A 68,912-nucleotide genomic window follows, 5' to 3' on the forward strand; every position below is an offset into this window, starting at 1 on the left:
CAGTACCACTGAGATAGCCCGGTGCCTTTAGAGATCAGCTCAGCAATGAAGAAAAGCTGACTGAAGCTGATCTCAAGCAAGGGAGAGGTTATGTAAACAAAGCAAGCCTTTTTTGTAGCCTCACTTCTTTGAGGGCGTGCAAACACAGTTGGTTAACTTGCTAATTAATTTGGTGATGGCCCTGGACTCTGAGCTGCCACTAACCTTGTGCAGGCATTTTGTTTAGGAACCCCTGTCTCTTCCTGGCAGATTACATATGTAACCAAAGCTGGGTTTCCATTACCCCTTCTCTGAAATAGCAACGTGATATATCTGGGTATGACACTACCAGCTTTGAAGATGCGTGATCTAGAACACAACATGCAGTTCATCTGAATAACATGAAGCTAGCATAAATGCATCAAAAACATTCTCTTCTTGCATACTGGCTTCTCACAGCTAGGTGCAGGCTCGCTTTTTCAAAGTTATCTGAGTTTCTTGGGGGCTGCTGTTACTCCCATGAGAGTTTATTCAACAGTAAAGGGTTATCAAAACTACACCACCCTCTACTTCTTTAGATTACCTTCCTTATTGTAAACATACAGTAGCATCAACACTTTAAGATAAACCCCCTAAAATAAAAAGTAAAAAGACCAGTCCTCTCCTGCCTACACAGTTCTCCCTTTGAGACTGAAATGAAAGAATGGCAGATACTAGCCACATCACTTAACATATTCCTGGAAGGTATTTGGATACCGTGGTGAAAAGGGGTGTAGACAAACCAGTGTAAAACAGCATTGCTTCAGTTGTGTAACTCATGGCAGGGTCTACATATAGTCAAACTGAGACAACATACACTTCTTGGTATGTATGATCATTTGCCTTTCAGTATAGCTTAAATTTGGTTAACTGTTGTGGCCTATATGGTGTTGAGAGCAGAAGGACATGATGATCCCTGTGGGCTTAAAGGATGAAACAATAATTACAACAGATGTGCTCTGAGGGAGAGGCCACGATATCCTCCAAGTGCCATATGATGATAGTTTCAGAAGAACCTTATAATTCAGTAAGTTGTATAGCTCAGGTACCTCCTCCTTCCTTTTCTACTTAAGGAACTAGTTATCATTTTTGTCAATTAAATAATCATTAGATACTTTATGTATCACTGGGATGAATCAGTGTTTTCACATCTCTAGCTGTTGTAAGACCGTCAGCTGATGTCTGTTATCATAGTTTCATGGCACAATTTTTGTTCCAGCTTCTCCACAGACTTGTCTCTATGTTACTTAGACTACAGATAGATGTCCTCTTCTGAATCCAGCTGGAACAGTTTAACATTACTATGCTTTACCCCTCCCCTCACTTCTGCTAACAAAGCAACTTACTTGAGTGCTCCCTAACCCACTTCAGGCACAATCAAGTGAGTTAGTGCATAGCTTCTATGTAAACTGTTTGAATTATCTCAGCTGATTCTGCTTGAAGTGGGTTAGGGAGCACTCACACAAACAGCTAGCAGAGCTACTGGGGATCAATGCCCGAGGGACCCTGATAAACCGCTTGAGAAGAGAAGGGCAGGGCACAAACGTTTCAAACCTCTGCAGCTGCTTGCAAATTGAATGTCTACATAGAGCCTGCAGGCTGCTTGTGAGCTATGGCACTACCTCTGTTTGCAGATGAGGTGTTCTTCTCAGCCATAACAGCTAGCAACTTCTTAAAAAAAAAAGTTGAGAACTGTAAGAAAGTTTACAATGATGTGCCTGTATAGCATATGAGCAGATATTCTCTGAGCCCAGCACAGCATATTGTGCAACAGCATGAGAGAGAGGAAATTTTGGCCAGGAAAGTCAAAGCATATTCTTTCTTTTATCTGTTGGATGCTGAAGCAAGTGCCTTTCACGTGCTGTTTTGATTTGACTGGCCTGAAGAGGGGAGCAGGCAAATTTCTATCGAGCTCCAATCCCCAGTTCTGGAGCCTACTTATTGGAGTCTGAGTGTTAGCTGTTTTAACCCACTGATAAGTGAGCCCTTCCAACAAACAAATTGGGCTGTCTCCCACCACACTCCCTTCCAAAATTTCTGAGGGGAACAGAGTGAACAAATATGTTGAGCAAGTGTGCTCAGTTTGCAGTAAATGGCTGTACAACCACCCAGGGCATATGCAGAGTCTATAGCAATCACACCAATGTCGGGTATAAGGACCAGAGGATACATCTCATTAATTTTCTTCCACAGGCCCTCGGTCTGCAGGAGCTTCTGGTGTAGCTGGGAGAGGTGATAGAAAACAACACCCTCATAGGAAACACGTTTGTTCCCATGGATCATGCTTGGGCCCAGGCACTCTGAGGATCCATTTCTCACATCACCACCTATTTGCAGGATGACCAGGGCTGAGCCACATTATCCTGTATGTAAACTAGGTATCAACAGCTTTGCAGGTGATGTTTGTTGCCATCTATTTTTGTTTTTTCTTTTTGTAAAGCACTTGAAGCGTACTACTAGGTTATATTCTGGGCCTGTTTACAGCTAACCCAGAAGATTTGTGGGCTGCAGCGTGGCCACCTGCACCCAGAGAAACACAACTTTTGTGTTTTTTACAACTGACTGGTTTAATGCTGGTGCTTTTTTCCTGGGGCAAACCCCACCTTCACTGAAACGTGAACTGTGAGGCATGTCTTGCTCTGAAGGGCAGCCGCATCTGCCGTGTTTGCCGGGGGGCGGTGAACCCTTTCTCGCCACCCCACCCCCCCCCGCACTGTGTCCCTGTAGACACACATGGCTTTTAAGAAGCTTTTAAACTGAGGAAACCCATCTTGGCCAGCAAGCCCTTGCTGGGGCCAGCCCTGGTTGACAAGGCCGAGGCACCAGCCTGGATGAAGGCACACCCTTCAGAAAGCCGGAAAGCGAGTCCGGCATCAAGGCTACGACCCTGTGGCCACACATGCCCTCTGACAAGCTTCTCCACGCGCCCCCTGCGCCCATGCCAGCGGCCGGAGCCGCACGCAGCGCCCCGCGCTGCCCGGACCCAAGATGGCGGGCGGCAGGGCGGGCGGGGCGGAGGCCGCGTCACGTGGGGGCGGCGGGCGGCGCACGCGCGCTGGGGGCGGCGCTGACAGGCGGCTGCATGGTGCCCGCCGCCCCTTCGCCGCCGATGCAGTGAGGCCGCGCCGCGCCGGGGGAGCCGGCGACGGCGGCCTGGATGGTGGCGTAGGGCCCGTATTGCCGGCTCCCCAGCATGGCGACCTACCTGCCCCCCTGCGTGATAGACGGAGGCACCGGGTGAGTGCGGGGAGAGGGGGAACCGGCGCTGCCCGTCCCTTTTCTAGGGAGGCGGGGGGGGGCGTCCCCGCCGTGCCGCTGGTGCGGGCCCCCAGCGGCGGGTCCCTTCCCCTCTCACGGGTCCGGCCTCGCTGCGTCCCGGCCCCCTCTCGGCTTGTCGCCCCTGTGGCGGAGGGTCTCCCTCGGCTCCGGGCCTGCGCCCAGCACCCTCCTGCTGCCCTTCCTCCCCGCTCGCAGCCGTGTGGCCCCGGGGGCGGTGTGTTTCCATGTGCCCTTTTCTCCTCTTGGGTCCAATTTTTGCTCGTGTTCTCTGATGTTCAACTATAGCATGATTGAAGTGCTAAAATTGGGGATGGGGTATTTCAAGCGGCAGCCTGGAGAGCGGGGACACGCGTGCCTGGGGTCTGTGACCCGGGGCCGGTCCGGCAGCGGGTGAGGTGTGCTTGTTGGGCTGCGGCGTTTCCGTGCACCTGGGCCAGGTGTTTCCAGCTGGATGGCATCTGGCTGTGCCTCTAGACAGCGTGTCCATCTCCTTGAACCTTTCCAGCCATTACCTCTGGGCAGCAATGAGATGGGAGCTGCCTGACTTACACTAGTGGTTTTTCTTGGTCATTAGGTCATCCCTTTTTCACCTTTGTCAGAGCAGTGTGAGGTCTATTCTACATTTAGCCAAACCACAAGTTTTGTAACTTAGGTATTTAAAGATAGACGAATCTAAATTGCAGAGGCTGTGCTTGGGTGGTTCAGGAACAGGTCTTTCCTACCTGTCTGTAGCTAGAGAAGACCCGTTCATCATCTGATAGACCAGTTCTGCTGTGCCTCAGGTGTGGGAGGTGTCAGAGGGAGCTGTAATGAAGGTGATAATGAACGTGTGGTGTTTTTGCTAATATCTTTCCTTTGGCCCAACAGTTATGGACAGCTCTGAAGAGGAGAGGAGACGCCAGTCCATGAGTAACTTATTCAGCCAGTAACTTTACTTGTCAGGCCCTGCCTCAGTGTCACTGATTGCATTAATTTATTGCAATAATAGACCTTTTCCCAGCAGTGAATTTACAGCACTATTTCCATTTCTTTAATGCTTGGAAAGCTACCTTTAAAATTTCCAAACCTGAGTCATCTTAAAAAGGCCAAACCCAGACCAACCTACCAAAAATCCTGACCCCTTAGCTAATCAGAGGAATCACTTTTTCAGTGGTGTGGTGTCACATGGCCTTTTCCTGAAAAAGTGTTTCGTATTTTGAAGTAAATCTGTATTAAACTGTCACAATACTTTTAGAGGTCCCTTGTCTTGTTTCTGTTTATACCTTATCTTACCAGAAATCAGCTCTGTCCCTTAGTGGAGAGTACTGGAGTCCATGTCTGGAAAGTTTGGGAGTAGAATAGAGACTGGGTTCCATCTTGTATATAATTTTGCCTATGTGTTAGATACTCTTTGGTAGATTCCCAGGTTCCTTCTGATTATTTGCTGAGGATATTTTAAATACCTGTTCTCCACAGAACTGTTGGTGTTACAGGAATATTACTTGACGGTTTTGAAGAGTTTTTCAAGGAGAGAAATGGGGATCTCTAGGTGTAGCCTTTAAAAAGGCTACAATATAAACTACAAAATGCATAAAATGCAACATCTTTCTTTTGCAGGTGACCTCCTTTCCTCTCAGTGTGTGGAGTGATTGCAGTGTTGCACTAGCAGTAGATATTGTTGGCCAACAGTTGTACAAAATAAATAAGGACAGAAAATGGCTTATTGTGTCCTTTCAGAGAAATAATAATTTAAGTAGAATTTCTAAAATCTATTTAGTGTTTGCATGAGTAAAACTGGTGGAATTTGTGTATGGGGGCTTGTATATCGGTTTGTTTTGGGAAGGGTTCAGACAGTCCCCAAATGATGCGACTGCATTTCCATGCCTCCAGATGATCTTAAATCATATGAGACGATGCAATGTCTCTGCTGAATGGACTTTTGCTTGACTTTGCTGCAGGGCACTCAAATGTGTAAGGCTTTTCAGTAAAGATATTACTGCATTTGAGATAACTTATCTTGCAGAATTCAAGAAGAAATGAGAGTTTGAACCAAAGCAGCCAGAAGAAGTAGCTTGACTCATTGATACGCAATCTCTGGAATTTTCCTCTGTGTGGGCTGAAAACCTTCTTATTGTTAGAATGAATCTACTTTGGGTTACAAGCTTCAAACAATTCATTCAAATTATTCATGAAAAGGCTTTCAGATGAAAAACTTGGGAGAGCATAGTGGAAAGGAAAAGGTATATGCAGACGTGCATGGTGGAACATTGTGTATATAAAATACATTTTTCTGCTTACATCCCTGGTACTGAATGAGGTGCTTTGTCCAGGCACTAATCCTCCTTCTTTTTGCATAAGGGGATTTAAGAAGTTTGTAAAAAGACTGTTGGTGTTAGTGTGTAAGGAGCCTGGTTTAATTTACTGTTGTTTGCAGCCATAGGCCTCAGTCCTGTAAAATGATGGAATTTTTCAAAAAAACCAATGACAGATACATGGAAAATTGGTATAGACCTTCAATGAGAAACATATCATTGTAGCAGGACAGGATAACATTTCTTTATTGGATAGATGACTTGAACTTCCTTTGTCAAACTGCTCACTCTTTAGTCACAGTTTTTGCATAAAGTGATACTAATTTGCTATCATCTTTTCATTAGTATTTGCAAATAACTTGTCCTACTTCAGTTTTGATGCACATCTTCGTTTTCTTTGCATGAGGTTTTCCTCGTGATCAGTTTACACATTGCTATCAGTCTTTTTGTGGAGAAGGGCATGCTATTTTTAGTTTCTAAGGCCTACCAGGCCTTTTTGGTGTTGCTGTTTTAAGTAGCTTTAAACTTTGTAACTAGTTTTATTAACTGGCATTTAGCTGTGGGACATCAGAATGCTAATAGGTGGGTGTGCAGAACAAAGTTGTCTTAAAATATCTTTCTCCCCTTCAGAGTGTGTATTTGCAGTCACTAAGGAGTACTTCTATTTTGGGTGTATTTTATTGAAGTCACTCAATTTTTCTTTTAGTAAAGAAAAATTACTTTGGTAAAATCTTACTGGTGAGTTTAGAGGTAAACGCTTGATTTCTGGGAGAAGTGAGCTGGACTTATCTTAAAACTTGAAGCTTTAGGTGTTTTTTTTGTTGTTGTTGCTGGGCTATTAAAGATAGCTGGAACCTCAGAAGATGTTTATTTTTACCTCTCTTACTATATTTCTGATGCTAAATGAGTTGCTTTAGCCAAGTATTACCGCTGCTTCTTACATGTGAGGCTTGTGAACAGGCATTATTGTAATTGCTGTTATGGATCCAAGGAGCCTGAGTTAATTAACTGCTGTTTATAATCACAAGCTTCAGTCCTGTAAAGTGCTAGACTCTCAAAAAAGCCCACTGGCTCTAATGTACACTTTATTCTTATAGTGGCTGCTGGTGCTTTTGGGTAAATTGTGCAAACATGATATTTTTTTCTGTTTGATATTTCCTCCTTCATACCTTCTTTCTTCATTCATATTCCTTCATCGCATCCTTCTTTCAAAAGTACCTTTCCATATTGTTATAAAGAACTTGTTTCTTTATAGTTTCTCAGGCATATTTTTAATAATGATAGCATAGTCTGTTTGTGGCAGCACTGCATCAGAGGTGTTCTGGCAGTAATAACTGTTAGTTATGTAGTGTCTTTGCTGTCGGAGAAAGTGTTCTCTTTACAAAGGTTATTTTTTGTTTGCTTATAGGACTTAAAGTATTTTGCTGCTTTCAGTCAGTTTGTATCTATTTTTTCAGAGCTTTTTTTTTTTTTTTCTTTGTGTGTGTGGGTGTAACACATTGTTTTAAAGATCCTGAACCGAAAAGCAAAAGAAATTGAAGAAATGCTAAAATGTTCACAGCTGGGCTTTGGTCTTTTACATACTTGTCCAGAGAAAATTTGGATGTCTGGTATTTTGAGATGGCTAAAGCAACTACCTGAGTTTGTGAATGTAAATGCCTAAATTTTGTTGTTCTTGTGCTTTAGTAATTTTCCAAAACATATCTCTGCTCTTTAAAGTGGTTGAGGGTGCAGCATCTGCTTCCAAGTTTCGTCCATTTGTATATTTTTGCAGGCCTCTTCCTACATAAGTGGTTTTTTTTTGTCGTTTTTTTTTTTTTTCTGTCTTTCCATGGTAGGACTTCAGAAGAGAACAGGGTTAGGATGACCTATTCCTCATGCAAAAGCTAGTGAAACTGATTTGTGTACTAACTAAACACCTGGGAAAAATAGTATGTAGGAGACAACACTATTTTTAGAAACTCCTTGTTTCAACAATGTATAATTTCCAGTGATTCTTTTTTTTTTAAAAAAAAAGATGAGTAGATCCTCCAAATCCACTTGCATGAAATAGTCTTAGTCTATTGGATCAGTTTTCTACTAATCTTTGATGCAGCCTCTGGTATCCTGTATTTTGGAGAGTTTCCAGTAGGTTCCCATCTCACTGGCAATAAATCTGCTACCTATAATGAAATTAAGTTGGAGTACTGATTATCTACGTGTTCCCTACAGCTGTCTCTGCAATTTACAGATCACAAGATGTTGCTTTACCATTAGTCTGCTAGGCTGTAACCCAGGAGAAAGAAACCCATGTTTTAGGTGCTTAAATATTCATTGGAGAAGGGACTCGAGACCAGGTAGTAACCTCTCTAACTGTTTAAGTCCAGAGCCTTTCAGGTCAATGAATATTTAAATATCTTGTATAAAAGGGAAAAATTTCTGTAGGAGGTCCTGGAAGTGGGTCACCCAAACACTTTAATGTACTCCTGGGTATGGCTCTGGAAGGTGGAATGTGTTTGCGTCCTGCTGGGCAGAAGAAACATCTGGGACCAAATCTGCCATGTCCTGAGTGAATAAGCTACTGGGTAAGAGAGGGAAGTGCAACCGCATCATTTTTCCTTCTCTTCCTCAGCGGTTTTGAGAGTAGTTTGAGTTTCCTATTTGGCTTTCTCACAACACCTGAAATACAGCTTGTTAGAGTATATCTCTTGTTTGATCCTAAATAGATATTTATTTTTTGAACAGCCTTTGTTTTCCTTGCCTTAACATTGAACTGAGAATTTAGTTATTAATATATTTAGTATTAATCCTTCATGGATTAGTGCCATGCAAAAGAAATCTTCCCAGATGTTCTCTTCTGTAAGATGTGTTCTTTGAAGAGAACTTTTTCACTGATACTTAGAAATAAGCTTATCCTGTAGCTTTAACTGGGATTAATTCACCTAGTGAAAAAATAAATCTGTAAAATATTGAGCTGTAGGCCTTTGGTAACTTTATAAATTATTGTAGTAAAGGGATCTGATCCCTGCTTGAGAGGGAAGATAAAGCTATTGCAGACTGATAGCCCAAGCTAACTTGTAGAGGGTATTTTCTTTTTAATAAATGGGTATGAATTTAGCATGTGTGTAGCTGGGGGTGGGGTGGGGAATGGCAAACTAAACTCTTGGCCAGAGTCTAATTTAAGAAATGAGTTCTGGTTATATTGCAGGAACCTTTTAATTTTATAGATATATATGCTCACCCACATATATGTAAGTTGTATAAAAAGTATATGTGCATACTTACATGCTTAGGTGTATTCATGTATATGTATATATTGACTTTGGTTTTTGTCTTTGGGGTTTGAAGGGCTGTTTTCACGAGGTGTCTGCCTGATTGCCATTTCTAAGGTTTAGAACTAGGTCTCTTGAATCCAAAAACGGTTTCCTTGGTCCTCACTATGTGTATTTGAGAAAAACTCATTTCAGAGAGAGAAATGAAGAGGAAGTATCCTGTAATGCATCTTGAATCCCAGTGGAGCTCCTGTTGTTGCTTGTTATATTTTAATAATATTCTCTATGTAAGCCTCATTCTAAAAGGGGAAGAAGCTGTGCAATAATAATCACAAGAAGAATTCTTAATAGTAATGGCCTTCTTACAAATCAGTCTAATGTCCTGATTATAAGTTTTTGAGAGTCACAGAAAGTATGCATAAACATTTTGGATTATGCTGAAAGTATATGCCCATACAATGATGATTAAAAATATAATAAACCCTTGCCCCCAAAACACAGTCCTCGTCTTTTTATGCTTGGGGAAAACGGCTTTTTAAACTATTATTTGAAGTCTGTTGAAGCTATAGCTTTGAAGAGATGTTGAAAATACAGTATTTAAATTCTGAGGTCATTGCTGAATCAGTTTTAATTCCTTTAGCTAAGCAAACTGACTCTTAATGAGTGGTTTTATACCAAATGCTCTCATAAAGGGGTACTTATTGTTTAAGCTGTTAATGAAGAAGCAACTCTCTGCTTTATCGATGGTATAATATTGTTTGCAAATATTGAGTGTAGGATGTTTTAAGAATTTCATGGGTTTAAGTTCTCATGGTAAAAATGGATGTGAGTAATGCTGATTTCCCTCAAATCATGCTGTTTATTGGACTTCTATTCCAGTGTAATTACAATACTGGAGAAAGACTTCAGTTTCTGCAACCATTAAGTTAATTTTGTTGGGTTTTTTCCCCTGTTTTTTGAATTTCTTCCTTAATTGTTTGTGTTTTGTTGTGTATCCTTCTGTCTCTGTGTGTGTGTGTGATTGTCGTGTCAGTGTCCCATCCTGTCCCTCGCCCCCGCCCCCCCCCCCCCCCCCCCTTCCCGGAATTAGAGCTGGTTTTTATGGTGTGTGATGTTAATTATTTCTAGTTGCTGAAGACCTGAACCAGCTTCCAGCGAGTAACACCATGCAGAGATTTTAGGTTTTGTGTGAAAATTCCTTTTCTTTCTTTCTTGCCCAAGTTACAAGTTGCTTTTTTCTCTTCATCCTTTACTGGTTAAAATATATATTACATATATATTGAAAGACATGGAAAATGCTTTATATCATCTGCTGCCCGTTTTTAAAGCGTTTTATCAATGCATACATTGGTGTAGTATGTATGTTACCACACACAGATGCTGTACCTGTGACAGAGTGGTTTGTGTGAGGCACAAAAGGGAATTGTATCAGGATTGCAACTGGAGTTCTCAACTGTGGTTTGTACTTAAGACACACTTTCTTTTTTTTTCCTATGTTTGACAATGTTAAACAGATATGCAAAGTCTAATGACATCTTTGGTCATGGTAGCTTTCTGAAAGATGAGATCTGCACAGCCCTTTTTTTACCAAAGGGTGGAATACGGCCTGCCTGTCTTTTGTCAGAGCTGGTCAACAAGGTTGAGAAAGTAAGAGAGGAATCTTCACTTTTCAAATACTACAAAAATTGGTAAGCTGAAGGTGTTTGAAAAATAAATAACCCCTTAAAATATTTACCACTTCTGAGCTTTCTTCTCAGCAGGATGACACTTGAAAGCATAACCCAGAAAATGTAGATGTGGTATGTGATTGCTTGGCCTTCGCTTTAAGAGCTGCAGTGAATTGAAAGTGTTTGGTTTTTTTTTCCCATAGTCTAAATGGATCTAATAACTTCTTGATCATTTCTTTTCTAGGTATACGAAACTTGGCTATGCAGGAAATACAGAACCTCAGTTCATTATCCCATCATGTGAGTAAACATTTGTCCTCCAAATTGTAGTGTACGCTGCTATCACTGAACACCTCCATGAGGGAATGATGTGCTTTCCAACTCCCAGCTCCACCTTCCTAGCCCCTGGTCCCTCTGGGAAGTGATACTCATTGCATTAGTATCTTTGGCTACAGCGTAGCTAAACAGAACTCCTTGTTTGCAGTTAGCTAGGGCTGTTGCTCCTTAAATCAGCTCTTGGTTGCTATGACAAAGATGAAGAGAACTCTAGTCCAATTTCCTTTTTATCTCCATTATTTTTCTGCCAGGGCTCTTGAGTAGACAGAATGTAATTTACCTCCTGTCTACCTGACACCATGGTTACTGCCCGGATAATCTGGGGAAGGTTTCCTGTCAAATTAAGCACTAAAGTGCAGGTGGTGTCTGCCTTATTTACATTGTCTGGGACTGTAGACAGTTTAATATTCAAGAAAGTTGTTCCTATTAGAAAATGTTTTTTTGGGTGTGTGTTTATCCATTAAAATGACTTTGCATATTTAAAATGTTTTGTTGAACAGATTTACTCTGAATTTCTTTTTGTATGTTAAACTTGTTTAAAATGTTATACCTTTCTGGTGTTCTTGATTTTAATTGTTGTCTTAATAGTTTCTCTCACATGCTACATATGTAATTATAAATAGTAGCACTGACTACATATTTGCATCTATAATGTCATCTGTTATCTCATGCTTATCTCTACTTAATGTTAAACACTGCCTTTTACTTTTCATAAGCTTTGCCAATTATCTACTTATTAATGCATCTAGACTGCCTTGTAGCTACTCACAGTAGAAGGTAGAAAGATAAAGAAATAATAAAGGTCATTGAGGGCCAGAGAGGGGGAGGGGGACATGCTCTTTAACAGATGTAGCTGCAGTACTGGTTACAGTCTTACTATTTTAAGTTATTTTTAAAAAAATTAAAACCTAAACCACTGGTAAAAATTTAAATGCCTTATGTTAAAGAAGTTGGATAGCAGGAATTTCCTGTGAATTTGTTATAAATCCTGTTTAGTAAAACTATACACTTGTTGGGGCTTAGATGTGTTTCCAAAAGAATTGTTTGCCTGTCAGTAATTCTTTGACACTGATAGTATTTGGTGTGTTTGTGGATGATGCCTGTCTGCGTTTTCTACTGTATGTTATTTGGATCCTGATTATGACCCATTAAAAGAGAACTGTATATAAATAAGGCTATGTTTTAAGAGTGCTTTATTCCATTTTTATTTATAGCTTGCCCCAGATTTGTTTTTTTTGCTGTCTCATCTTCTTGCCTATAGCAGCCATCATCTAATAATTTCTGTGATAGTTGCAGCTTGCTAATGGGAAGCATAAGTGTCTCCAAAGATTTCTCGTAGCACTGGAAATTGATTTCTTCCCTCCCCACTTCCTCCTTCTCACCAACCAGGATAATGACTCCAATACTTTTTTTCTGAAGTACAGTTTATTTTCTTCTCCACCTATGCTCTTTCTCTTGACTCTAGAGTTGAAACTCAGAAAATCATGTTGCTTCCTGGAGCGCTGCACTTGCACAGGTTTAGTGACTGCTGTAGTCTGGAACAGAACACATTTTTAAGACTATGTATTTTTTCTCAGAGTTATTTACATGAATGAGGGATGGGTGACCAGAATCCTGTGTGACACAGTGAGAATGAACTCTGCTATATTGGCTTGTCAGTAGATCACTTACATAATTTCTGCAAAGTATGCTTTCTATATCTGGATTTTTTATTTCTGGAAAAGAATCCTGAAGTAAATAAATATTCATTGCATGGTATTTAGGTGTTTTAATTCTGTTTTCATTTTGGGGCGTGTGTGTTATTTTAAGGTATTGCAATCCGAGAATCAGCCAAAGTAGGTGACCAGGCTCAGAGGAGGGTGATGAAAGGTGTTGATGATCTGGACTTCTTCATAGGAGATGAAGCCATAGATAAACCTACCTATGCTACAAAGGTAAGCATTGAGTATTTTCAAGAAGTCTTTCCAAATTTTCATGTTTTATTATATAATATTCTAGAACTTCTTGATAAACTTCTTGATAACCATTTAAAACATTTACTTTTTTTGTTGCTTTTAAAAAAAACATCTGATTTGGTTCATGGGTTTACCTTTTTTTTTTTTTTTAAAAAAAAGTCTGTTTTAGTAGTGCTGTCCTGCGTGATTGGTGCTTGAACCCTTGTGTAAACATTCATTGATACAGTGCAGCCATAAACACTGAATATATAAAATCTTGCTAAAAGTGTATCCTCTCAACACGGCATATGAACTGGGGAATGTGTTGGATGCTTTTGCTTCAAGGAATGTCACAATTGTTTTGTGGAGGGCTGTCTTCAATGCAGCTTTTCTGTGAATCACATTTTCCATGCTTTAGTAAAGGACTTCTTGAGCTTACAAAATGTTACCAGCTTATGAATTATGTGGAAGAAATCATATTTTATACATCCTACTGTATTACTTAAATGTCAGCTGTGTTCTTAACGTTGAACAAAATGTAAACATTATCCCTGCGAGAATTTTAATTTAAAATAGCCTATATGGTCTTTTTTTTTTTTTTAATGGATTGGAAGGTGTACTGAAATAAAGTATGATTCTTAACTTTATAAATGATAAAATTTATACAAAAAGAGATTAAAACAGTGCTGCAATAGAGCAATAGCAGTATTAGGAATAGAGTCTGGATTCTGGCTTCTAGTCTTGTAAGATAGAATCACAATTTGAAGTACCTGGGAGCAGGAGATAACTTCTCATAGTACCTCTAAATTAAAATTAAAATGGAGTATTTGGTAAGATAACCATGAGATGAGGTGTTTTCATTCTTGCAGAAGATGTAAGGGTTTGGGGACTTAGGCTGTTCCTATGTCTGGGTTTGTTTATCCTTGTGTGGCCTAGAGTGTTGACAAGTTTTCTTGCTGTAGTGGCCTATACGACACGGTATTGTTGAAGACTGGGACCTCATGGAGAGATTCATGGAGCAGGTCATTTTTAAATACCTACGAGCTGAACCTGAGGATCACTATTTTTTAATGGTGAGTTAATGAGGCTGGGTAAGAAAATATTTTTGTGAGAGGATAACTAAATAATATTGCAAGCACAAGGCTCTGTTGGAGAGTTTTTCTCTTTGTCTTTTATTTCTTCAGCAGCTGGGGGGAGCAGTGAAAAGAGGGAGAAAAAATGTAATTTATGAAGCTGCATTATAACTAAACTTCGTTCATTTTGCGATGCATGCTGCTACAGGTTGGATTTTGGTTTTGAAAAGCTTCAGTCACTTAATTTAAATTAAATTCTGTTTGAAATTTTCTATTTTGAGTGCACTGAGAATTTTAGAAGCTTGATTACCATGCCAAGCTAATCAATGCATGAACTGTTAGGACTCTATTGGGGTGCTTTTTCAAAACTCCCTTTTAATTTTTTTTTTTTGCTTCTAGACAGAGCCTCCGCTGAACACACCAGAAAACAGAGAGTATCTTGCAGAAATCATGTTCGAATCATTTAACATACCAGGACTTTACATTGCTGTTCAGGTGAACAAAGCAAATACATACTTCTAAAGAACAGTATGGCTGCAGTATGTATAGTCCGTAGGCACACATCTAAAATGTTTGAAACAGTATTTTCTGTTTGTAAATATTACTGATTGTAAATTAGCACACTCTGCCGCCTTCTAAATATAAACGCTTTCTCATGTAGGCAGTGTTGGCCTTAGCAGCCTCTTGGACGTCACGGCAGGTTGGAGAACGTACTTTAACTGGAATTGTCATTGATAGTGGTGATGGAGTGACCCACGTAATTCCTGTGGTAGGTAGCAGGGTGCAATTTAAAATTATTAGTGGTTTGGACAATTACAGTGTTTGTTTACTATAAATTTAAATAAGTAGTGTGAAATGAAACTTTAAATTTTTAGTGTTGCTTGGTTGTATGAGATGTTTTGAAAAGTATGTATTATGTGAGCTTATTTATGCAGCTGATGTAGCTTGCAGATTATAGAAAGGTCACAAGTAAGGAATTGTCAGGCCATCTTTCAAAGGCTATTTCTGTGTAAAACCTTGCCTTCTGTTACTGTGGTTTCTTAGTTTAGTAATAATGTTTATCACAGTTTTGGATCTCCTGCATGCCACCAGCATCTGACAAGAAATGTCCTAACTGTTTGCTGTCCTGCGTTTTGATTAATATAGCTGATAACGTGTACTTTTTATATGATTTTATTGTACCATAGAAGTTAGTGAACTCTGTTTGTGTGGAAACGAGTACAAGCTTGTACAGATGCATGTTCATACACATGGTTAATCTCATACAGCTTAATTAAGTTATGATGTTAAAAATATAGTTATCTGTGCATGCTGACATCTGTTCTGCTGATGTCATTTCGTGTATTTCTGAAGCATATAGTATGCTTGAATGATCAGTTATTTTAGAAATGAAAATTTGATTCCCTTTAACTTTGTCTTGCATTTTGGTATTAACCTGGTCTCAGTATTTTCTTCATATGGGAAATACTGGGGAAAAAACCAGCATTTACCATATGAAACTCTGAAAAGTATAAACAAACAAAACAAAACAAAAAAAAAGCAAGGGAGCAAATAATGTGGTATCATTGTTTTCAGTAAATGTGTCTTGAAAAAAATTCAGCAAATAGATTTCTTGTTTTTAGGTTTTTATTGTGCTTATAATTAGATACTGCTTAATTTTGGTTTTCTTGTCTGAGAATTTTAATAAATTTTATACATTTTCCTATTAATTTTCACTCTGAAACAGGACACAAGTGATGTATTTGTTACATTTGTTTTTCAGATTATGCCTAAAAGAAACCATCTGATCAGACTGTCTTCTAATATGTGCAAGATTTTTTTGTCTTATCACTTGTGTATCTATTAGATAATATCTCTTTATATGTGAAATCAAGGTCTTTAGATAAAAATAATACCCACTTTGCAGTGGGTTGCACATTTTTAGAGTAATTATACAGTTTCAAGATTTTACTTCTAATGAAAAATGAAAACAGAATATTATAAAAATGAGTGTTAGTTTTGTTGTTAATTATTGATACATGGTAGGTTTTTCCCTAAGTATTTTTTTTTCCTCTCCTCCTACATAGGCAGAAGGCTACGTAATTGGAAGTTGCATCAAACATATTCCTATTGCAGGTAGAGATATTACTTACTTTATTCAACAGCTCCTGAGGGAAAGGGAGGTGGGAATTCCTCCTGAACAATCTCTGGAGACAGCAAAAGCCATAAAGGTACACCCTTCTTTATCTCTTAATAAATACATAAATAAAACTTGAGCTAATTTTTTGGCTTTAGTAAGTTGCCAGTGGCTCTCTTAAAAATGCAAATGTAGGCAGTGTATTGTAATTACACAAGCTTCTGTTAGTTTATCCAATCAAGTGCGGGGGAAGGAGAAAGAGGAAGAAAATCTTCATGCTAGACTGTTCAGAGTGAGTATGTTCTGCAGATTAAATCAGCATTTTAAGCTTTAGATTTGTTTAAAGTTTGCTTTTTAATATAATAAAAAATAAATGTATGTAATGTTAGTAGGGTGATTGTGTGGGTCTGATCTTGCAACGAAGGCTTGCCATTAAACTTCTCTGTTGTCACAGACCTAATGGTTGTGATGTTTTCATTTTGAGAGAGACTAGATGAGTCAGCGTGCGATCTGCTTGAAACAAGTTTCATTTTTTCAATGAATTTGAATTTCAATTGAATTTCACAAATTCAAAAAAATGTGCATTGTCTTGTAGGGTTGAGTCTTTGGTAGCCATTTGGGTGAGAATTCTTGTGTTTTGACTGCGTTATGCTTTAATGATGGAATCATTTTTTGACATTTTTAAATGGATGGTATTTATTAACAGGAGAAGTACTGTTACATTTGCCCTGACATAGTGAAAGAATTTGCCAAGTACGATGGAGATCCTCGGAAATGGATCAAACAGTATACTGGCATCAATGCAATCAACAAAACCAAGTTTGTTATAGATGTCGGTTATGAAAGGTTCCTTGGACCTGAAATTTTCTTTCATCCTGAGGTAAGAATAGGGATTAGCCATATTAAGTTATAGAAACTTTACTATGTGAGTGAAGAGAGGGGGGAGGGAGGCACTATCATTTTTGGTGCCAGTGCGCCATCAGGTGGAAGTAAGGATTTCAGGGAGTCTCCCGGTTGTGAGCCCCGTGCAGCCTCAGAGAATTTAAGCACAGAAGAATGTGAGCCCGGCAGTGTCTTGGTTTAACTCCAGACGGCAGCTAAGAACCACACAGCTGCTCTCTTAACTCCTCCCGCCCCGCTCCCCTGGTGGGATGAGGAGGAGAATCAGGAAAAGAGGTAAAACCTGTAGGGTGAGATAAGAACAGCTTAATAATTAAAGTAAAATATACTGCTGGTGCTACTGCTACGAAGAATTATAATGAAAGGGAGAAAACAGAGAGAGAAGAATAAAACTCATGAAAAACCAAGTGATGCACGATACAGTTGCTCACCACCTGGTGACTGATGCCCAGCCAGTCCCTGAGCAGCAGTCAGGGGCCTCCCCCAGCCAGCTCCCCCCAGTTTATGTACTTAGCATGGCGTTCTGTGGTATGGAATAGCCCTTTGGCTGCTTCAGGTCAGCTGTCCTGACCATGTTCCCTCCCAGCTTCTTGTCCACCTCCTCACTGGCAGAGCACGGGAAACTTAAAAGTCCTTGACTTAGGGTAAGCGCTATTTAGTGACAACTAAAAACATCAGCGTATTATCAACATTATTCTCATCCTAAATCCTAAACAGAACACTGTACTAGCTACTAGGAAGAAAATTAATTCTATCACAGCCAAAACCAGTACAAACAAATACTTTTTTTAATGTCCCATGTAACATTTAAAACATCTTCTTCTGCTTCTTTAAAGGCAACCTAAAATTGAGAACTTGCTTGAACTTACAGGTTTTATATAGTATTTTTGTTCATTCTTTCAGCGTTGGTTTAAACCAATATGCCTTTATACTGTGTATCTGATTATGTTGCCAATCCCTTTGGGCACTACTCTGCATGGTAGCATTACATTGATGATAATCTAAATGTTGGACACTGACTTCTGATACTGAGTCAATTTCTAAAGCATGGATGCTAAATTTGTCCTTGAGGGAAGTCCTTTGAAATTTCTGGTGAAGTGGTACATAAGTAACATTCTGGGAAACATTACAATACCTAGTTTGTCAGGGTTTTGGTAGTTCAGTTTGAGTGAGCTTCAGGTTATTGTGATATTGTGGGAGAGGAAAGAGTCCATTTTTAATATGTTACAGCATAGCAGAAAAGGTTTTCTCCATTCCTGTGCAGTCCATGGAGTTTATTGCAGGCACCCATAACCTGTAATACTATTAAAAAAATTAATCAAGATCCACCATTAACATTGATGAACTTTCCCTTTGTCTACCCTCCTTCTATTGGAAAAGTATTAAAACCCTCATTTTTTCACTTTTTGTCTAAATTCCACTGTTAATGTCTTTGTGGTTAGTTTGTAGCCATCTGATCTTGTGCCAACATTAAACCTCTGGGCTAAATAGTTTGTGCTCCCTGCTGTTTACCGATGTGATCTTACAGGGAGGCATTGAATCCCATGTCAGATGTCATTTTAATAGTTCCTCTTTCCATAGTCCCTTCAAAGACTGTTAGGAACAGGATAAAGGACTAATTTCCATTTTCTTCATTTCTTGATAGTTTCTTGGCTCTGTATTGAAAAAAAAACAAAACACCAAACACTGAACTGACTTTCTAGACAAGAAAAACACTAGATGATACGTACTGCATCCAAAGAGAATTTCTCGCTGGACTTCATTAACTCCTCACTTCAAAGGGTCTCGAGTTAGCTAGGTAAAAACTGCCTTTGGTAAAGCTGTCTTGTAATCTTTTCCTATTTTTAGTTTACAAAATTTGTTCTGAAGTCTTTAATGTTCTTGAAGTTAGGCTTTGGGGTTTGTAGTTATCCAGATCATTTCTCCACTTTTAAAATTAGGTATTTTACTTGCTATTCTCCAACCATATGGTAGCAGACTGCAATTTCACATGTCAGTTCTCTTGTCCCCATTCTTGGAGCATGTTATACTCTGCTTTGGATGCCATAACTCTCATTTCTACTTGCTCCTTTTGCCACGCTGTTTTAGCAATATCTTTATACAGGGCTTTGGGAGAAGTTTTCAAGCTGTAGCTTGTTCGGATGAGAACTCTCAGTGTGAAACAGCACCGCTTCTTTCTTCTCTTTTAATTTATTGGCTTCATGTTTTAGCTTCTTGCATGATTAATTCTTACTATGGAAGTTAGCTTGAATTCTTGGGGATTTTTCACATCATTCTTATGGCTCCTGATCTCCAAGCCAACTTCCTTTGCTAATTTCTCTTTCAGTTCAATGTATACTTGTGTTCTGGGTTTTGTTATTCATCCAGTTAGATACTTTATCTTGTTTAGGTTGTAAATCCCAAATAGTTTCTAGACCTTTGGGAAAGTTTTAAAGTTAAATAATAATATATTATTATGTATCAATAATTAATTTCTCAAATTTTAATCTCTGAAAGGGCAAACCCTAGGCTATGAACTGTTTTAAAACACAAGCTTTAAAAAATAAGTGGAAAATTGCCACTAGTCCAAGAATATTTTCCAGCTTTAGCAACTCTGACTGTCTCGTATGTATAAATGCAGAAATTTACATTAGCACTCTATTGATTGCATTGATGGGGGCTTCCACTCAACATCTTGGAGTATTTATGCCTTTTTGAATACTAGAGATTTTGTGTGTTTAGGAGAAAAACAACTTTTTGGTGGGAATTTAACAGAAGTATTTCAGTAGGGTTGAAAATTTTTTACAGGGGAACATTCTGATTAGCACACTGATGTTTTTGATTTCACTTAAAAGGAAAGACAGGACCACACTGCAAAGGAACGGTATGTTTAATATTTCAGGAGAACTCACTCATGTCACATGCAGTAGTAGGTCCATAGTACATAAATCGTGAACAGTGAATTTATGACCAAGGAAGAGAATCTGAATTTCTCAGCAGGAAAAGGAATTCTCATTTCTTGTGTAGAGAAGTGGGTTTGTTATAATGTAGAATAAGTGGTGAGCAGTAGTAATACTGCCTTTGATTTGCACCTGCTCCCTCTAAAAGTGCTATTACAAAATCTCTCTGCAGTCTCACTTCTGCCTTTTTGTTTCTCCATTCTTTGGGTGGAAAATCTAATGCCTATTCTGTTTCATTTTAGTTTGCTAATCCTGACTTTATGGAATCCATTTCGGATGTAGTTGATGAAGTTATACAGAACTGTCCTATTGATGTTCGACGTCCATTATATAAGGTATGGTCTTTCTGTCGTAAGATTTAACTTATTTGAAAACTATCATCATCGTGAAGCATATACATAGCTATCACTTCCCCCACTATGAGAAATGTGAACTTTGACTAGAAATAAAGTTCAGGTTAAAAAAGGAGCCATTTCTGAATGAAGAGTACTTGGTATTTGCTGCTTTTTATTTTTTAAATAAGGGTTATCTGTGACAGTGGCTTGGTACATAGGTAAGTATTATCCCTGAGGAACTGAGGCAGAGGGATGTTACTTGTATCTGATGTTTGTAATGTGAGTTCTTGTGCATTAAGGTTTTTGGCTTTCGCCTGTTTAAGGGTTACATCATGGTCTCATCCCTCCACTCCCCACTTACATCAAGCAGTGGTTTCAAATACATTTATTTTTTTCAGGGTCTTGACTTGTATCTGTTCACTCTGCCATTTTAGCCAGGTACTGAACCCAGTGTTAAAGTACATGAAGGCTTAAAATCTTTTAGGAGACAATAATTAGGCCTGCTTACACTTGTCTGGGGTGTAGTCCAGAGAGTACTTTCAGTCACTGATTTTTTTAAGGAATTAAAAGGTAGGTACTGACAGACATAGCCTATGGCAAGCTCTTTCTCTATTGGCAGCACATCCTATGCTTCCTGGTTGTTCTCTGCTTGTGCAGCAGCAGCATCCTTTTGGAAATCACAGTGTAAAGTAATAGCATGGACAAGTTTGCTTGCTCATGTAAAAGGTGGTAGTTTTCCTCACCTATTAGAAGTATTAAGTTCCAACTAAATCGTATCTCAGGGTAATTCATAACTAGTACAATTTTGCAGTCTGTTTTACTTGTCTAGTAAACATACTGTGTAATCTAGAATGAGACATAGCAAAGGAGACATTTGCTTCAGAGCAAATCTGTGGAGCAGTTTAAAACGGGAAGTTAAACTACTTAACAGGCTCGTATGTGGGGTGAATTTTGCAGTAGATGTCTTCAATGGCTTCCCACTTAGGTATATTGCAGAAGGTTATAGGAAACTCTTTAGTGTCTGGTTGTGCTTGGGGTCTGTGCTTTTTTCCTGAAAGACCAAAGTTGCCATACAGTATAGCTTAACTGCTTGGTAGGGCAGGGGTTAGTACTGGCTTCTGAAATGTGGTGTTTAAAAATTGAGGTTAAGTTACTCTTTCCTCACCATAATCAGTGGGCAAATAACTTTCCTTTGGCTTACCACTGAATGAGACTTTGTTTTTCCATTTTGCTTTTCATTATACTTGCTTAATTAAAAGTGTTACACAATTACCTATTGAATGTAATGATAGATGTCAGTAGTTATTAATGCTAATAGTTACTGTCGTCTTTGAGCAAGCTCACTGCAAAGCTTCGAGCATCTCTGTTCTCATTGTTTAGAAGTATATAGGTGCAGAAAACCACTCACACTTTCTCTTGCTTTCTGTGGTTTATCAATTTCACTTGCCCACTGTGCTGCATGGTGGCCAGCCAAGACCCTGTGCTTTGGAGCTGGGTTTCCACCAAACGTATTTGGATTCTTCCTCAGTGTTCATCCAGAAAATACCCACAAGTATCCTTGCAGTTTATATGTGGTAGGTAGCCTTTGAAGCATTGTTTCATAACCCAACTTTTGATGTCCTGTGTTTCGTTTTCAGTTCTATTGCCAGTATCCCTGTTCCCCAGTCTAATCAACGTCTCTCTTATGAAGCCAGTTATCTTACCTTATGTTGATGTTTGGACCAGCAAGACCTTCAGAAGACTGACTTCTTCAGCCAGACCCCATAGCCTGTATCTATTCAATACCAGGCACAAACATTCTTTCACATGTGATGAAGCCTTTTGTAACTGTGTAGTGGTTGCCAGCAATGCACACTTCTAATTCTTAGGATTACACCATCTTAATGTGATTGCTTGGAAGAATTGATTTATATACTTATTCTGTGTCTGTAACACAGAGTTGAGAGTCCTGGATTGCTTGGGATGAGCTGCTTTCTGCTAAAATGGAAGAAGAGACGTAGGCTGCTGGGTTTGGAACCAAGGGAGTTGCATTGAAATTTGAAGAAATAAGTGGACTATATTTTTTTTAAAAACAAACCCAAATCTTCAGCAAGTGGAATGAAATTTACAGTGAGTGCTCAGGTGAAATGGTAGAGCAGGAATTTTGGGTCTTGCCACATGGCTGAAATAATCTGGCATCCTTGCGAATGTTGATCATTCCTGTGTGTTGAATCCCACTGAAAAGCGAGCCATCCTGTGTGCAGCTAGAAATGTGGTCATGCTTTTGTGGGGCTCTGTGAGGCATTACATCACCCTTGGCATTCTTTGGGAAAAATGGTGTGTGGTTTGTCTAGTTCTGGTTTTTTGGAAGAATTCTGTAGCTTCCTTTTTTCTTAAAATACTGTTCCACACCTTTCCTTACACTTATCTTTACATAAACACATAGCATAACTGGTATCACAGAAATGCTGAGAAATTAGAGGGAGAGAGAAGTAGCATGATGGTGACTATGGTCTGCAGAATAACGCAGTCCTTCCCCCCCCAGCTTTCAGGTTACTATGAGCATACTACTACACATGGTGTAACTAATGCACACCTAGCTTGCATCAGTAGGAAACGTGTTCTGTGGTACAGCCACAACAGATGCTAGTGTTGGACGTTTTTAATACTAGATGCTATTAAAAAATATCTTTTCAACCTGGAAATGCTCTGAAACTTGTCCTAACATTTGTCAGTTAGGGCATGAATTTCTGACAATGTTAAAAAAAAAAAAAGAGTAGTTGAATTTAAGTTGCCACCTAGTGAAGATGGTAATAATAACTTCGAAGGTGGACAAAGGGCTTTCAGAAATTCTAAAAACGGTTTGATATTCTAGTAAATGGTATTTTTTGTTGGTAACAGATTCAAAAACTGTCACTTTTTCTCCACACTCTACTTCATCTTCCTTTTTCCCCATCCAGAGTCTGTCCCCAGATACTTCAAGAGTTCAGATGGTAACAGGAGATGAGAACAGTATTGACAGTTACGAGGTCTGTGCCTTCTACTGATAGAAAGGATGTAAGTGTAGGGTCATGGGCTGTCCCAACAATCGATTTCTTTCAATTTTCTCTGCTATGTTTTTGGCAGAAATACATGGCTGAGAGAGTTTGAGATAAGTGACGTTTGAAACCAGGCAAATTTTTTCAGAAATATCTCTGCAAGATCCTAGCCAAGCATATTTAAATACTCATGATGCAAATCGTGGTGGATCAAGTTAGAATACCCTCAACCTCAAACTTTTAAGCTAGTTTCTCAAGCTGAAAAACGTTGCTTGAGGTGGGGACTGTAGCATGTTGGCAAGTGTGGTAGTTTATTGTAGATAAATCATCCAGGCTTTTGGTAGAAACACAGGTGCGTGGAGACAGGATTTTAACTATGTTGGCTCTTTTCCTTAGAGGAGATGTTTTAGCTGGGTGTGTGGCTGTTGTGGACGATAGTGAACTTTTGAGCTTGCTGATACAGTTAGGATTTGGATTACGCTTGTTGTACTGGTGTTCCCTTGGAAGGCTGAGCTTGACTGCCCAGCTTATAGCGAACCATCCTTAAAGCTTGGGGAGATTGGGGGTGCAGGAGGCTAAAGGTGTAGTAAATATTCCTTTACTATCGCTTCTGCCTTAAGTTGCCGGTACATCGGGTGCGTGAGAACAGCTTCACGTGCGCTGTGCGGTGAGTAGATGGCGCTGCCGTACCGCCGTGCCGGGCCGCCCGGAGCCGCGGGGGGGGCGGGCTTATTGCTGGGTCGGTTCTTGCCTTTCCTCTCTGATAGGTATCCCCAACCAGAAGACTGGGTAGGATTCAACTGACTTTTGCTTATCTACGCTTCAGCAGAATGACAGCGTTTGCTAGTAATTACTAAGCGGAGAGAGGGGAGGCTCTGTGGGGGAGGTAAGGTTGGAGAGACTGCCGGGCCACTGGATCTGCATCATACCGGCACTGATGTAAGAGATGGGAAAGAACGGTATTCCTGCTGGTTCAAGCAGACGCTCCAAGTGATTAACTAACTGTTGGTGTAGCACAGGAGCACTGAGGAGAAGCCCTGTTTATTCCTGTCCCGGCTGTAATTAAATTTGTAACGTTAGCTGTGCTAGCTGCTTTAACAGTAGCTCAGTACATTTGCAGTATTCCATGGTTACTTTTGTGTCTTGAGTGCAGGCATATTTCTGTGGAACAGCGTGACCATAAGTTGTGCTGAAATCTTTTGCTGTTACTCAAACTCTTAAATGAACGTGGAAAATGATGATTTTAAAGAAACAGAAATTGTTTCCTCATCATTAAAAGTCAAACTTACTTAAAGTTTCTCACACTAAATTTACTTCTTAATAATATGTTTGTTGTTTGATATGTATAGTATTTCTCATTGTGCTTTCCATACAATGTTAGGAAATATTTGCCCTGTTTTAACTCAAATAAGAGGCATGTACCTTGATTCACTTGCTCATGCTCAGCTTGTGAACATTCCAGTTTTTACCCACAGTAATTTTTATTAACGGTTATACATTGTTCTCATTAAATGTCTGCGGTGGTGTGGTTGTGTCACGTTAAACAACTTTAATTTAGCATTTGGATGGAAGAGAAACGGATGTGTTGTTTAAGTTCATATTTATCAGAAAAGCAGTGGATGCTTCTTAGTTTGGTGCTGTGAAATCTGAAGTGTCCAGCTGAGAGTTTGCTTATGCCACATTACCAGATGCGGTGTAAAGATGGACATAGCAGTTCTGCATTTTGTATTTGGTGGAGATGAGCTCTGCAGAAGCTAATTTTACTTTTTGGAATTCTAATGTAAACTTTAGAGATTTTTGTTACCGTAGCTGTTTTTTTTTTTTGGTTAGGTAGCTTCATATCTCTGCAGCATTACACTGTGCATAGTACCAGAAATGGTATGGAGAGAAACTCAGTATCCTAGAGTTCATAAGAGAAGCAAAGGGGATGGATGAGAAGTGAGGAATTTCTTGCCAGCTCTGTGGTGTTTACCTCCCCCCCCACTGCCCCCCTCGCTTTCCTTCCAGAAATGGCCTACGTTCATTATTTACTTAGTGTGGTTAGCTTTTTCAGGTGTGTGGAAAGGTCTTCATCCCTCTCTTCTAAGGGAACACATTCTTTTGAAACAAAATTTCAGCCAGTTAGCTATCAAAGTAGAAATCAGCTGGAGCTTTCCATCAGATGATATGGTAATCAGTGTTAGCTCTGAAACCTGAGGTCTGCTTAGAGCTGTTAAACCAGCCAAAGTGTGTTTGAGCCGAGTAAGATCAGAAGTCTTGTTCAAAGGAATCAGCTGGAAACAGATACTTAAATCATAACTTCCTTGATTGTTTTTTTTTTTGACAAGAGGCCAGAGAATGCCCAGGCAGGCTGAAAGTCCACACATCACTCGTAAGCTTTCTCCACAGACATATTTAGCAGGCTTCATTGTTATGTTTTTCATTAAGTAGTTACTGGAATTACTGTTATTCTAGGGAAGGTATTTGCTGTAGGGAGTGGTTTCTTGGTGTTTTTTTGTTGTGTGCTTTTTTTTTTTTTTTTTTTATCTGACCATCTTTTCCCACCTTCTTTGGGTCTTTTGTAAGTGAGGAGTGGGGAATGTGTATGGATTCCCCTTTCATTGCGAGTGAGGACTACCTGGCTTCTGATCTCCTTGCAGAAGTCTGACCTGCTGAGTTGTGATAACTTACTGAAGCCCATATGTGAGCAGCCTGCTGCTAAAGAGCACGGATTCGGCCCAGTGCTGACAAGAAGTGCAGGGAGCAGGGGAACTGTGAACTGTATAATTAACCATCTTATAATGGCAGTTGGTGTCACCTAGGTACTTATATCCAAAATTCTGCTTAGCCTGGCTTGTCCGGATACGTGATAATGAGATGACTCACCTTTTCAACAAATATACCTTAGTGCTTCTGTTCTCCTTGACCAGTATTATTGTTAAACTTATTTCAGTGTTTAGAAGTACTTGAATAACCGTAATCTGAGGACAGTATAACTTCTTAGTTTTAACCTGGAATGATAAAAGATCCTCCCAGTATTACTGCTAAATCTTTAGTTACATGAGTTGATCTCAGATGTATTCAAACAATTATTCCCAGGTATATTGCAAAATCTATTTTTAGTGGTAGCATTGTCCACTTTATGGAGTATACACTTTAAGTTTAATTTGCTTTTAATAGAATTACTGCTGTCAGCATCTTTGCCAACTTCATTATCTCCAGGTAATATTTTCTGATGGCATCTTCCTTAATTGCTATTTCATCACTCAGGTTGGTGGCTGTCTTCCCCCACATTAGCAATTTTCTTTTCCCATGTGGAGTGCATGACCACTATGAGGCAGGGGAAGAGATGTTCTTGTGTATGGGGGGGAACAGTGGGAATCTCCCTCCTACTTAAATTTTAGGACCAGCTGTGGTTTCTGGCTCCTGCTTATACGTATGGCTCCTTTGCTCTTCTCTGTTCCCCTTTTGCTTTCTTTTGGGAAATATTTCAGTAATGTTATGGGGATTGTGTGCTTTTCTTTTAAGTATACCTGCCTTGCTATGCACTCTTTTATACTGTAGATAATCTGAAGCTGTGAAGAAATGAGTTTTTCCGACTGTAATGGTTTTTATGATGCGCAGAGAGATATTTTTTTTTTTTGTAAAAACAAACAGCTTTCTTCTCACTTAACAAGGAAAATCTTGTTTGTAACTTGTAATCTGCTGCTTAAAATCCAAGCAGTTACTTCTGTACCCTGCAAGCGTGAACGCTTATTAAGCATGTCTTTAACTCTGCATACCTGTGTGCAGGCTTTCTGGCTGAAAGCAGTGGTTCACAGATTCTTTTGTTACATTGCACAGTGTTGGTATGTAGTGTCAAAAACTATTACTGAGAGATAATCGCTTAACCTGGGTATAATGAACTCTTGATCTCAGTTGAGTTCCTTGTGGACACGTATCTAAGGCATGTGAGTGGTATTGGTAAGTGCTAATGGGCACTTTGGTTTGCAATTGCATCAATATGCAAGGGCACACATGCACTTTTGTCTTACGGGGTTCGTTTTCTGATTATGAATTGCATTTTTGCTGCCACCGATGTTATGTTCTAGAGTTTCTGTTTTGAATTGCCCCACCTTTGAAATGACTTTTGCATTATTCTATGACCCTGCAACATTATCATAATTAAGGATGGGACATTCTAAACCCCCTATTTAGAATCCAAGTCCAGACGAAGAGGCTTTCAATTCTGCTCTGAAAACTATGTAATACCAAGCAAGTAGGTACAGATAAGACAAATGAAAAGGCATTGTGTCTTTCTCTATACTGCAGTCCTCTTTGGAGGTGTGGTATCTTTGTGAAGAATCATTGGACTTGCTGGTTGCTATGTTAGAAGTTTAACTCTTAAAATAATAAAAAAAAAATAAATTCTGGAAAACGTGACAGCTTTTTGAAAGACACTAAGAGTAATATGATGCGTCTAGAGCCTTATTGGTATCGGGGCTAAAACTGCTTACTATGAGCATCCCTGGGAAACTTGATGTAGTGTCTTATTTCTGCTGCTCTGCACATGTAGGGTACTAGCTCACCGTTTTAATGAAATCCTTCTCTGTTGTAATAACATGTTCTACATAAAACTCTTTAAAGTAAGGAGAAAAAAAAAATGGACCTCCTACAGAAATTGAGCAGTGCTTAAGGTCTTCTGTGTAGATTGTCAGCTTCCTAATGAAGTTACAATCCAAATAGTTACCTCTGCAGTGTTGGCTTTTTGCAAAACTTGCTTGAAGATGGATTTAAAGAATGTGTCTTTAATTTCTGCACAGAATGTGGTCCTCTCAGGAGGATCCACGATGTTCAGGGACTTTGGACGACGACTGCAAAGGGATTTGAAAAGAGTAGTGGACGCGAGATTGCGGCTTAGCGAAGAGCTCAGTGGTGGTCGGATAAAAGTAAGCAAGCATTTCAAGTGCATTAATTATATAAGTAGTGAAAGAAATACAGTTGAAAATTTTCACCTCACTAGTGAAAATGCAGTGTTGTAAAATTAATAGTGTGTATGTTTGTGGTCATAAATGCATTGGTAGCCTTGCAGTGTATGACATATGTCTTTGTTCGCAGTAACTGTAAGATTCTTGTAGTCTTTTAAGGGCAATTCTGGTTTCCTTCTAGGAGATACGTGATCTTTAGCAGTAGGCAAGAGGGATTTAACTGTTGTGTCCTTCTGCATACTAATCATGAAGAGTTTTATGACTTAGTCTCCTAGGGAGCGTGACAAACTGAGTGATTAGTGTGAGATAGTGATGTGAATGGAAGGGTGAAGTTGTGTGGGCCTGAGCATGTTCTGTTTGTAAGTATCTTGCCAGAAAATATAAACCAACTAAATACAAACTGTTTTTCTTAGCCCAAACCAGTTGAAGTTCAAGTGATAACACATCACATGCAGCGTTATGCAGTTTGGTTCGGTGGTTCCATGCTGGCTTCAACAGTAAGTCTTTATCAAAATTGTTCTTTCTTTTCTATATTGCCATGTGTTATGTTGTCTTCTGGCTATATTTGGTTGAAGTGCTAAGTTTTAAACCTTTTCATTGTGACAGCCTAAACTGTGTCACATTCTGGAATCCTTACCCAACTTTTATCTCAGTAAAATTTTTACACGGCAAGTGGGAGCTTTACTTCAGTAAGGATATTGTGACTTGACACAATTCTGAAGTAGTTTTTATATGATAATTGCAACGTAGTCCCTTTATTCTTGAAGTCAGCAGTAGGGATTAGTTAGGACTTCAGGAATATAGGATCCAAATCAATGGTCTGAAATGTGAGAGAGAAACAAATACAGGAAAATGGGAGTAATTCCTGTCCCCTCCAAAGTGGGATTTCTCATTGCTGTGTTTAAAAGCAGTCTTCTGTTCAGACAAACTGTTCTTGATTAATTGTATTCACATCCTAATACTTCTCGTTTTACTCCATTTAAAAAATGTAATACCACATCGTAAAGCTGCAATTTTTGAAAATATTAAGGTATTTGTTTGTTTGTTGGTTTTCCTACTTTATATATTCTTATGCTGCTGAGGGGTTTTGTTTTATACTTTCATAGCCAGAGTTTTTCCAAGTATGTCACACCAAGAAAGACTATGAAGAGTATGGCCCTAGTATTTGTCGTCATAATCCTGTTTTTGGAGTCATGTCATAATGCTCGTCTAATGGAAACAAGATCGCTGATATCTTGCTGGTGAAGAAACTCATGTAATGCAGAGGAAGGCAGCAGATACTGTAAATACTGAAGCAAGATGTGGTTACCTCTTGGAAGCTTTTGGATCACCACCGTGCACTAAAGCACAACTTACAGCCCCAAGTCACTTCAGTAAAAGCCATTTCTCTGCTGACTACTTTAAAGCCTATCCTTCTCTCTTCCTAAATGTGAGGTAATTGAAAATAGGTAAGTCTCAGTTTAGGAGGTTGTGCAAATACTACTGAAACTGTATCTAGAAGAAGAAGAAGGCAGTGTTTTACTGCTTGTGGAGAGATTGAAGCCTTTCCCACTTGTGCCCTGATTTTGCAATCAAGTCTCTTAGCAATGGAGCACTAAATACCACATTGCCTTCAGGGGAGTTGGAATGGATGCAGGTACCTGCCCAAATAGCTCAGACTGCAGGATTGGGACTGTACTTTGTAAATGTAGGTTTTTCATATAATTTTGTATTTTATGATATCGGTAGGATGATTTGACGATTAGTTCTAAGCACGAACAGCTATCAATGTCATGGAGTGATGTTACACATTTCCAGGTGTGAGGCATGTATTGGAGTTGTGCTGGTATTTTTTTGGGGCAAAAAAAAAAACAAACAAGCAAGCCATGTATGCTAGAAACTGATGTGTTCATGTTTGGATGACACAAACTAAGTGATTTACAGTATTGTATGAAGTTCATTATAGCCACTGTTACTTTGTTTTGAATTTTCTGAAACTGTTTTATATAAGATGATGTTTTGTTTTGATGTTGGTGAGTGGTGGATGACGCACGGGCCTTGCACCAGTGAAATAAAAGCTGTTAACATCTTTACAAACGTTTGTGGTAGTCTGATTTACATACTCCTCCACTTCATCGCACAAGGTTAGCTTGCCGTTTGTATGTCAGTGTATGTGGAATCATAGCAACACTGAAGTTGGAACGGACCTCTGGAAATTTCTGGTCCAGACTCTTGCTCGGTGCAGGGCTTACTTTGAAGTCAGATCTGGTTGCTCAGGACTAGTCAAATTTCAAGTTTCTGTGAATGGAGGTTCCTGAACATCTGGGCAACCTGTTCCAGGGCTTAATTACTCTGGTACGGTTACATGGGCTCATGTTCTTTCGTTATGGACACATTTGTTCTGTGGTTTAAACCTAAATAGAGTAGGAAATCTTACTTGTTCAGTCTGTGCTGATATTTTTCTGATCTCTCAGCAGAGGTTTTGTAACAGTTCGTGTAGCCCAGTAAGAATTTGGTAAGACGCATCAATTTGGCTTTAACTTGCGTGGAGGGATTGAGACCAAGCAATTATTTGTTCACCATAAATTAGAAATTAAACCAAATAGGACTCCACGACTCAAGCCTGGTTCTGAATGCTTTTGAACTTAAAGCTCAGCTCTCAGGAGAAACACACTGAAGCATGCTTTCCTCAATCCTCTCACTTAGAAAGAAGTGGGTAATCTAACACAATGTGTACTATTTCAGCTTGTTCCAGTGTAGCATCAGCTTGTCTATATTGAAATCTGTCTCAAGTTTGTCACTGCACTGCTGGCTACTTGGGGTTTTGGCCTGTGCAGCAGAATCCAGAACCATGAGCACAATGTGGCTGGAGTGAGGCTTCAGAGGAAGGTTTACTTGTGCACTGAGTAAGTGTGGGCTAAAGCACTGGCATGCTCACTTGGTGCTACAAAATAGGGAATGCTGGGGATGTGGCATAGTTACGTGTGGTCTGCAACCAGTTTTAGCCTGGCATTGAGCTAACAGAGTTAGCAGGAGGTGGTATTTTTGCTAAACAATTCTGACACAAGCCATGGGTACCCTTTTTTTGGGGGGGGAGTGTGGGTGGGTGGAATTTTTTTCAAAAAGTAGGCAAGACCTGCATTAGAAACAAATAAGGAAATGTGGTCATGTTCACTCTTCATAAAAACCCCATTGATAGTAACAATGCTAATACAGGATGTTTGAATGTCCTGAAGCTGAGTCTCTCTGTTCTTCAACTTATTGGAAGGCTGACCTACCTACCACACTACAGACCATGTAAGTTTAAAAAAGTAATTGGGCAGAAAACAATTAAAGATGTGTGATGTGTTGGAGGACAAATACAGATGTGAGTTGTTAGCCCCTTTTCTTTTGTCTTGCTGACTGCTGTTGGGTTAATTTAAGCTTGTTGGCAAGTAAGCTTGCCTTTTCAGTTACAGTTTATGGAGTTTTTTGCAAACAGTTCATGAATAATCACAATGACCTGTGAACAGCAAGTTGAAAATGCTTCCCTCACCTGAGAAGGAGCCTGTGCATTGGCTTTGAATCCTCTTGGACAGAGGAAGGAATTGAACCCAGGACCTAAAGCCAGAAGGACCAGAAGGTGTCTAGTCTACCTCCAGACACTGGAGCACCAGCAGTTACGAGTGCACTTCTGCAAAGTGTGACTTCTTAAAGAGTGCTGTCTCTAAGCCTAATGCATCAGGGCAGATTTCTGGAGCTTGGTGAGTGTAATAGTTTGCTGCTGTAATAGCTGTTGCATGAGTCGTGGTCCTGCTTTGTCCTTGGAACAGGCTCTGGTGATCACAGGACACTTCTGTGAGATGCTTTGACATTTTAACCTTGCAGAAAACTGCCCCCCCCAGCCCCCAGTTTTCTTGAATGCAATGATCCGTTAGATTGGTGCACCATATTTGGTGAAACTGCAAGTTTACTGAATAGAAGAATGAACCCGCACCTAAACTGGTCTTGAGCTTTGCTACTGGTTGCTGAATGAGTCTTGTGAAGTTTGTTCCTCTGCTTTGGTGTGTAATTTTTTTTTTTTTTGTTATTGGCTTGTAAAATACCTTGAAAATCTATTGAAAAGCACTGTAAAGATCTAGGTGAACAGCATTGCTTCCATGGTGGGAATGCGTAAAGACAGAGCATAGGTAAGCTAAACTGCAACAAGAAGTTCAGCCTGATCTGCATAGTTATAATTAGGGCTTCTGACTTTGTTGATGGCTTATGATACCGTCTGCCCATTAGAAAAGGGGATTAGCTGTCCTCATCAACCAATTAGCAGATAACGTGTTTGAGCATTGATTAACTTTGACTTGATTTGAGTCAATGATCTGGAAGTGGAAGGTATTGTTTCCTGCTACTGATCCTTTGAGCCTCTTCCTTTTTAAAGTAGTATTTAAAAGCACTTAAGGCTTTTATGAACCTGAAGAGCATTGTGTGTATGTTCAGTGTGGTACTTTAACTACAATTAGTGAAGTCTTGACATGAACTGGAGTACTGATCTTCCTGTAAATAATTCATTCTTTATGATCACTGGGTCCTCTCTCATCTGGAAAAATTACTGTTGCGTCAAACAAATGTTGGAGATGGAACAAGTGAAAACCTTATTTAAAAACACCAGGAATACTGAGCAGAGATACATAGGCCTCTGCCTAATATTATGCAATACACTTTGCAATTAAACGAGTGCTGTGTGGTGGCTGTCAGTTACAGTCAATGAAAACTCGGGTAAAACCATGTCAAAGGAATAGCCGGTTTACACACACTGGTCTCTAGCAAGAGCATTTTTGCAAAAGGTAAGGAAAAACAGAAAGAAATTAGTGAAGGGGAATGTCTGTGTGATTTTTCAACTTCTTAGGTTTATTTTCTGCAAGCTAAATGTACATGATACAAGAAAGAGGCAGAACAGTATGTATTTGTATCTTGCTTCTCTGGCCTTTTGTTCTTGCTGTTTCACATCTGATGATTCTCAGTCAGAATCACACAGAATCAGACACTCAGGGCCTGACCCAAAGTCAGTGGAAGAGACTTCTCTTTGGCATTATCAAACCTGTAATGTTCTAGATTCCACTTCTTACCGACACCTACTGTGGCAGTCTTGACCATGCTGCATCATTGTGGGCAAGTCACTTAATTTCTGTAAGCATTTTTCCCTCATCCTTTTCCTTAGGACTGCATCTTAAACAATGCCTTTGTCTGCTCTGACATAACTGTCAGATCTTTAGGGCAGATGTCTGACATGGGCACTTTGGCTTCAAAGAGAGTAGCAGAATTATGTCCTGAGGGTAAGGCACCTCATCCTAGCATATGCATCTAACTCAGGTTGGTTTCTTTGGTGGTGCTGTCTCCATTCAGTTGACTACAAAAAATCTGTGATGCCTAGCACAGATGTTGCATCTCATTCTTAAGGGCTCAAAGTTAGAGGAAAAAAAATTTCCACCCTGATTTTGGTCTTTGGGCGCTATGGACAGTACACGCTCAGGCAGCGTGATTGAGGGAGGTGGACTCACTGAGGAGGAGGGCTGGTGGAGTTCACTGCACTATACCCATGAAAAGTGATGAAGGATGAGTGTGACGCTGGCTTTAGCTTCCACACGACTTGAGGATTTTTTACCTTAACGTTATTTAAATGAACAACCTCTGCAGTCCTACTTGCATGTTCACAGGTCTAGTCTAACTGCGCCAACCTGTTAGGTGTTGGTTACACTTTCTACTTGTTTTTATGAATGGTTTAAGGGTAACTCCTGTGAACTGCAACTTACGTGCAGGTAAGGGTGTGCTAGCACGGCAGTTTAGAGGTGCCTCGGGAAACACTAACAGCTGCCATGCTGTGTTCTCACAGCATTCAGCGCAGAGCTCCTGTGAGGCCGTGGCTATCTCATGTCTACCAGCACTTGTCACGTGGTTCCAGAAGGAAATTTTGACCCCTCCAGATGCAGTGCGATTTAAGTGGTGCCCGTGTCTTGCAGCGCTCTCCTGCCAGGCAGATGAAAGGCTCTGGAGCCAGTCTAAGAATCTGTCTGCTGCCTTCAGCTATTGTTGAAGTAGAGGTCATAATAAATTAGGACATTTGGATTATTTTTCAGCTTTCCCTCTGGTGAGATTGGGAAGAAGAGTGAGTGCTTTTTAATTCCTTAGGAATTTAAATTACTTTAATTTTTTTCTACCATTACATTACAATAAAAGCTAGGTGTTGTGCTGGGGAGAGGCATGGGGTTCATAAGTATGTGTAAATAATTAAACTCCCTGTCACTTCACCTGCTTCTCTAGTGCTGTTTCCTTTTTAAGTTCTCTTGAGCTAATGAATGTAACTAGGTTATGTTATTAGTCATTGTTTCTCACTTATGTCTAGTTTGAAGTTTGCTGCTGCTTTGCTTGTGGTCCCAGGAAACTCTTGCATCTTCCAAGTTACATCAGCTCTTCTACAATTAAAGATTGTACATTTCCCAACAAACACAGCATCTAGTTTTATAAATGAATATATGGAAAATCACGAAGGATTTTTTTCTCATTTTCAATTTATCTTCTGTAATTAGGGCAAAGAAGTGACAAAGCTGCCAGTAGTGAGAGGTGCTTAACCCTTTGACCACATGGGAGACAAAAGGAGCGATGTGGATTTGAAAAGTCAGAAAATAGAGGGTATTTAGGAGAGTGATTGCCACCATACATCTTGAGTTTCTGATGCCTTTGCAATCACGTACATTTCCACTTTAAGAAGTGGTGCCCTATTATGTCTGTTGTACATAAGTAAATAGAGGAGCAGTGCAGTTTAACTGTGAGGCTGCATTCATCTTGAGCAATTTTTCAGCACTTTGCTGTGCTATTGTTTTTCTAGCACCCTGCAGGGTAATGACAAGAGTTGCAGCCACTTTTGTGACGGGAAAATGGTTTGCTGCCTTTGACGGGTGGTAGATACTGTATATGAAAGAGATATACTTTTAATGTAAACCTGTATTGCTTGTAAGTCTGTTGCTACTGGTAATCTGTAGTTCAGTAGGTGCAAGGGACAGATGCTTTGTATCAGTTACAATAAGGATGTCATCAAAAGAAAATGGAAGATACATTTCTGAGGTGGTGGGCACCTCCCTGGCCCACAGAGCAGTACAGAATTGGCAGCTGGGTGATAAGGGTGTCCCCTGATCTGGACTTCGGGTGCCTGAAATTAGTTCATGAGCAGGGGCAGAGGCAGCCTCTAGAAAATGCCAGGTATGACTGTGTCCTAATTCTTGTCCTTTCTGTGAAACATTGGAAGTGCTTCAGGGAAACTTTGGATGCAGAAACAGGGTATGTTTCAGGATGGGGGTTGCCTTACACTTCTTCAGAGTTCTCTAACTTGGCAAGGCTCAGCCTTTTCAGTGTAGCAGGTGTTGCCTCCCACAGGTACTAATCTTGTGGTAGGAACAGCTGTTGAGGAAACTTCTTACTAGGTTAAAATCATAGAATCATTTAGGTTAGAAGAGACCTTTGAGATCAGCAAGTCTGACTGTTAACCCAGGACTGCCAACTCTGCCGCTAAACCATGTCCCTAAGCACATCAACATGTTTTTTGAATGCTTCCAGGAATGGTGATTCCACCATGTCCCTGGGCAGCCTGTTCCGATGCCCGACCACCCTTTCAGTGAAGAATTTTTTTCCCAATGTCCAATCTAAACCTCCGCTGACACAACTTGAGGCTGTTTCCTCTTGTCTTATCACTTGTTACCTGGGAGGAGAGACCGACCCCACCTGCCTACACCCTCTTTTCAGGTAGTTTGTAGGGAGCGATAAGGTCCCCCTGAGCCTATTATGCTCCAGGCTAACCCCCCCCAGTTCCCCCAGCTGCCCCCCACCAGCCTTGTGCCCCAGCCCCTTCCCCAGCCCCTGCCCGGCTCTGGACACGCTCCAGCCCCTCAGTGTCCCTCCTGTAGCGAGGGGCCCAACCCTGAACACAGGGTTCGAGGGGTGGCCTGACCAGGCCGAGCACAGGGGGATGCTGTGTGTGACCCCCGGGCAGGGCCCGGCACGGGGCCGGGGTGACCCTCACACAGCTCGCTCGGCCCCTCGGCCCGGCCTGCCCAGACCCTGCAGAGCCCCCTGCCCCCCGGCAGGGCAGTGCTCCCACCCAGCGCGGTGCCATCTGCAAACTGACCGAGGGTGCCCTCGATCCCCCTGTCCAGGTCATCGATAAAGAGATTAAAGGGGACTGGCCCCAGCACGGAGCGCTGGGGAACACCACTCGTGACTGGTGCCGGCTGGGTGGCACTCCAGTCACCACCGCTCTTTGGGGCCGGCCGTGCAGCCAGTTTGTTACCCAGCGTACAGCACACCCGTCCAAGCCATGAGCACCAGTTTCTCTGGGAGAATGCTGTGGGAGACGGTGTCAAGGGCTTCACTGAAGTCTAGGTAGACACCATCCACAGCCTTTCCCTCAGCCATTAGGTGGATCTCCTTGTCATAGAAGGGGATCAGGTTAGTCAGGGAGGATCAGCCTTTCATTAACCCCCGCTGGCTGGGCCTGATCCCCTGGTTGTCCTGCACGTGCCTGTGAGGGCACTCAGGATGACCTGCTCCATAACCTTCCTCGGCACCGAGGTCTGGCTGACAGGCCTGTAGTTCCCTGGATCCTTCTTCCAGCCCTCCTTGTATATAAGTGTCACATTGGCTAACCTCCAGTCTGTTGTGACATCTCCAGTTTGCCAGGACTGTTGATAAATGATGGAGACTGGCTTGGCTAGCACTCTGCCAGCTCCTGAACGTAGAGGGATCCCACCCAGCCCCACAGATTTGTGTGTGTCTAAGTGGAGCAGCAGGTCACTGACCATTTCTTCCTGGACTGTGAGGGCTTCATTCTGCTCCTTCTTATCCCTGTCATCCAGCTCAGGGGGCTGAGTACCCAGAGGGAAGCTGGTCTTGCTATTAAAAGAAAGCATTAAGTACCTCAGCCTTTTCCTCATCCTTTGTGGCAATGTTCCTCACCACATCCAATAAAGGATGCAGATTATCTTTGACCCTCCTTTTGCTTCTAATGTATTTATAAAAACATTTTTTGTTATTTTTTGCAGCAGTTGCTGGCCTGAGTTATAGCCGGGCTTTCACCTCTCTAACCTTCACCCTGCATAATCTTATAACCGTATAGTTCTCCAGAGTTGTCTGCCCCTTCTGCCAAAGGTGGTAAACTCTCCTTTTCCCTCTGAGTTCCAGCCAAAGCTCTCTGTTCAGCAGCGGAAGGTCAACTTCTTCAGGTTGAAGTTACATCTCCTACTTTCAAAGTCTCTTGCGCTAGGAGAACATGTAAGAGGCTGGATCTCCATCTGGGGCTGGAGTGGGCAAGTTCAAGTTTCTACATTTGAACTGTTTGTTATGCATTTGTCATAGTGTCCTTGGTTAAAAAATACAAGTAACTCCTGGATCAGTGAAGAGATTCTTGAACACTGCATTACCTGCGTGAGAATAATAGCTAGGCTCCAAATTACGTTTCCTTTTAAGCTTTTTCTTTCTGGTCCTATATGCTGTACGTGGTCTTAGGGTATAGACAAGTAAAAGGTTTAAGCAAAGTCCTTCACCTTCCTTGGCTCTTATTTTCCAGGGTAAAAACAGAATCGTTGACAATGTTAGTGTGGAGAATATAAAAAGATGACCTGAAGAATAGTCTTGAGCAGGACACGGGTGTACAGACTGGTGTGGTTTCACTTCATTTAGAACTGGATCAACGTCTACTGCAGTTTAAATCCTCGTAACTTCTTTCCAAAGAATTGCAAGAAATCTGTTTCTGTCCCTTGCTTGGTTGTTTGACATAAGCAGAAGTTTATGACAGATGTCTTTCAGTAGTTTTGATTTGTGCATCCAGTCAGGTACTCTTGAAGACCATCTGTTGGTGCAACAAGTAAGCAAAGTGAGAGTAAAAGTCCTGATGTTTCTGGTCTGTGTGTTCTGATGCTTATTAATCATGCTTTTTGTTTAATAGCCTGCATCACTGGCTATGCTATCGCTTTTACTGTGGCTTGCTTACAGAACGTTTTAGCACATTTGTTCACCTGGTCGTATGGTATGTCTATAATGCATTAGATGATATTGGCAATTAAAGGATTACAGCTAGGATATAATTATGGCCCTGTGGAATAAAGTTTTTCAAATTATTCTGCCGCAGTCTATAATTATACTGTGTGTGCCCTGATGCCAAGGATTAATAGGGGGATTACAAACTGTTTTCCCAGAACATGCAGTTCACAGATATGCAGTTTACAATTCACCAGATTTAAGGAGCTAGTGACCTTTCATGGGAAATGTCACTGAAGGATATTGTCCAGCAGAATGTTTTTGTGTTATATTATGCTTGTTTCCCTCCCTTACCATAACCCTCACCCTTATCCTGGCAGTGACTGGTCAGGGTGGCTCAGATCTTCCGTAGACAATCCTTAGATTGGAGTATTAAGGAGGTAAAATCAGGCTTCAGGAGACAGTCTTGCACTGTTAAACTTCTTTTCTGTGCTCTTCTTTCACACCAGAGACATCGCGGCTAGGTGCTCTGGATTCTCCATCTCTGTGGAGTGGAGGTGGGAGCCCTCATGATACATTGTTGCATATTACACAAGGAGTAGAATTCAAACATTTTATTTCTGTGTATCTGAAAATGATTTATTCCAAGAACATCTTCAATCAAGAGTTCTCTGAAGAACTGCAGTTGTTTAGTTGTAATGAGAATAAACCAACACTGTGCTATTTAAAATGGATGAGAATGTAACTAAGGATCATCTTTGAAGTAGCAAATAGTGCTGAACTGTTAGTTGAATCCCCAAACAGGAAACATAGGCTTCTTTCTGCCAAATTACAAGTAAACTAAATGCCATTTAATTTTCTGTGAACTTGGATGACTCTCTTTAAGGGTAGTATCAAACCTTATATTAACTTCAAAATGCGATGTCTTGCTTCCTTTGTCAGTTCTGAGTGCTTCTAGCAATGCTTGTATATGAAACCTGCTCAAAGCCCTTCTTCGGCACTGAGACCCACTTGCATGAAACAGCCTGTTCTTACTAAACTCTCCTGACTTTGCCAGTATAGTGACTACACGTGGGCTGCTTTTTGGGCTGGGCTCTGGCCTGTGTTAATTCCTGAGCTGTGCTTTGTTATTAGTTGGCTCAGTGACAATTTGCCATGGCCAAAATGGTACTATGGATCATGCTTACAATTTAACAGTGTAGTTGATGGCACTCCGGTGCCTGGGAATATTCCTCGGCACTGTTTCATTTACCAGCATAAATTGTACCTGTATATTATCAGTGGCAGAGTGTTTGAAATATTTGGCATCAGGCTATTTTATTTTCTTAAGGCTCCGGATCTTTGTCATGTTGTTTTTTACATTAATCTCATTTACATTTTAGGAGAATGCTTCTACTATAGTTACAGAAGAAACGTGAACCTTGGGCTGTCAGATAACAATGATGAATAAAGACTCTCCAGTTTGTTTTGAAAAAACACTGTAATTTTTAAGCCAGTGTTATGGTTCTTCATGTCAGAATAATAGTAAATATATAAGTTGTACATATGTAAGGGTACAGGTCAGCTTATATGCTTAACTTTCTGTAATGCGGGGAGGTGGGTTTTGGAGGTTTTCATGGTTAACAGGGTTTTTTCCTTAGTCTTTTCATTTCACTATTTCACATGAGTTACCATCATTTAACCTCAGTAAGGCTTTCATTACAGAGATGAATCTAGATCTAATTTGTCATTGACAATCTTTTCTCCTGATGGGAGCATGTGAGAAGGAAAAAGAACCCAGCTTGACTTTTACATTTCTCTGGATGGCTTTACGGAACTATAAATTGAACAATTTGTTCTGGAGTATTGCCACAAATAAGGCCTGGCAGCTGGAACTAGCCTGCTATGTGCATTGCATGAACATTAAAGTTCTTATGTCTTTTTCTTCAAGCAGAAGCTGCTTTGAAACTGTAATCAAAATTCTTCTTTCTCCTTTTGTGTCTGCATGGTGTTTTCCTTGTTCCTCCCCTGCGCCAGTTTTCATCTGTCTTGGAGCTGAGAAGCTTGCATGGATGTTTTGATGAAATGATAAAATTAACAAAAAGATTGGCTGTGACAGGATGGCACTTTTAAATGGAAAGGGGAAGACTTTTGGGGCAACTCTGCCAGAAATTGTTTCTTTGCATAGTCATTTTTTGGGACAAGGAATACAATTCCTGGTATGTGGCAGGATGCAGTCTTTAGAACCTATGCATTCCCAAACTGGTCAAAGTTAATGAAATTGTAAATCAGAATTAAATGTGCTGCTAGATGCCGTTGCCATTGTGGTTTGCATAGCAGCAGAATAACACTGAAAAATAAATCGTTACTGTCAGCAGATGACAAGTTCAGTGGTGTCATTTTTTTCAAAGCCAAGCATTGCTTTCTTTTTCAGAGGCTAGGCTGTATACTCATAATAAAAACCAAAGAAAGCAAATCTTTCACTGAATAGTAATTTGAATCTGTCTTGTGAGTTAGAGATGCTGGGTCACGAGTACTCCAAGTTTTAATAACTGAAGGTAACACTGAAATTAATTCCCCTTTTCTCTTCTGGGGCTAAATGTAATTGGGCAACAGATCAGTACTACAAGCAGTTAGACTGCACAGATATAAATATAAAAAAAAATACACTAAGTAAATTGCAGCAAAGCCAACTCAGTTCTTTCCCAAGGGAAGGTCTGCTTGTTCCAATCATGATTTGTGCCACAGGCTTTTATAGCAGAACTGGAAAAAAATCTTATAAAAATTGTATTAGAGTGGGATCAGCCACCCTTAAACATATTAGGCTTCCAGCTGTGAGCAAATTTGTCCCAGAAGCCCAGTGAGTTTTGTGCAAGGTTCCTAATTTTCTTAAAATCTTTCTTTAATGGTGTCTATTATTAAAGCCGCTTCTTCCTCCTGGGTGTGTACAGAGAAGCAAGCAACTTGTGATTGAATGCGTGTTGGGGTTCTTGGCCACAGCACTTACTGATTCACGAGCCATTGTGTCTTCAGCATCAAAAAGACAATTACGCTCCAGAGAGCACACTTTAATTGTTCAAATAGGTACATTAAAGTTTTACACGTGAATAATAAATTATGTGGAAGTAGATCTGCCTCTTGGCAGCTACTTTTTATCTGCTCCATCAGAAATCACCAGGCCAAGCAGCAGCCCCCTGAGATCATTCCCGTAGCTTCTGACCATGTGCCATGGGTCGGTGCTTACAGGTTACTTTTTTCAGGATTGCATTTTGGCTTCTGCTGCCTTTAGAGGGATAGTTCTGTAGTTTTTCAAAGCAGTTGTCCCTTGAAGTGAGATGCCCTGAATTAAGCATTAATGTTTGTTGTTGTTTTTTTTTTTTAAATGCATGTAAGACAAGAAAAGGGCTGGGTGGAAAAAAAAGCATTGCAAAAGGCTTGTTTACTGGATTTTATGATCATGCAGAAGTGTAATGAGGCACAGCACTGATGAGCGGGAGAATGGATGTGACAGGCAAGAGTACACATATAGTGTGGACATCAAAGTAAAAGCTACCTTTCTTTAAACGAGGGAAGTTTAAAATAAGTTAGAATAATCCATTTTCCTCATTCCCCCCATTCCGGGCTCTGTGGAAATTCCTAATAACATATCAAGCAGCATCAACTATGGGGACGGTTTCTGGATCAGCACAACTGGGAGCTGAACTGGGATCAATGAGCTCATGGGAAAGGCACGGTCCCTGTTAACTTTGGCTGTCCCAAAGTGGGTCTGGTTTAGTGACTAAGACTCAAGGAGGATTCATGATGGGCTGCTCAGCATTCTCTTAACCAGATTCATTAAGTCTAAAAACCATTTTTTATTAAGCACTTTTTCATGAAAAGAATCTTTTTTTTGTGTTTAGAAAATAAAGCATTTCAATCCCCAAACTAAAATGGTTCTTTTCCAAATGATGCTAATGTAAGTATTACAAATCAGTTATGACCGTTGAGCTGCACTTTCACTGAGGCTGGCTCTGGCTGGGGTTTACCTTTCCTTTGGGATTACAGCCTAGCACTTGTGCTTCCAGGATTTCTCACTGGTTTTTTCCCTCACCTCTTTTGTTTTGTTTCAGTTTTTTTGGAGAATAAGTTTTCATTTCTTTTGACAAATCTTCTTAAAAGAGTTTGGTCAAAGAGCTCTTTTGATTTTATGAGCGAAGCTCCAATAAATCTAATATTTTGACCAATATTATGTACTGTCAGTGGTGCACTCAGCATGCCACCAGAACTTCACGGCAATAACTAACAGCAGATAATAAATCTATTAAATCCAGATGATCTCTGATATTATCATGGGAACAGTGAGTAAACATATGGCACCCTGGCATGCCTGGTCAACACTTGCACCTTTTGCTCCAGTTTTCCCTTTTTTTTTTTTTTTTTTTTTTTTTTTTCTTCCCCTCTCCTATCTGGTCAACCATGCTGTCATGTTTTTTTCAGCTCTTTGGGCAGTTCTGTGAAGGGCGGCAGCGTGGAGCTAGAAGTGAGCAAATCCACCTGGGAAGGGAAGTATTATGAAAAACTCGTTATTTTACAACCATTCCTTCTCCTGAAGGTGTCAGCTTTCAGTGAGAACAGTTTGATATTCTTGATTCCTCAGTGGATATTCAAGTAACTCACTGTTGCTTGCTGAGAAAATGGGGTTATAATTTTGAGACGCGGTGCTATTTTTTTAGGACAGAATTAATCTGTTCCACTTCATGATTCTCAAAGATACCTAAATCTGAGCTCATCAGTTTTGGCTCCCTTTATAGTCCAAGGAGAGAATTATGTGCCTGTGAGTGCAATTCGCGCAGTCTAAAATAGGTCAGAGGAATGACTCCGTGGCACTGCCTGTTGCTTTCCATGGAGTTACATCAAGATACGCAGCTGAACTTAGTTGAGAAACTCAAATCTGTGTCACAAGCTTGGGCTCAGATTTTTTGGTGGTTTATTTGATCTCTGACAAGAACTGATGTTTGCTAACCCTTCTCCAGAAACACTGGGGGTTTTCTGAGTCTTGAGAGCATCAGATTAGGACTAAAACCTCTGAAAGGCTGAGAAAACCTGTTTACTCCTAGAGTAAATGCAGGGAAAGACCCTGCATTTCTTAATGAAATTTCTGCTAACATTTTCATGTTGTCCTGAATTTGAGTCAATTCAGACATCCATTTACCAATTACCAGCTGATAGTAGCACTAAATTGAATGTAACGGTCATGATCAGATAAACTGTGGCTGTTTATTCTTTCCTTTCTGCATTATTCAGTTGTACTTCGTGATGCTGTATTTTAACTGCCCGGTGTAATTTGTGTGAGTATGAATATTATATATTTTCAAAGGCGCTGGGTTGTTGTGCAGGATCAGAGCTGGGAAGGTTTGTTTCACATTGCTGCTGTTTCCGACAGTACTGCTTACGTTTAAAGATCTTTTGTCATCTTTGAAATCATCTTGCTCCTAGACTGTAGCTGGGGTCCTTCCTTGTTTGTGTCTCGTGATTCTACTTTTAAAATTATTTTGCTTCTTATCTTCACAGAGCTATCAACATGTCTTCTAACAAGCAGTGCTGCAATGACTTGCTATATTGTGATTTATCAAGTACTAGGGTATCAACTAAGGCATGTATTATAGCTTTGTAGTTCAGTAATAGGGAGTTCAGATTCTGGGATTCTGTATTATTATCCTGAAGGCAGCTGTTCACCAGTGAGTGTAATTCCTGTTCTGGGTCTGTATCTGTTGCCACTGAAGGCAAAGACCAAACTCCTAAATAGCTTTATGTATTCATTTCATACCATTTGGGATTGCTGTAACCTTTTCCAAAAAAAGAACTAGAGCTTCCAAGGAAAAGCAGACAGAAAAGGAGGAGGAGAGCAGTGTGTTAGAGTTTAAACACGTGCGCACTGAAAAACAGATGGGGACTAAAAGCCTGAGTAACCCCGTGGGGGGAAGGAGGCAGCCAGCTCTCCAGCAGAGCCTGTTTTTCCGTGTTTGTGTGCTACATGGATACTAAGGTGGAAGGTGCCATAGGGTCAAAGGAGCACCGTTACCGTGAGCCTCATCTTTTGTTTTTATTTTAATCTTGATGGGAATTAGACCTAAGACAGCCATGCCATGGCTTTGCTGCAGGTGGCCTTTTCAACAGCTGGCCTGCTCTTTTTGGCACCTCTGATGGATTGCCGGTGGTATTGATGAAGAACGTGACTAGTATTGACAAGGGCTTGGATGATGATACCCGGTTCAGCAGTCCCTCTCGTGTTCTTCCACAGAGTGGGTGATGTGGTGCTGAAGGGCTTGGTGAAAAAGCTGTGCTGTGGTTCCTCTGGTGTCGTCTGAAGTCCCTGTGTGATCTGCTCGCTGTGTAGCACGAGCAGAAGTAAAGAAGAACTTGGAAGTCCCCAGTATTCCCTTCAGATAAATTTTTAACAAATAAACGACTAGTGCCAAGTTCATTGGCCAACAGTTCAAAAATCACTTTTAGCCAGTCTGAAGCGTCACTGTGGTCAGCTTAGCACTTGCCATTCAGGACATTTGGACAACTACACCTCGGTCGTGTTTTCATTGTTGCTATAAAACTGAATGCCATGTTCCCTTCCCCTGCTCTCAGCTGCCATATGATGTTTGGATGATTGTTATTATATGATGACCATCTATCATTCAAGCTATTCAGCTACACAATATCCAGCTATTTGTCTTGCATTGAAAATTACTGCCAAGTGGGCTGTTCCAGTTGTGTTTGCTTCTTGTAATGTCGTTACCTGGCTGATCCATTTACGTTCTGCAGCAATTGCCGTTGACATCAAACTGCTGTAAGTCTCTGAATTTCGAGGTGCATCCCAAGTTACTCATCACAAAGACATGATTCTAATGGTGAAAGTAAGTTAACCCAGTAAGAATGACTCCAAAGAAGCAAAAGACACGTGCTGTTACCTACACCTGCCAGTACTGTTACACCTGCTCTTCAAACCACATCGTGGATTGTATGGTTAAAAAGGGTGTGCTCATAACAGGGAACAATTTATTCCGTGTCACAGTAAACACCCTCTGCTTCCACGAGGGCTTCCTTTCTGCAAGTCAAGGATTGTACAAGGTGACTAAATATTTTTATGGCCCCTTCACACAGGCAGAGGACAGTAAATGACTTTGCTGTAGAGCATACAAAGGCTCAGTGGTGGTGGTAAAAACAGAGCTGAAGTATCAAAGGTTCCTCTCCGAGCCCAGGCCGGAGCATTTTCCCTGCTTACACACAAGGCTGTTAATATTCTCTTGCTGTGGGCTGCTGTTGTACAGGCACGGTACTCTCAGGATAGGCTTCTAATTAAATTGTTTACAGGTGGGTGATTTGCTGGACTACCCACACAGTGTCTTAATAAAACTGGCTGTCCTGAGGGTGTAGGGTGTTACAGTAAAAGAGGTCTTTCAGCTGCATTGATCGGGAGTGCCAAGCACATTGCGGGGCTTTTAGGTTCCTTGCAAGAATGTGCCCTGTGAATGCACCCGAGGAAGTGCGGCAGCTCGGCCCATGCTCGGTCTTTTCGGATGACTGACAGGAGCCATGCAAGCAGCTCAAACATCAGTCCTTGTAGTCTATGTTGATGCTCTTCAGGAAAATACCATTTTCTTCATCTGGGCATCTGGAAATCAATTGCATGGGTTTCCTATGTGCTGTACTGGTGTCTTTGAAAAGCATAGCATGGCTCTGAGATGGTGGTGGTTGTAGTGGATCTGTATTTCATGGGTGAATGTTCCTGAATAATGTTTCTTTCTGTGGTTATTTGTTGGCAGCATTAGAGCAAGTTTTGGAGACACCAGCACACACACAGGGGCAAATGTCTCTTACCTCCTTGGCTGGGAAAGATCTTGACAGTAAATGTTTCTGGCAGTGAGGTGGAGCTCTGGGGTGCCCAGGAAGGAGTCACCTATAGAAAGCATGCACTGGGGAGAAGGTAGCAGACAGGATCAAGCAGCCATTGTTTTTTTCCAGGCTAAAAAATAGAAAAGCAACAACAGTGGCTGCCAACAGGATCTCCTGTCACTCACTGGTACTGGGGAAGCTGTCTTCAGTTTATCCTTTTGCTTGAGAGCACGGTGCAGTTCTGTTAGTCAAGCTGTTACAATATGTCAGGCATAACTGTAAGAGCTTCCTTAGGGAGTCAGAAGTAGTGTTAAATCACTCAAATGGCTGCATTACTCTGGATTGTGTTGACTTTTGAACACAAAGAGTTGTGGGACACAGAAGGACGGGGAGGAAGGTTGTGCTGACATTTAGTATAAAGCCCATGAGCACCTGATGCTGTTTTCTCTGCCTGTGTTTGTTCCACAGGTGCATGTACAAGCTGGGTGAAATTCTGTATCCATCTTCTTTTGGAGATTGCTAGGTTTATCGTTGCATTGCATTTTGTCCTGCTGGTTACTGTAGTACTTCTGATAGTCCTAAGCAAGAACCTGAGCTCCCCTGCAGGTTCATAATGTGGGAGAAGATGCACTGATTTATCCTGTGTGATCACAAAGGAAAGTATTTATATTGCTCTGTACTTTTCTCTGAAGAAGTTGCTAAAAGTACAAATGCTTTTAAAAAGCTGATTTACTTTTGCCTATTTGTTGTTGTGCTTAACTTGAATAAGAATTTGAAAACATTTGGTCTTCTTAATTTTGGTGAGAAAAGTTTTTACAAAAAATTTCCCAACTGCCATCCACCACCACCACCTTGAACAGTGTCCATTAACCTTGCGGGTCCTGCTTTCCAGTCGGTTTTAAATCCTTCTTGTAGTGTTAACATCCTGCCATTACACTTGATAATTAAAACAAATCCAAGCTTCTGGCCAGTTCATTGCATGATGTTTTAACTGATGCAAACCTTTTACTCTTCACTTAACATTTGTGTAAGCAGAACTAAATGGCACCACTGTGGTTAGCCTACAAGGTACAAAGTCATAGCTGTTGGGCAGCAAATTATTTCATTACTCTGATTTTTGTGTAGGTAAAGTACTTATGGTATATTGCCATGTTTTCAAGGTCATTTCTATTTTGTGTATCTTGCTGCTTAATTCTGCTACAGCTGTCCCTGAGCTGAATTACGAATCCCTGTATGCTGTAACAGCTTCTTCTTAAAGCATACTTTAGTTATACTTTTCAGACCAGCGAAATAGCCAGGTATTAATAGAGGTGCTTTTTCAAGGTTTTTGAAGATGGTAAAAAAATCTGTCATTCACCTCAGCACTCTTTCCTGAAATTTAACCGGGGCACCTGATGGATGTGTGGAGGCAGTCCCAGAATCTGGACTTGATTTACTTTCTCCGTTTCAGAAGCGAGTGGGACTCAGCAGAGGAGAGCTTTCAGGCAATGTTGATAATTGTGAATCTGATGGACAGAATTTGCCATTTTATTATGCCCTTTATACAGTCAAACTGTGTCACTCATTGGTCTTAGCAGGATCTGAAATTCTCAGTAATGATTCCACCTAGCACTGTCCAGTGCTTGCTGTTCCACTGGAGATCAAATGCAGAATATAATGTTCAGCGGTGATTTAAACTGGGCCTGGGAAGGCTGCTTTTTCCTTATATTCTATTTTTGTTATCTGCAGAAGAACAAAGTTTAGGAGAGGTGGTGGGGTAGGAGGATTCAATATCCAAGGGGATCTTGCAGCTTATTTGGGAAAGAGTGGTCTCAGTTCTTCTCTGCTGCCTGTGTAGGATCCTGAACCTGGTGGGTGTAAGTAGCAGCTTCTGGTCGGTGCAATCGGAAGAGGCTAGAATACAATCCAGCGTTTGATGCATAGCTACAATTTACATTCCGTTTAGGTGATACATACACTAACACTGTATGCATAGAAATGCTACAGATCACATAGTCTACTGCACCTTTTCCCAACCACAAAAATTGCTGCGTAGCTATTTGCTCCTCTAATTAACATTTATGTCTTTGGTTAAAAGGAATCTGGTAAGAAAACCCTTTGTTAAAATAGTTAGGGGTGGCAGGGTGGTGTTTTGTGCTTTTGCAGAAAAATGTATTTAGAAAAACTCAACATTCTGAAGCTGAGGGAACATTAGAGTGAGCAGCACCAAGCGAGCAGGGAGAAATAGCTCAGTACACCTGTAGGATAGTGTGTTTTAGTTCTGCCAGCTGGTACCGACTGCCAGCTCTTATTTACACCTGCCTTAGTCTGTCAGCCTGTGCCACAGACAGAACACGCTGTCCGCTGGGTGTAACAGCCTCTCTGTTGTGCGCATGTATCCGTCCTCTGCGACTTGTCAGCCTGCAGACCACACTCATCTAACACCTCGTTAGCATCCAGGTACCCAGACCAAGGGGTCTTCTGGCCCAAGAGAGGTGTGATGGGTCTCCACTACAATCAGAATTGTGCTGACCCATCTAGGACTCCCTCTGTCTTTCAATAAAACCAGTTAACTCTGGGAAAGCTGCTAAGTGGCAGCAGGAGTTTTCCACTTGCTTAGCTAGCTAGGCTGTGTAGGGAAAGAGTAGCAGGAAGGGAAAAAACACAGTGGGTTGGAGTTTCTATATCCTAGTTTCTAATTTCTTACTTTTTGTAAGTTCAGCTTTTTCGTAGTTTGGTACTTAGAGTGGACACATGATTGTAGAATGATAGAATAGTTTGAGCTGGAAGCAACCTTTGAAGGTCATCTAGTCCAACACCCCTGCAATGAGCCCTTCACCTCGACTAGATTGCTCAGAGCCCTGTTCAACCTGATCTCCAATGTTTCCAGGGATGGGGCGTCCACAACTTCTCTGGGCAACCTGTTCCAGTGTTTCAACACATTTATTGTACAAAATTTCTTCCTTCTATCTAGCCTAAATCTACCCTCTTTTAGTTTAAAAGCAGTACCCCTTGTCTTATCCAACAGACCCTACAAAAAAGTTTGTCCACTTATAAGCCCCTTTAAGTATTGAAAGACCACAATAAGGTCTCCCTGGAGCCTTTTCTTCTCCAGGCTGAACCACCCCAGCTCTCCCAGCCTGTCTCCATAGGAGAGGTGTTCCAGCCCTCTGATTTTCATGGCCTTCTCTGGACTCACTCCAACAGGTCCATGCCTTTCCTGTGCTAAGGACCCCAGAGCTGGATGCAGCACTCCAGGTGGGGTCTCAGGGCAGAGCAGAGGGGCAGAATCACCCCCCTAGACCTGCTGGCCTCACTTTTGATGCAGCCCAGGATACAGTCAGCAATGATGCTGGATGGTAATTTAAAGTTGAAGCTTCTTGTCATGGAATAATGAAGAAACTTTAGTTTTTGATCTGACTGAAGGCAAGCAGGAAGGCGCCTCTGAACTACAGCCTTGCAGGGGTGAGATTTCACTTCATCCTGACCCATCCCTCAGTTGTCCCTTCTGCCCAGCTTGTGCTGTGCTTGACTTGGCAGCCTCCTGTTTGGATTCAATGCAGTAAAGGGAGACCGTCTTTGGTAACCGAGTCCAGCCCAAATTGCCCCTGGACCCTAAGAGTAAAGCAGAGGTATTCATGAAAGCTGCCTTGTGTGTTTGAATGTTTTACAACAGCCATGTTGTTTGCAAAACGTTTTTGCTGTCTTTCATCTATTTCTTTTCTCCTCTAACCAGAAGTACCCTGGCCTCCTAGGTGATGGTTGCAATGGGTTTAATTTCACAATAGAAATACTCCATCTAGCAGTGTTTGGACATCACTGCAATGCGGTGACTTACTCGACCAGCCAGCTGCTGGTTGGTAGATAGGTGTTAGCATCCCCGTGACTCTGTGAATTAAAGTAAACTAACAGCCTGCACTAGTTTGTTAGTTATGGAAAGGGAATTAAGGTACTGATTGTAAATAGGGTGCATAAATTTGACTGGCATGAGTAGGAAATGCCTGAGGATGCTGACAATCCATCTCTACAATGTTGTTCCTCAGAAATTCTAATTAGAGATAGCAATTGGGTTCTTTTCATTTTCTTCCATGTGCACTCCAAGCAACATGAAACCAATTAACTTTCTCATTGCATGGACACATTATGTACAGAACTAGTGATAGAAGACATTTCTGTTTGAATTCGTGCCTTTTGGCCTTTAATAGAAAATCAGATAGTTGCAGTTTATTAGACTATTAGAGAGTATATAGGAACGCAATTTTTTATCTTTTTTTCTACCAGAAAGGAAATCCTAGACCTTTCTATTCTAGAAACTTTTCTGTATAGTGCTTGTGATTTCTCAGTAATTTTCTAAAACCTGATAAGAGCGCACATTAATTAAGTTTAGATGAAGAAGCTTCTTTGCAGTTAATCTCTGAAGTCCAACTGCTATTCTGTACATAAAGCTCTCATGGCTAGGAGTAGGTATTTAACCACAGTTTTGTTTTTGTTTTGTGGCGAGGAAACATGCAGGCTTGAGTCTGAGCACTGTGCAGATTCATACAGAGCTTTAATTGAAAAGAAGTGTCTTGATACAGCTTGGGATGATTAATAGATCTGACTTCTCCCTTCCTGGCTTTCTTCTCTTTAGGTAGGACTTCTCAGGGGAAGTTGTATAAAGCTATAAGCTAAAGTTTTATGGTGATTCTAATTACTTGGTTAGGTGTTGCCCTAACGAAGAGAAATACTGAATTGAGTCTGATGGGGGGGGGTTGGGAGGAGGCAGATGCAGATCTGTCTCAAGATGTTGTCTTACTCTAAGCCCTACTTCCATTTCCTTTCTTTATCAGTTCTTCCTTCATGGCTCATAAATCAAGAACAAGCATGATGACTTCTGAGAAACAGCGTCTGTGTTTGGGGAAACTCAACAAGGGGAAAATAGGCAAAGACTGAAATACCTGGCACTGTCTAGGTGTGGATTTATGGTGTTACAGACCCCCAGCCACCCCCCATCATGGCTCCACATGGTGCTGTCTGTGCTCCATGATACAGAAGAAGGAAGAGGCTGTCTGCTCCTAATGTAGGAGCCTCCCCAGTCTTTACCGCAACCCTGTCCAGCTCTGATAGAGATCCAGACCCAGCTCTCTGTTCAGACATCACCACCAGACAGATGCAGCTGACCAAGAAACCAGATTCTCTATTGCTCAATAAGGCAATACAGGGCAGCTGTACTTTATTTTCCTCATAAACTGTGCTGACATCCTTGCCACAGGATTAAAACATGACTTGAGTCCTCATCATTTGCAGCAGTGTAGCCCAAACTTTGCAAGTGCTAGATTTGGGGAGTGTGACCCCATCCCCATGATCTCTCTCTCCATCAATGTAGCCTTCTTTGCTCTCTGGAAAATCCACTATTTTCATCTCCTCTCCCACCTCCCCAGCCCCTGCAGCAGCCCCTACAGCCAATCTTTGAACCTACTTCTTACCTGCTACGTAACACACAGAGCAGGGATGTTGCTGCTGGGCATGTGGGTGCTTAAGAAGCAGGGATGGTAGCTCAGACCCGTGTTGAGTCTGTGCAAGCTCAGCAAGGGGTGTTAGGGCAGTCAAGCTGCTTTAAGACCTGTGCCCCATCTCTGCTGGGGACAAGACAACAGGCCCATCAGCAGATTGGCTGGTAGACCAGGGCTCAACCCTGAATTTATCAGCATTCAGAGAGATTTTGAGCAGGTGGAATCAACCTTTTTGGGATTGCAGGGTGACGTTAATTAGCATGGCTGCAGCGAGTGTAGGCACTGCCCTCGTTAGGTTCCCATGAGTATTTTGCTGCAGGAGTACTTGTCCTTTTTTCCTGGCTGGTAAGTAGCTGTGTATCACAATCTGTTTCCAGTGTGTTGGTTAGTGGGGGAAGGCTGACTCTCTACATTTGCTTTCTAAAAATGGGAGCTATCCTTTGGCTAGTGCTGCCACAGGCGTTTGAAGAGGTCCTGCCTCACCTCCCCCAGTGGCTGCATCTCAGAGGTAATCGAACCATTTCTGCTTTGCCATCTCCTGGCAAACCTGGGGGGAAAACAGGTGCATTACACAGACTGACATAACAGTATTGAAGCTGTGATTTTATTTTTTTCCCGTAAGATGCCGAGAGAGTTAACAGAAGTGGCAAAACCACTTTTAAGCCAGATTGGATTTAACACTAAGGAAATAACCTCAGAAGTGACATCTCGGGAAGCTGTGCTTAATGACTGACTTGTTCATTTTTATTGCTGTTCTCTAACCTGCGGGGTGATGACATTCATACTGCGTATCCACTGCACTGCAATAGTTCCTGTAAAGTACAACTGGTGTATGTGCGGTGTTGCTCTGTGGTGCAAGGAATAGTTTTGTGCTACTGAACGCTATTGGATTAGCTACTAGAGGGAGCTCTTTGTCTAAGATATGTGCTGTTTCAGCCCTGCTGCTTCTTTAAACAGTAGTCTTAATATCACCAACCTGTCACAACTGTTGTTTTCCAAAGTGATTTTAAAATGACATTTAAAGATTTGGAATGGGTTTTCTCTGTAAGAAACTGTTTTTTGCTGAGTTTGTTTGCCTGTCTGATGTCCAGAAAAAGTTTGGTCACCGTGACAGGGGAATTTTTTAGCTTCCCTTGCGATGATTTCCGGCTACAGCAGAAAGGCAAATAATATCTGTTTACAAAAATCTCCTTTTTCATGTCTGAAGTTGGTAGAGCTGTATGTAAGTAGTGTTTTCAAATGAGAAGCGCATTTGCTCATGTGCTTGCTCCCTAACAGCCTGACCCAAAGCTGTTTGCTGTCTGTGGGATGACGCTCATTGACTTCAACAGTTTGCCCCCGATTATTTCCTGCTGGAGTTGTGGCTTCACAGAGGAAGGATTCTGTGTCTGTTTTCTTTAAAAGTTTGTGAAGACTTTGTAGGTTTTCCCTTGCAGCAGCTTTTCCTTCATCTCACATTTTGGATTTGGTTAAAAAATTTCAGTGCTTGCTGAGTCTTGAATTAGCATTTTCCCGTGTTCAGATGATCTTGCAGCTCTTAAGGAAATAAACTCTACAAGATCACACAAGCCCAGCAATACTGGTGTTCCTGGTTTACAGGTGGAAGGTCTGAGGTGGAGCATGAGTCAACAGAGTACATCGAGACACGCAGGATTTCTGTGACAAAGCCATCAAGACCCCAAACCTTCCTGTTTTCCTGCCTTTACCATGTGGCTTGGACTACAGTGCGTGCAGGTTTTAGATGTGTCAAGAGTGCAGCTTGTGACCCTTTTCCTTTCTGGCCCAGATTTTGGCTGTTTTATTTCTGAATATCAGTACCTCCACAAAATTTGATGTGCCGGAGACAAAACAAAGTGCCTGGCTGGCCTATACCTCAAAATTCAGTTGGTTGAACTAGAGCAATAGTGAGATGTCTCAGATGTGTGCGATGGATTCATACCTGTACACCTTTTACAGCAAGATGGCAACTTGATCCAAAAATGTAATGTCTTAAAACTGGACTGTTGGCATTTGTAATTCAAGGCTGCAGGAGATGTTTTTGTGAGTGGAGGTAATTGGTGTCAAGTCTAAAAGACTCCTGCACAAAAGCAGCACTAAAATCAAGTGGAGCATGGAGTACTTTTCAGTGCAGATGAAATCAATGACTCTTTCAGTTCCAGCTGTCTCATGTGATGTCCCAGCCAGGTCTGTGCAGGAAACCGGTGATGCTGGGAAGACTTCCATAGGCAGAGGGCTAGGTCAAGTACCTGACTCCATGGAGGGTCGGGAAGAACTGGCTGTGTAACTCCACCATCACTATGAGCCTTCTTTCTCAGTTCTGAGCAGGGAAAAACATCATTCCCATGTTTCCATTTAAAAATAAATATATTCAGGGTGAAAAATATGTTCAGTTTAAACACACAAAATACCAAATAATTTAGGAATGACAGAATAAAATACTTCGGAGCCCTGGAAAACTGCCTCATTTTTTCTCCTCAAAATGATTTAAATGAACTCATGCGAAATTTCACTTTCATAAACAGAGATTTTTGAAGGGAATTGTCTGGAAAGTTTTTCCCAGCTCTAGGCTTCAGCTTCTGCCCAACACTACATGGGACAGTTGCACATTGGCTGAGAATTGTAGAAGTGTAGAGTAGATTAGATTGGAAAAGACCTTTAAGATCATCAAGTGCAGCCATTAACCCAGGATTGCCAACTCTGCCACTAAACCATGTCCCTAAGCACCACATCGACATGTTTTTTGAATGCTTCCAGGGATGGTGATTCCACCATGTCCCTGGGCAGCCTGTTCCGATGCCCGACCACCCTTTCAGTGAAGAATTTTTTTCCCAATGTCCAATCTAAACCTCCTCTGACACAACTTGAGGCTGTTTCCTCTTGTCTTATCACTTGTTACCTGGGAGAAGAGACCGACTGCCAACTGCCTACACCCTCCTTTCAGGTAGTTTGTAGGGAGCGATAAGGTCCCCCTGAGCCTATTATGCTCCAGGCTAACCCCCCCAGTTCCCCCAGCTGCCCCCCACCAGCCTTGTGCCCCAGCCCCTTCCCCAGCCCCTGCCCGGCTCTGGACACGCTCCAGCCCCTCAGTGTCCCTCCTGTAGCGAGGGGCCCAACCCTGAACACAGGGTTCGAGGGGCGGCCTGACCAGGGCCAAGTGGTGGGACAGTCGCTGCCCTAGTCCTGCTGGCCACGCTGGTTTGGATACAAGCCCAGGTGCTGCTGGCCTTCTTGGCCACCCAGGCATGCTGCTGGCTCATGTTCAGCTGCTGCCGACCAGCCCCTGGCCCTTTCCCACCAGGCAGCTTCCCAGCCACTCTCCTTGGATTATGGGAGCTTCATTCTGCTTCCCATCCCTGTCTTCAGGGGAGCTCCATCCTGAAGGGGGGATGCTGCACCTCAGCTGTGAGTTTGAAATATTTCTTCTGAACAACCTTGAGAGGCAAGGTGTGGTTTGCCCTTTCCTATCTCTCAAGTGACTTCTGCAAGACTTGCTTTCCAGATGCTCTTTAGGAATGTCAGTCAGTCATTTTGGTCTGTGGGGGAGCACAGATGAAAACAAAATTTTCTTCCTTATCTGCAGTCAAAGATGCTTCAATTGGCAGCTGTTGTTGAAGTCAGTTCCAATCTCATCTTGCAGAAATACGCTGCCAGTTAAGATGCACTGACTTTCACTTCTCCCCGTCACAGATGCAGCCGCCAGGAGCTGGGGCCAGTCTCAGCAGGTAAAGTGGCCCTCGAGTCTGCAAGATGATGTGTGTATAGAGCAAGAGAGAGAGAGAGTAGGGAGATGGAAGAATGCTTTTTCCTAGGGATCTCATCCCAGACTGGGGATCCTGGACCCGGCAATGATTTTCTCTTTTGTTTGTTGCTTTCAAGTACATTTTGCCTGCAAGTGCCTGCCCAGGGACTGCCTCTCATCGTGTGTTTGTGAAGGGCTCAGCATTTCTGTAGTGCAAGAATTGATAGCATCAGTCTTGGGGCTGCTCAGGTTGTGTGGGTAGCAGTACCCAGATGAAACTCTTCTGTAGGAGAGAGAGGCTGTGACAACATTAATCACAGCTGCATTGGTGGACTGTACGTATGAGCACAGATTTACAGTGGACAGGCTAAGAAAGGTAGAGTCCACCTTGATCAGCACCAGATGCTGAAGCATATTCCCACCTCACCTGATAAAGACACGGCTATGTATCTGTGCAGTCCGTGTATTGCAACTGCATCTGGCCCTGTGGAAAGGTCAGGGGAATTCCCAGTACTGCTATGGTTGTTTCCTGGCTGGCAAAGCACTGAAACGGCTCCACAGTCTCAGATTTAATCTCAAAAGAGATTAAAGTTCCCAGTCCTGGGACATCTTCCATTACAAAAATTCGTGGCTGAAAAGTTCCTGCCAGGTTAATGTTTTCAGGCCAGGACAGGAGTTTTCTGGATAGTTTGCCTGTGGTGTAAATAACCTATTATACAGATATATGTTGTAAAAAGCTAATTTTGGGGAAAACGTTTAGAATGCAATTGTTCAGAGATATAAGCCAAGTGGTATAGGCTGGAAGTCTTGGAGCTGCTCCAGAGGCTTGACTCCACTGGTTCGGTGGAAAACAATGTAAAGTAAATGGGGATCGTTTGATATCTGGTTTAGATACCAAAGATTTTATGGCTACAGTGTAAGCATCTGCAGGCAAAACAGATGTCTAGGCTGCGATAGCTGATGAAGATGTAGGCAAAACGGTCAGTGGAGATGGCTGCTTTACAGTGAATGGAGTCATTCTCTAAACTCTGTTGACTGACTGTCAGCTACATTGGGATCTTAGACACCTGGCTTCCACATATAGAGCTGTAGATAGCACTTACGTATAGGTTCATTCATCTGGAACTGAATCTTACTGTAAATTAATAGAAATGATAACTTGGAGAGATTGAAAACAACACTACAGTTGCTCAGCCCAAATCTAAGACTGAAGAGGAGCAGTACTAGTCATCAAATACACAGAGCACTGCTACCGAGAATTTTCCAATTCCCTGGAGGATAAGAGGAGAATTGATGGATTTTGGTTGCTACAAGGAGAATTTAAAATAGTCATCACAAAAAACTTGGTAATGAAACACTGAATAAATTTACTGAGAAGGATGTAGTGCTGTCAACGTTTGAGGTATCTGTCAACGGGTATAGACAAATATCTGTCGGAGGAGGTTGGTTTGGATTCCTTCCAGTCCAGTGGCTGAAAGATAAGGTCACTTTACTATTGTAATGTAATTGAAAGACAATGTATAGAACACTACACAAATCATGGTGTTTTCACAGAGACAGTTTTCCATCGTGGAACTGGGGATAGCATCAGACTGGGATGGGCCCCATCTGTAGGTTACTGACCATGCTGTTATTTTCCTGAGGAGTCACTGGTGTGACAGCAAGAAGAAGGATGTCTTTCTGGAGCAATGCAAAGGCAGTTTGGTTTTCAAAGGCTTAAGCTACTTATAAAAGCCAAGTGCTATGAGCATTGCTGCTAGCTTTTTGCCTATTAAAGGAATCCCATGCACCATTTTGAAACTGCAGGTCATCGTGCCATGCATAAGCAGCTTCTGAAGCTGCCAGAGTCCTAGCAAAACCTGTGTGATCTACAACACATTGCACCACTTGTGCTCTGTCTTAAAGCTGAGAATTTGCAATATGCACATAAGAAATGCTTGGATACTGGATTTTCCTGGAAAAAAAAAAAAAGAGAGAAATGAAATCTTCAAAGGCATTTGACATAAAGTAGTTTAAGCCTTGTGAACTGCTGAAACAGCATGTTTGGGTAGGGCTATCTGCTGTAGCTATTATAAATATCAAGCAATATATTACTGTGGCTGTGTTATCTCTGACAAGATTAAGTGCATTCCTGTCAGGGAGAATTTTCCGATAAAGATTTCATTGCCCGTTCCCCACATATAAAATGATAAGTGACCCTGATATTTCTCTGCTCCACTTTATCAATAAAAATTGTTCTGGTTGGATTATTTCTGTTTGTCTCCTAATGAAGTGACATTTTGTGATGTGTCAGTCAATCCTGGAATTGAGAAAGACATACCTACTCAAATCCACATCCTAAAAGTAGTAGATATGTACCACACGCTGAAATGTGCTGCGCTGTGCATTTAATCTGCTTTACTCGTAAAAGCATAAATCAACCATTAAAAATAATTACTGAGGTGAGGGAATAGATATTTGATGAACCAGATTTCTCACTGTGAATCATAGCATCACTTGCTGAAACAGACATATGATGGTATGAAGTTGGAGACATCAAAACTGATTTAGGAAGAGACACTAGCAATGTTAAATCAAAGTTACTGCTTATGGAGCAGAATATATGGTTTGCTGGGCAGACATGCTGAGGACCACATGGGGTCCCATGAATATTAAATATTCCATGCCGCATGTGAAAAATGCAACAGAAAGGTCTAAAATATGCACAGGGACCTGAATTGATGACAGTGGCTCCTGCATTGAAGTCTGCCATCGTAACCTTGTCATCACTCGCTCATACTAATGCATCCGTTTCCAGGGAAACTCAGCAATGCTGTGATGAACCCTCCACAGTCAATTGGACCCAGCACAACAAAGGCAATTGGGATTTTGACATTGGCACAGGTGAGCTTCCCCAGAATAAAAGTTGCCCGTTAGCATCTGTGTGGGTTGGGAGAAGCTCATGAGGGCTGAGGCTAGTTTCTAGGGCTTCTTGTGAAGTGTGGATCCTGTTTTAAGAATAGTTTTAGCAATGGAGTGGTTTGGGGGTGCTAGAAAGAATCTGTGGCCAAAGAAGTAGGAGCTTGGAATATGTGACCATTCCTGACTTGGGATATTAAGGAACTGCTGGTACCTGGTGGAGATTACAACCAGAGTTACACCTCCACCAGGAACAGACCAAGGCACACGCTAGTCCCCCCCGTCCGTCCCCCGTCCGTCCCCCGTCCCCCCCCCGCCCAGGCATGACAGGAAGAAGGTGGAAAAGCATTTAGGAAAGGCTGAGGCTGGTGAGATTGTATCTGATTTTGAGTGTGGAATTTACTATCAAAACTGAGGCAAGGAGCAAAGCAAAGAGCCAAGAAAATGGAGCAATAAGGTGTGACTCAAGAATTGACACCACAGCATCAGTGAATGATTTATTCCTTCCATCCAAAGACCCTTTGGTTCATCCTAGACTGGCTGGTCTTGTGGACTCCGACTATCTGAGTACTAAGACCAGAGACTGAGAAAGTCGATGTAAGTCTGCAGCAGTCAGTGCCGCTGGTTCTAAAGGATCTGCAGCTGTTTTCATAGGTGACATAGTTTTCATTGCCCATTATGATGTCAAGTGTGTTAAATTTATGATGCAATGTGTTTATTTTAATGTGCAGTGTCTGCATCTCACCAGCCACATATATTTCAATCTTTAATGTAGCCATCTCATTGTATTATAACACTCTTGCATATTTACTCACAGTCTCTCTGAATGGAGAATTGAACAGTATCTCATGGCATTTTACTAATTAAATAGATTGTGTGTTTTGCTGGCAGTGTGTTGTGAACATTAACTTCTGAAAGCTTTTTCATTTGTCATTGTCTCATTCCTTGGCATTATGATTACTGCAATTTTATATGTGATAAGACTTTACAGCAAGTTAGACTGTACGTCAGAAATTCCTGCCTGCAGCAATCTGCTCCGCGAGATAGAAGCGTAATGGGATTCATAATGTTCACTCACACTCTCTCTTCATCAGCATTTCCTCCCTCCTCTTGACTAGGGGTTTTATTTGTGTCTCTCCCTGTTCCATTTGGACTGTGGGGAAGGGGGGCAGTGCTCGTTTTTTATTTCCTGCTTTAACCTTGACTACGAAACACTCTTTCTTATCAGGAAGCTGTTAGGTGGTGTTTCAGAAGGGGTTGGATGCTGGAGGAGCATATGGCTGTGAATAGGATATGTGCTCTGGCAAGCGCTATTGAAAAAACCCTGCCTCTTAGGATGTGAAAGAAGCTGCTCCGTCCCCAAACCTCCAGCTCAGTGGCACTACTCTGTCAGGGGGTGAGGCATAAAACCACATCGCTGAGCACTCGCTTGCCCCTGGCACTGGGTAGGTTGATGTAGCAGTTTATAAATCCCCATGCTGGCTTTAGGGTTGGCACTGCCCTTGCAGCACAGTGGTATTGGTACCTGTTTGTGCCCATTTTCTACTGTAGAAGAGCCGTGGCCATCAGTCTGAGTGGTTTATATCCCCTAATATGGGATGCCAATGTTATAAAAAGTTGCCTCAACTATACTCCAGTATGGAATGGAAAAACGATTTAACTTTGGAAAAAGAGGTGTATTCTAGCCCTGATTTCAGAATCTGCTGGCGGGATTCAGGTTGTCCTAAATTTAGGGATAGTTCAGGTCTCAAATCAAGGTGGCTGTGTGTGAGCCAGGTGCCTGAACTCCCATTTTAATCCAAGAAGATCCAGTTATTGGAGCCAGGAGAATGCAGAGAGCTGTTCAGCTATGCATAAATGTAGGAGGAGACAAATACCTCTTAGGTTTCACTGACTATGGGCTGGCTCTCTCTGAGTATAATGGGAGCTCTCACATTTCCATGTAGAAGCTGGCAAGATGTAGTGCAGAGGTGGTGGTGCTGGATGCTGAAGCTGTTGTCCTAGCTGCAGACTGCCCCTGGTATCTGTCCCTAGGGATGGCAGGGACCTCGAAAATTGCCTTCTCCAGACACCTCTTATTTCCTCACCTGAAAGAGAGCCCTTCCAGAAATGCTGTTCAGGTGAACTGCAGCCTAGACATGCTTCTTTCTTCCTTGTTGATGCTTCCAAAGGCTACGGGCTTTGTGTGTTGCAGACTGCTTCCCACCTGAGCAATGGAGTGTGCACAGCGGTGCATGTGCTGCTTTGCCGTTTCTGCAGGAATGTTGTACCTTGATGCCTGTTCTCAGCTGCATCTCCAGGAGCAGTCAATCTCCTCCAATCTGATGAAGTACGTCCTTCTTCCTCCCTCTCCGGGTGGCCTCATTGCTTGGTGATGTGCCTGTTGTTTTGGAACGCCTCTAAGCACTCTGATCTTTGACACTTTTTAATGCTTATTAGGCCCTTCTATTTCTTTAAGGTAGGGAGCTGCTCTTGTAAGTTATATGTTTTGAATTGATTTTTTTTTCTCAGGCAAAATAAGATCAATCAAATCATATGGCTAATAAAATTGATAAAGAACCAATAAAAGCCCAGTGACACACCATCTGGTATGCTGAAGATGAACGACGAGAAAAGCAAGCCACTGCTCAAATCTTAACCTTCCTTATCACATTAGAAGCTCATTCACACTTCATAATAGCCCAACATTTCATTTCAGCTACTGAGATTAATGCCAAAGAATACATAATCAGACAATAATTCTCTGTATCTTTCTATCCAGATGCATCGAGTAGAGTCATCAAAATAAACAGATCAGCTATTTATTCCCCCCTGATATTCACTAGCACTGTAACAGCAGCAACTGAAACAGAACCTCTGCAGGAACAGAGGATCCTGCTGTTAAACAAAAGGCAGCTGGAAAAAGCAGATTTTCCAAAGCATCAAAACTTTTTAGGAGGAGAACCTGTTAAAATCCATGAGGTCTCAGCTTGTAACTCATGGGGCCTCATGCCATTGAGCCATCAATGGGCCCTGGAAATTTTTACCTGAGCCTGCCAGGAAGGATGTTACCACAGAATGCAAAGTTGAGTCACAGATGGAGATCTGAGGTGATAGCACCACATTGCAGTCAATGGAGTTGTATCTTGCCAAGGGCTGATTTTGGCTTTCAAACTTTAGAAAGGAATTGCAAAAGCCAAACAGGGGTTATTGGAAGTCATAGTGCTGAACAGCCACATCTGTAACATGAGTGACCATTTAGAAACTGTGTATGAATGTATCCTTAATACGGATTGTGACCCTGATGCACCCTGAAAATACAGGGTATTATAACAACTATTGACAAATTGACGGTATAATCATACTGGACAGGGCTGGACATTTGACTGCATATTTGAAGTATATATAGGAAGCTAAAGCTTCCTAAGTTACACCTGCCCCAGTACTGACCATTCCTCTAGTAATGTAGGATATCATGTGCACGTGTGCTGAAGTATTGGGAGCTGTTTGTAGTCCAAGTGACGGGTTTTGGTAATCTGTTACCGCAAGTCCTAATCAGAGTGCTGCTTTGCTTGTGATACGTTGCTGTAATACATCTGCCCAGAGACACAGGTAAAGATTGCATACCCACACATCTGGCAAATGTATATGCCCTGCATGGTTATAGATGTGCGTAGAGGTGTGTATGGGCACACACACGTAGCTCTGTACTGTTGCTCTCTTTGGCTTTAGATTAAAATTGTATTGATGTTTACGGCATAGCTCAGGACTCCCAAAGAGAGGGATATGTATCTCTTGAAATACCTGTGGGCCAAAATAATCCTTGGTGTATCTGCCATGGGGGATGACATGAACTGGGACCAATGACTCTGGGGAGAGGATTACAGAAATTGCTCTCAGTTATATTAAGCGATCATTAAACCATTTATTAAGCCTCACAATAAATGTCATATTAAACCATGCAAAATGACTCAAAAAGCTGACTTACCAGGAGATCTCGGTGAGCAGTTGTACATATGGTGTATCTCAGTGTAATACACTTACGAATGATCTAAAGGAAGAGATTAGCTCATAACTAGCAAGGTTTGCAGTTTGGAGCAATAGCTGGCAGTTGTGAATAATGGTAAGGGAAGGGCAGTTATACATTGTTTTGTAAGCTGAAATGATTTAAATAACAAATGCTTTTAATGTAACCAAATGCCAGCGTATGCTTCTGGGAAGTGGAGATGTGCATAGTGCTTACAGGATGTGGGGCTGCCTCCTGGAAGGCATTGACTTGGGGAGGAGATGGGAGGTCATAGTCAATAAACAGCCTACAACAGTTATCCAATATAATCGTGCGGCAAAGAGAGCTAAGGGGAGCCTCAGATGTATAACCAGGGGAAAACGGAGTAGAAGGAAGAAAGTGATATTACTGCTCTTTGCTGCATGTGCCTGTTGGTCAGAAATGATCCTGGGGTCTGGATAAAGGCACAATGCAGTAAATACTGCTAGAATAACTACAAATGTCTTTGTAAAATTATCTGAGTTTAGGGAAGATCTTACAAGAGGAATGTTACCTAGAAAGCAAGATGCTTCTTACTCACAGACTGTAAACACCCACCGGGAAAGAAATTACTGAAGACAGAGGACTGGTGAAATGAGCAGGTAAAGACACAGTAAGATCCTATGCCTGGAACTTCAAGCTGAACATATTCAGGGTAACAATATGAAGTAACTCTTTATGGGGTAACAGCCCTGGTAATACTGCATCTAATGGTTTTGTGGATTCTCCATCATGGCTAGATTTCTCTTGGTAAGGTCTGCTTGGTTCAAGCAGAATTTATGCAGGAATTACCAGGTGAAATGTTATACCCTGTGTTACGCTGCTGGCATACTCACTGATCATAAAGTTCCCTTCTGGCATTACAGATCTATGAACCTAAGAAATGCATGACTGAAGGGCAGCTATGGTGCAGTCACTGCATTCTTAAGTGGAGAAAGCTATCTGGGTCATATCTTGGGAGAGAGACAGTGTTATGCTGGGGAGATGGGCGGAGGTGAGGACTGACCTTTGGCTTGTTCACAGGAATTGCAAATAGAAGTTCTTTGCAAAAATACACCTTTTCCTCCAGTCCTGCAAAGCCTTGTTTCTGCAGAGTTCTATAGACAGTACCTGACTCACCCTGCACTAGGCTTTGGGAGGGGCACGCAGTGGGCCAGGCGTTTTTGCAGAGGAGCATACACGGGGGTTGTAGCAGAGGAAGGCTATTTAGGTGGCTGGTGAATGAGCCAGCATGTTTCTACCCTATTCAAGCAACATTTCAGACCGGTATTTCCCATATTTAGCACTGTGCCATCCCCTGCTGGCAATGCTCCTCATAACGCAGCCCAGGATACCGTTTACCTTCTTAGCTGCAAGGGCACATTGCCATTGAACTGGTTCATGTTCAACTTGGTGGCCACCAGGACCCCAGGGCCTTTTCTGCCAAACTTCTTTCCAGTCAGTCAGCCCCCAGCACATACTGGTGCATGAGGACATTCCTCCCCAGGTGCAGGACTTTGTGCTTACCTTTTTTGAGCTGCATGAGGTTCCTGTTGGCCCATTTCTCCAGCTTATTGAGGTGCTTCTGGATGGCAGCACAGCCCTCCGGTGCATCAGCCACGCCTCCCTGTTTTGTATTGACTGCAGACTTGCTTACCAGTTTGCTAGCTTCAGTAGCCAAGCTGATGGTGAACGTTCTGCCACGTGGAGCATCTATCAACATTTTCACCAATGCAAGGAAGGCATCATGCCCGGGCAGCCTGTCCTTCCCAGGGCTGCGAGCTGAATGCCACATTTGGGACACCTCTGCAGAGCAGGTTGGTGTGACAGCAGCACCCTTCACTTACGTAAGCGGCAATCAGTGGCCCAGGAACACGGGTATCAAGGAGAGGACTGATAGGTTCTGGTTTTAGTAGCTTCAGTTTTGCCTGAGCTGTCAAAACCAGCCCTGTCTCCTTAACCCCCTTGCACCCTTCCCTAGTGCAAAGCTACACTAGATCATTGCTTGATCTCTCCTGCCTTTAGTCATATCTATACCTTGTAGCTGATTTCAGTGCAAACATCAGCAGGTTAATGTGGAGTCATCTGTTGCAGACACAGATCATGTGACCTACTGAGGCATGTAGAGATGCTAGCTCAGAGCCTAAGAGCAATTAATTGCTCTTATCACACTGATAAACCCAAGATGATAATCTCTGCCTCTTAGTAAATCTAATGTACTCATAGACAGGGCTGTGCTGTTGTGGAGCCCAGGTGGTCTTCATTTGTCCTGGCATTTCTGCTCCGTTCAACGTGATGCGATGCAGATGTGCTCTTAGATTCTTTTCAGACTCATTAAATCACAGCAGTTCCCAGGAACTGAATGGGGACTCGTGTTCTCTGCTCCCTGGAAGATGTGGGCTGTTATAGTGTCACCTCAATAATTGGACAGGCACCTTTACAGGCAAGTAACAGGGAAGGTAGGGGGATGGAAAGGTGTAACCAATAAAAAGACACAGTAACAGGGATGGAATATTTTTGCAGTGGAGATAAATTGCAAAGCAGTTACAGATGTAAAGCACCAGTTAAACAAGTTAGGTAGGCAAAAGAGAGCTGGATAGACAAGGAATAAAATGCAAAGTACAGGAACACGTGCAGTTTCAACAGGAAGTTTTATAAGGAATTATTGCTCTGAGGTAAAGAATCTGAGGCTGGAAGAAATAGCAATAAAACAGAAAGAGTGTATGATTTGAAGAGGTTAAGGTTTAGGAGCAACATTTGTGATGGTCCTCTAATATCAGCAGAGATCTGAGTGCCCTTATTCCCCTGGGTAACCTTGAAACAACTCTGAGTCTTCTCCAGCCCACAGAATAAGAACCAGCAGTAGCCTGCCCTGTTCATGAAATGATTGTGGGTCCCTCTCCATAATTCAACAGCAGAGGATGAGAAACTCAGAGGTAGAAAATGTGAACCTGAAGGCTGAATGAATTTGATGAATACTTAACTTCTGCAATGTATTGCCCTGAGCTGTCACAGAGCCCACAGCATTGAGACAATTCATTGGAAAAATAGTCATAAGGAGAAAGGCTACGTTATATCGACAGGCTGACATTACAGCTGAGCCAGTCTGACCTATTGAGCTCGTGTAGGCAGCGTGTACCAGTTTTTTCAGCTAGTAGGCAGGTGATGCAGCTATCATCCATTCGCTATAGGTGGCAGCTCCTGCAGTATTCACGGGTAACATTCCTGTCATTGAGGCTGCTTGACAAGCCCCACTATGAGGCTGTCATATTCAGTTGGCATAGCTTTCCCAAACATTAATAGTTAGGGAGAAACCTTCTCGGGTGGACAGTTCAAGGAGGGTGGGATTGGTGATTTTTGTCTTCCTCAGCCTGTGTCTCAGCCATGCCCAGCTCAGGCATGTGTGTATGATTTTTCTTGGTTTGGGGTCCCCTTGGGGCAGCCAAGGCCAGCTGCCTTCAGCCGTTGGCATATTACTGATGTGTTAATTTTCCTCATTGCCGCAAAGGGTTCCAGCACACAGGTACAGAAGTTGTGTGTGCAGCACTTGTGTTTCCAGGGCAAGAGGAGTTTGATGTCTTTCCCTCCTGGTGACTAATGCAGAAGATTAAAACCTCTCATATATACTGATGCCTGATCCAAACCCCCCTGAGTCAATGGCAGTTTTCCAATGAAAAGCATTTCATGGAAGGTGCTTGAAAACCTCCTAAAGATTACCAGTGTATTGCAGACTCCATGCTGCCCCATACTAGATGAAGGTCCTTAGAGAACTTACCCAACTCCATCACTTCATGTGTAGATGGCCGCCTTATGTACAAAAGATCTTTCTGACAAAGAAAAAAATATGCCACTTACACCTTTTTGGTTTGTTAACTTGTCCATGTAATAGGAAAACTGAGCTGACTACCAGCCTGAAGGGGGATGAAATAGTTTCTACTATAAACTTTACTGAATGAACAATTTGTAAGAACAGGAGAATGACCGTACAAGGTCAGATGAAAAGTTTGTCCAAGCCTGTGTTTGTGTTTGGCACAGCCAATAAAGGTTGCACAGGGACAACGAGGAAGAAAATAGCAAGCAGACAATATACCCTCTTTGCTGCCAGCAAAGGTTTCCTTATATGTCTACCTTTTTTTTTTTTTTTGTGTGTGGTTTATTCTCTTACCTTCACAAGCACAGATCATGGTGCTGAAGTCAGTAACCTAGATTTATGTAAATACATCTGGTGCTCTCATCAGGTTGGGGTCAGTAATACAAGTCATCCTTAGGCAGACCTGCCACACTAATAAAAAGCCCTTTCTGCAGGAAAAGTTGAGACTTGGAAGTCTTCAGTGGTGAGATTTAGGTACAATTAAAGACCAGATAGGATTGACTGGCTCTCTGGGAGCTGGGATAGTGTTTGGACATTCTCGAAGGGTAAGAGTAGTCCTGTCTGACCTACCAGGGATTATATTTCACTAATAAATAAACTTTGGTAGTGAATTCCCTCAAATAGCTGCCAAAGATACACATTGGTGTTTCAGTAAAATGAGAAGCCTTGATGGTATAACAAAGCTGATGTACTAACGCAAATGAAATTTTCACGCGGGAAGGCTTGAGATTCAGCTAATCAGTTCTTTAAAGCCAAGACCATTTATTCTTTTCATTACTGACTTTAGTCATATCATAACAGTAAATACAATAAAACTTGTTATAAATTGTGCCAGTTGTGTATGGTCAGATTATTTGTGGGAATGATTGCCACACGGACTAGAATTAAATTACCTTAGGTTATTGGATTACATATCATGTCCTGCTGAATTTTAATATCGTTTTGTTTAAATGCAAATGCTAAAATAAATGTTAGCTTCTGCTTTAGGGCCATGGATTAGTTATTCAAGATGATCTTACTATTAACTGTGCAGGGAAGATAAATTGGTTAAAGGAAAAACTTGACATCTTATCAATTTTTTCTATATAGAGGCTTTAGTGGAAAAAAAATGCTTGTTGCAGCAGTTTCTTTTTAGTTCCTTAATCATGTGTTAAGTAAGTCTGTACTAGGAGTTTAATACAGAATTTTAAAGCTCATAGACCTGGTAAAATCTCGCTGAACAGTGACACTGTGGCAGCAGCAGGACAAGGCGTATTGCAGTAGGAACAGCCTAAACATGTCATGCCAGAATTCCTCCTTCCCAAAACCAAATTTGCCAAAGCATTTGTGGTGTCTGATGGCACCGAATTTGGGTGCCAGAGATTCACAAGAAAGGCAGGTAACTGCTGTGTCCTCCCAGCAAAGGAGGGACATGTGACTGTGCACTATCCCAGAGAACAGTGATGTTTTACAGCTCTGTACAAAACTTTTGAGAGAGCAAACTGCGGAGGTCAGAACATGAGATAGAGAAAAGTGAAATGAGAGGAAATTTAGAGAAGGAAAACCTGGCACAAAACCCAGGTTCAGTGGAAGGATCAAGCACGTGAGGAGTAGTAGGAAAGGGTGGGAGTGAGAGTGTGGGTGTTGTGGCAGGGAGCCATGGGACCATTGGGCATTGCCTCCACTCTGCCTGAGATGGTGTGCCTGGAATTTTCTGATCTCCCTGGGCAGGTCATAACTGGGAGACACTGATGGACTGGATAGAATTCAAGCACAGATAATAATAAGGGCCGTACAGCAGGATTTATGAAGAAAAGTTAAGCACCAAATGTGCACAGTTTGTCTCCGTGACAGCCTGACATTAGAGCAGTGTAAATACAGATGAAAAGGGAGAGGTGTTATTTAATATCATAGAAGGATGCTGTAAGCAAGGGCTTTCCCAGGTCCTTACTTCAAGGAAGTCTGCACATTAATGAAGACTAAACTCAGCCCCCTCTGTATGCTTGGCTGCTGCTGAGATCTGCCCCCCTGCCCCTGACTCCTCAGCGTGTGCCCTGTCCCTCCTCCCTGGAGAGAAAGCTCTATCAACTACATCCAGGTGGGATGAAAAGGGAGCCCTTCACTCTACTGGGAGTCAGCAAAACTCCCTTCCTGGTTCTCCAGAGGCTCAGTATAAATCTCCTCAGTCAATGTGGTGCACCCCCTGCTCTCCTGTAGCTCAGGCTGTGTTTGAGTTGTAAGTACTGAGATTGTTATCTCCAGCTATGAGTGTTCTAACCAAACACTGCTCCTTGGGGCAATGGCACCGAGAAGAGAAACATCTGGGTACGTTTGGCCCTAAGGAACTACTTAACCAGTGAAATGGGTCACAAAGTTACCAAACCTTAGGGAAAGCTTTGAAGGCCATCAGATGGAAAAAAACACCTGTCCACAGGAGCTGTGCCTCCTCTCTCTGTTGGCAGCTCTTCCTCCAAACATCGCCATTTCTCTGCTCAAGGGTAGCAGCTGCCTGAAAGCTCCTACAGCTCAGAACCAGGCAAATGGTGCCGAGCGATCAGGAAAGCATCCAGAAGTAGTAATTTCTCATTATTTCTTAGATTGCATTTTAATTATTGACAGGCAGACAGCCAGCATTGGATGGTGATGACTGCCGAGAGCCCAAAGGCGTTCTGTAGTAGGGGGTTAAATTTTGTTAATGATCTGAGATTCTGCCAAACTCACACTAACTAGGCTTGGAGGCTATTTCAGCTAAGTGCTTTCACTTTATTTACATGAGCCATTTCATATACTGCCACTCAGAAAATACAGAATAGCGCAGAGAAGAAATAAGGATGGATAATAACCTCTGGATAGCTGACCAATTTCCTTCCCCACGTTGTGGAGTTATTTTTCTGCAGCTGGGGAAGAAATCAGCTCTTACGTTGTCATAGTTATTTAAGAAAACTCCCTCTTTCCACTGATACCTGCCCTTCTGCCTCCCATTCCAGGAAATAATTTTATTAGGGAGTTTGGAAATTTTCGTATGAGAG

General features: G+C 41.7%; 1 protein-coding gene across 2 annotated transcripts; it reads left to right on the forward strand.

Moving 5' to 3' along the window:
* Positions 1–3,071: 3,071 nt before the first annotated feature.
* On the forward strand, positions 3,072–29,925 carry ACTR3B (actin related protein 3B). Of its 2 annotated transcripts, none has more exons than XM_080386957.1 (12): positions 3,072–3,255; positions 10,751–10,806; positions 12,652–12,776; positions 13,739–13,849; positions 14,249–14,344; positions 14,511–14,618; positions 15,916–16,059; positions 16,672–16,845; positions 20,047–20,139; positions 27,938–28,063; positions 28,516–28,599; positions 29,209–29,925. In XM_080386957.1, exons 1-12 carry the CDS (start codon positions 3,212–3,214, stop codon positions 29,302–29,304), a joined length of 1,257 nt encoding a protein of 418 aa, XP_080243083.1. In that variant the 5' UTR covers positions 3,072–3,211; the 3' UTR covers positions 29,305–29,925. The 2 variants fall into 2 exon arrangements, with proteins under 2 accessions (XP_080243083.1, XP_080243084.1); XM_080386958.1 differs by having other exon boundaries at positions 29,213–29,925.
* Positions 29,926–68,912: the final 38,987 nt, after the last annotated feature.

The sequence above is a fragment of the Falco punctatus genome (assembly GCF_963210335.1).
Source record: "Falco punctatus genome assembly, chromosome: 4".
NCBI lineage: Eukaryota > Metazoa > Chordata > Aves > Falconiformes > Falconidae > Falco > Falco punctatus.

Excerpts from the sequence above, each read along its gene's own strand:
- ACTR3B (XM_080386958.1), top strand. The coding sequence starts at position 3,212 with ATGGCGACCTACCTGCCCCCCTGCGTGATAGACGGAGGCACCGG. Across the intron at positions 14,619-15,915 it reads TGACCCACGTAATTCCTGTG|GCAGAAGGCTACGTAATTGG; the intron begins GTAGGTAGCAGG and ends CCTCCTACATAG. Across the intron at positions 28,064-28,515 it reads TCAGTGGTGGTCGGATAAAA|CCCAAACCAGTTGAAGTTCA; the intron begins GTAAGCAAGCAT and ends TGTTTTTCTTAG.